The 70,000-nt window shown below is 54.1% G+C and overlaps 2 protein-coding genes across 2 annotated transcripts; one reads left to right on the forward strand and one right to left on the reverse strand.

The window, feature by feature from the left end:
* Positions 1–4,464: 4,464 nt before the first annotated feature.
* HAPLN3 (hyaluronan and proteoglycan link protein 3) lies at positions 4,465–11,346 on the forward strand. Its single transcript, XM_030318850.1, is given in 10 exon segments — positions 4,465–4,584; positions 4,586–4,700; positions 7,353–7,427; positions 8,103–8,205; positions 8,208–8,228; positions 8,231–8,395; positions 8,398–8,436; positions 9,967–10,266; positions 10,944–10,991; positions 10,994–11,346. Coding segments are annotated over 10 exon segments (1,176 nt in total). The 5' UTR covers positions 4,465–4,510; the 3' UTR covers positions 11,230–11,346.
* Positions 11,347–13,900: 2,554 nt separating this feature from the next.
* ACAN (aggrecan) lies at positions 13,901–53,104 on the reverse strand. The gene is given in 20 exon segments (XM_030320253.1): positions 13,901–14,097; positions 14,529–14,711; positions 15,641–15,785; positions 16,356–16,438; positions 16,814–16,972; positions 20,007–20,120; positions 28,688–28,801; positions 29,653–30,811; positions 30,813–31,193; positions 31,245–33,604; positions 36,933–37,142; positions 39,002–39,295; positions 40,298–40,425; positions 40,948–41,122; positions 43,177–43,578; positions 45,439–45,732; positions 47,026–47,153; positions 49,252–49,426; positions 50,302–50,685; positions 53,035–53,104. Coding segments are annotated over 20 exon segments (7,035 nt in total). The 3' UTR covers positions 13,901–14,020.
* Positions 53,105–70,000: the final 16,896 nt, after the last annotated feature.

A 70,000-nucleotide genomic window follows, 5' to 3' on the forward strand; every position in this document is an offset into this window, starting at 1 on the left:
TGCCTCTACTGTCTTGGCCACGTGACCTTTGGAGAATTGCTTTGTGCCTCTGTTTACCTATGAATTGGGGAGAATAAAATTCTTGCTGATTGGGGGGGGTGGGGGTGGTCTTGGGAGGATCAAGGGAGCTGCTGGCCACGGAAGCCCTTTAATACCCAGGGAGTAAGTGCAGTTCTCAGGCTTGAGGTTGGGAGTGTGTGTTGGGGTCTTTGGGGCTGGGAAGGGGTGCCTAGGAGCTCCCTGGAGGACGCCACAAGGTGCTAGAAGTCTTTCCTGCTTCAGGGCGTGTTTCTGAGCCAGGAATTACCTCATTCACAATTGGTAAGAACAACAAGGGACTGAGGTCAGTAATAAAACCGAGTGGCATCGGTTCAATGGTGATTTTTCTCAACATGCTGATGTATTGGAGCGACCGGAACAGGATTTCTCACAAAGAGCAAGCTTTAGCAAGCGACGGATTCCTGGAGAATCACAGTCCTCAGGAAGTGCCTTTCTTAGTACAGGTACAAAGGTCTCTTACGGTCTAGGCTCCTGGCGTTCAGGGTCCAAAACTCAGGAGCCCAGCAGATTTGGATAATACAGCATCCCTTCTCACCTCTCAAGACCCAAACTCTGCACCATGTCAACTCAAGGACGCGATAGATTTGGGGAGGGAGGGATGCCTGGATGGCCGCTTAACACAAAAGTTTTCTGATAAATGTAGGAATCACATGAAATTGCAAAGACATGTCCCCGGAGTTGGAAAAAAAAAAAAAATGAAGATGGCTTCACCCTGGGTCAGATTCTTAATTTCAGTAAATCTGGTTTCTACTGGAATCCAATGCCCGAAAAGATCTACATCTCAAAGGAGGAAGCACTTGCCTCTGTGGGGGAGGCTTCAAAGGGCTGATTGACAGGGTGCCAATGTCAGTGGAGAATGAAAAGTCCTGGCGTTTTTTACTAGGACTGTTTCTGGTTTTGTTAACACTCAGGCTGCAAAGTTGCATATGTTTTGAGCAATCTGCCCCAACCTTATTTTCCCCCCGATCTTGTTATTTTTTAATGCATTTAATGCAAAAATATGCATTTTTTCTTCAAGCACATAAATATTACTTTGTAGCAGAAACATCTCCATTCGCTCATCCTGAGGCCCTTTCTCACTTGGGAGGCACCTGGGCCGGATGCGCTGCTGGGCACACGGCAGACAGCCTGGCCTGGCGAGCCCTCGAGCCCTCCGCTGGAGCCCCGCCCAGGGACAGGGTGGACCCTGGGACATCCAGCTCCTAACAGCCTCTCTGTCCTCATTCCACCTCCTTCTGGGTTCCAAAACGTGGGACCTCAAGGAAGGGAAAGGAACTACCTCCTACCTCCTCCTGCCAGGCACTGAGCTCGTGCTCTGCACACACTACCTCCCTGAATTTGACATGCTCCTTCCGTGCTTTGGAGCCGGAGTGGGTTTGAATCCCAGTTCTGCCACGTCTAGCTGGACGGCCTCGGGCAGATGATTTAATCTGTCTGTGCCTTGGTTTTCCCACCTATAAAAATGAGGCTACTGAGAAGTTCCACCTCCAGGAGTTGTGAGGATTAAATGAGATAGTAAGTGCTCATTAAACTCAGCTGTTAACTTTATGCCAATGATAGCCCGAGTGAGGCTAAGCTGTGATCACAAAGAGACTCAAATGTGGTGGCTTAATACTATAGGACGTTGTTTTTTCTTAGGAGACAGTGCAGATGGGGGAGGTCCAGGGCTGGGGGCAACAGCTCTATCATTCAGCCTGTGGTTTACATCTGAGACGGAGGTGGCCCCTTTGGGTGCCAGCACGTTGAGGGAAAGAATACCAGGAAGAGGTATCCCTAACTATTTTAAGAGCATTTTTTTTCAAGGTTTAATTTGGGAAAGAAAGAGCACGAACAAGGGAGCAGCAGAGAGAGAGAGAGGGGCACAAAATCCGAAGCAGGCCCCAGGCTGTCAGCACAGAGCCTGACTTGGGCCTCGGACCCACGACCCATGAGATCATAGCCTGAGCCGAAGTTGGAAGCTTAACCTACTGAGCCACCCAGGCGCCCCTCCCTTTTTTTTTTAAATGTTTATCTTGAGAGAAAGAACCAGTGTGAGTGTGGGGCAATAGGCAGAGAGGGGGGGTGGGGAGAGAATCCCAAGCAGGCTCCACCCGGTCAGCACAGAGCCCGACGTGGGGCTGGAACCCACAAACCGAGAGATCATGACCTGAGCCCCAATCAAGAGTCAGACACTTAACCGACTGAGCCACCCAGGTGCCCCTTGTCCCTGTTTTAACACAAGGCCTGCCTGTGGCACATTCATTTGGCTTGCTGCCGTTGGCCAGCTCTGGCTCTCCTAGCTGCAAAGTGAGGCTGGGAATACAGCTTTCAGCTGAGCACACATCGGTCTAGAGCTCTGTTACTGTAGGGGGAAAGCAGACCATATGGGGGAGAAATAGGCCAGGGAGTTTTCCAAACGAGGAAACCAGCCTGCAATCACACAGCTTGTCAGCAGTAGAGATGCGACTCGAACCCAGATCTTCCTACCCCCAAACTTCCGTAGTAGGCTGCCTGATTGTGCTTGGGCTGCCCAGATCAAGTCCCTGTGAGGCTTTATGGGGGTCACCTGGGGACTCTTGGAAGAAGCAAGACCTCGGAAGGGCGGGGTCTTACTGTAATGCCCGGCATAGAAGGCAAGTCCGGGCCTTAGGCTCTCCACAAAGGCGTCTAAGAGAGTAGATTCTACCTCTCATCTTCCTGCACATTTGTGCTTTCCCCCCCACCCCCAAGAGTTCCTAACTGTTCTGGAAACAAGAAGGTTCCCTGCATAATCCGACCACCCTTACGGGTTCCGGGCTTTCCTTTCCTCTTCCCTCCCGTCCCCCCTCCCCCCGTCTCTTTTGCTGTCCCCTCCCATTCTGGTTTCCATACAACACGAGCTCACAGGGGCCCAACCTTACAATCATAGCAGAGTGGCAATTCCCACATCTGCTTTGTCCGTTTTAAATTGCACCCTAAGTGTTTTTCCACGTGGCTGCATGACAGCATGCTTCCCAGATGCCTGCTGCTGCCCTGTCCTTGCCGCCTCACGTCCCTTTCCACTCAGCCCCCGGAGGGGAGTTTGCGACGTTCGTCTGATCCTGTGGGCCCTCTGCTTACAGCCTTCCTGGCCACCCCAGGGCCTTTGGGGCAAAGGAGAGAGGGAAAAAGCAGCTTGTTGGGCCCCAACGGCTCACGGCCTCTCCCCTAGATCAGTCAGGGTCTTGGCAGGAACAGAGTTCACCCTAGGTGGTTCCACTAAAGAGACTCTAATAAGGACTGGCTAGCTTCTAGAGGGGGGTGGGGGCAACAGACAAGGGAGAAGACACAGACAAGCAAGGACAAGCCACTGCCCCCCCAGGTCTTGGGGGGAAGAGGGAGGAAATCGGGTTAGAGGTCCTGTGAGAACAGGTGCTGGGGAGAGGAAGCGTATTGGAAGCCAGAAGCCAGCCCCCCCAAGAGAAGCCACCACGGGGATCAGGGCAGAAAAGAGTACAGATAGCTTCCAGCACATTCCCAGCCCCCCCCTCCCCCTCCTCTCTGGCCTTTGGGCTTTTGTGTTTGCCCTGCCCTTGCTGGGCACACCCTAGTGTCCTTCCCGCCTGGCTAACCCCCACGTCTGCAGTCTAGTTTCCGCGCTCCTTCTCTGCGGCCCCGCCCGCCCACGCCTCTGCCCCGGCTCTGTACTGACTTCCTCCAAGGCTGCGGTCTTTAAACCTTTAGGCGCTCAGCAAATGGTGATGAGGGGCAGGTGAGTGAAGCGTTTCTCGGGTGCAGAAAATAAATGCGGGGGAGGAGCATGTGTGCGCACACCAAAAACCCTCAGTATCAAGGTATAATATTAAATGCAACATTAAAAAACAAAAACAAAACAGCCACGGACTAGCTGCCTATTCTGTGTGTCCACCGAGGTCGGAATGGTGTTTAAAATTGGTTTTGACCTTGACTCGGGATCAGAGACAAATTGCACATTGTGACCTCCCCGCCCCACCCCCCCTCAAAGGCATCTCTGGTCTGAAACCAAAGCTCGACGAGGTAGGACTCCCCTCACTAAACACGAACGCACCCCGAGATTTCCAGTCTAGTCTCTGAGAAATGCTGCTCACAACTTTTCAAATTCAAACGTCCGGTTTGAAAAGTTGACACTGCCCTATTGTCCTGTGAAATCTTCTCCAGGACTTTTGCCTCCTCCTGGCTCCTCCCGAGACCTTGCTGGCTTCCTCCCTGTCCATCTTGCCCGTGGGGTGCGGTCCCCGAGGGCAGGGACCTGGCCTTGCTCCAGCGCATCTTCTAGACTCTGAGAACAGTGCCTGTGCTCGTGTGCTCCATAATTATCTGTTGAGGCGAGCGAACGAGTGGGTGCTGGAACCCCAGGGGACCCTGGACCCCCACCCTGCAGCAGGCTTCTCTAATGGGGTTTTTCTCCTCTTCCAGCCTGCCCCGGGCTCCAGCCTTGCCCCCGGACACCCTGGCCTGCGGCGTGCGTGACGCCATGCGCCCTCTGCTCCTGTTGTATCTGCTGCCCTGTGTCTCCGGGCTGCCCTTCTACAACGGCTTCTACTACTCAAGCCCGACGGCTGGAACTGGGCAACGGCCACGGCGAAGGTGGGCGGCCTCCTGGATCTGGCTCTGGGCTCCACTGGGTGACCGAGACCTCTCCTGGCTCCTGCTGTGATATGCAGGTTCCAGGCCGGGACAGGGGACAGGGCACGGAGCCAGCAGCCCCTTCCCTATCCGGGCCCTTGCAGGGGACCAGGTGCATTTCTAAGATCACTGCAAGGGCTGGTTCAGTTACTCCGTTTGCTAGGCCCTCAGGCTTGAGCGCATTGGAACCGAAAGCACTTGACAATCTCACCTGTGCGGGACACAGGTGCGCTAAGAATGCTCCCGAAGTTGCCAGTTTTCCAAGATCCAATTAAAATGTGACCTCCCTTGGAGTTCCTCAGTGGAGAGGGGGTTGAGGTTAGACAGATGAGAGTTTGAATCTCAATTTTGCCACTTACTAGCTACGTGGCTTTGGGCAGGTGACTTTTAAAAATGTATTTTTTTAAATGTTTATTTTTGAGAGAGGTGGGGAGGGGGTAGAGAGAGAGGGAGATGCAGAATCCCAAGCAGGCTCCAGGCTCTGAGCTGTCAGCACAGAGCCCGACGGGGGGCTCAAACCCGTGAACTGTGAGATCATGACCTGAGCCAAAGTCGGACGCTTAACCGACTGAGCCACCCAGGTGCCCCTGGGCAGGTGACTGTTTAGTTAGCATGTGTTGTGCACCTACTATGTGTCAGGCATGCTTCTAGCGCCTTCCATACATGGTCTCATAATCCTCACAAACACCTGACCTATAGGCAAGCTTAACAACCAGCGTAATGAAGGCACCAAACCGGGCCAAGCTGATGCCGGCTGCCCTTGCAGCCCCGAAGCAGATCCTGTGGATTATTTCATTTCATAGATGAGCTAACTGACGCTCACAGAGTTGAGCCAGTTTCCCAGGGCACGCAGATCTTAAGAATCCATGCTGAGATTGGTTTGCGGAAGGACGGAGGGGACAGACACTTCCCAGGCCCTGGTCCTGATGTGAGCTTCCCTCAGGCTCTTGGGGAGAATACGTTCCCTGCCCTCCCGCTGTCTGGTGGCTGCTGATGGACCTTGACTTACAGCTGCGTAACCCCGTCCCTGCCTCCATGGCGCTTCGCCTTCCCGTTCCCATCCTCCCATCTCCTCGGCCTCCTTCTAAACAGATACTTGTGGCTGCAGTCCTTAAACTTAGTCCCACCTGTAGACTCCACTTTGCTGTAGAAGGTGACCCTCACAGGTTCCAGGAAATCAGTGATGGATGGCTTGGGGCATCCATGACTTGACCTCCCACCCTCCTTTGCCTTAGAACTTATTTTTGTACAAACGCTACTTTAAGGAGATTCAAGGAAACTTACAAACGGAAACTTTCTACCCGTGATCTCACCATTTCCCGTCAGTCTCTGAATACGTGTGAGCAAAATCACAAAGAGCTCCCCCCACCTGAGGGAACCATTACTGCCATTTCAGATGTATCCCTCCAGCCTTTTACATAAGATTAAGAAAACTGTCTTCAACCTCCTGCTATACATGTGATTTGGGAATCTTGCCATCACTTCGTAGAATACAGCTCTTCCCCTCAAGGTCAGTGAGTGGATATACAGCTGCCAAGCTATTTTACCTGGCTGTGTATGTTTCTTGTTTTTTTGTGTGTTTTTGGTTCCTGGCCATGTAGTGTTTAGTCGTACGGATGCATTATGATTCAGCCAAATGTTCTCATGGTCTTCGGGTTACAGCTTCAAACACAGCTTGACCAAAGAGCACTGGGGAACACAAAGGATGTAGCCACGGAATGAGAGTCCTGACTCACGTCTGTTGGGCCCGTTCTGTGTGCCAGGTTTCCCACCTCACCTGATTTGGGCCTCACCGCGGCCCGCTGTTGGTACTATTACTACCCCGTTCTACAAATAAGGAAAGTGGTTTGCAGAGTCGGTGGACTTTGCTAGACTAGATCAGATTAGCTTTGTGGAAAGTTGGAGCCGAGATGCAAGGCTGGCTTAGCTGCTTCCGGGCCTGTGGTCTCAAACCTCCGTGCCCACTGCCTGTCCAGGGTTCTCAACTTGAGTGACCAGCCAAATCACTTGGAGAACTGTTAAAACACCGATCACTGGGCCTCCCCGCCCCCCGCCCCGGAGTTTTTGATTCAGGAGGTCTGACCTGGGGCCCAGGAGTTTGCATTTCTTTTAAATTTTTTTTTTTTCAACGTTTATTTATTTTTGGGACAGAGAGAGACAGAGCATGAACGGGGGAGGGGCAGAGAGAGAGGAGACACAGAATGGGAAACAGGCTCCAGGCTCTGAGCCATCAGCCCAGAGCCCGACGCGGGGCTCGAACTCACGGACCGCGAGATCGTGACCTGGCTGAAGTCGGACGCTTAACCGACTGCGCCACCCAGGCGCCCCAGGAGTTTGCATTTCTAACAAGTTCCCAGGAATGTTGCTGCTGCTGGCTCGGGGACCCCGCTTTGGGAACCACTGCACCAAAGCTGGCTTTTGCAGCCTGAGGTCCTCTGCAGGAGCCTCTTATCTCCTGCTTGCCCCAAGCCTACCCCCTCCCCCACCCTGTGTCCCTCCAGGGGTCTAAGTCCAGGCCCAAGATCAGGAGATAGGCCTCTGTACTGGGTCCCAAGTTAAAGATGAGCCAGCCTCAGCATAAACCTGGTTCTGGGGGGGGGGGGTTTGTTAGGCTCTGTGTTATTGGCACCCGTGAGCCCTGAGTATTGTCTCCTGTAGAAGTCCTGGCCTCCTCTCACCTGTGTTTCTAGGTATTTGGGGAAGAATCATGGATGACAGGTGGACAGACAGCGAAGGACAAGCTGTGCTCTTCCGTGGTCAGCGTGGTAGGGAAGGACACTCAGGGCGATCTGAGTCCCAACCAGCCACCTGATGTGGGGCGCTCTTATCACCTAACTACATCAGCTAGCTTCTTATGCACAAACTTAATGGCTTAAGACAACAGCGGTGGTTTTTCTGTTTTGCTTTGTTGCTTATTCCATGGGTCAGCATTTTGGGCAGGCCGCCATTTCCTCACAGACTGTGCCTGCAGTCGGGGGACAGGTCGGCTGGGGGCGTGGCCTAGGACGGCCTCAGCTGGGAGGGCTCGTTCTGCTCCACGTGGGGCTTTCCTTCTCCAGCAGGTGAGCCCAGGCTCGTTCTCATGGAGGCTGGCAGGTTCCGAGAAGGAGCCGAAGCAGCGGGGCCTCCTGGAGCCCAGGCTCAGAACAGTCACCTCTGCCAAGTTCATTTGGTCAAAGCGAGTGGCAAGGCCAGCACGGATTCGAGGGGAAGGGGACGCAGAGCCCCCTCTTGACAGGGGACGCAGAGTCCCAGTGCAGAACGCGTGGATGCAGGGACGGGTGCGGCGTTAGGGCAGTTCTCGCAACGTGTTAATTCCCGGGCCTGGCGGGAGCTGGGGATGAGCTGGGGGCGGCCCTGCAGGGGTACACGTGTGCCCCACGGGTCCCCATCTGCACCCCACTTCTCCCGCAGGCGTCTTCACGTGAGGCTGGTGGTAGACGCCTGAGGAGACCCTGTTCTCCTACCGAGGGGCCAATGTGACCCTGCCGTGCCACTACCACTACGAGCCGGCCCTGCTGTCCCCGAGGCCCGTGCGCATCAAGTGTGGAAGCTGTCAGAGAACGGGCCCCGGAGCAGGATGTGCTGGTGGCCATCGGGCTGAGGCACCGCTCCTTCGGAGACTACCGAGGCCGGGTGTGTCTGCGGCAGGACAGGGAGCGCGAAGTGTCGCTGCAGATCGGGGACTTGCGGCCAGAGGACTACGGGCGTTACCGCTGTGAGGTCATTGACGGCTGGAGGACGAGAGCGGCCTGGTGGAGCTGGAGCTGCGGGGTGAGGCCCTGAGAAACCATCTAGAACTCTGTGCGTTAGACAAGCATGCAGTCCTCAGGACCACCCCTGCTTATCATCAGTCTGGTTTTATAGATGAGGAAACAGAGCACGGGGCGTCAAGTAACTTCCCTACGGTCTCACAGCTCAATTTCACTCGTAGGACGTCGCCCCATGCATCTGGCTCCATAACCCTCTACTTTTCCCTCTGGCTCACACAAGACCCTCTTCATCTGAACTGGCCCCACAGCATCCATTGAGACGACTGAGACCCGTCTCCCAAAACCAAAGAGGCTGCCCAGTGCGAGTGACAGGAGTAGTGGGGACTGAACCCACCCACTCATGCTGAACCCTCATCCCATCCCAAAGGAGTGCCCCACTCAGGTCCGAAGCAGAGTCCGTGCAGCCAGGCTTTCTGATTTGACAAGAGAATGTATATATATATATAATATTTTTAATTTTATTTTTGGGACAGAGAGAGACAGAGCATGAACGGGGGAGGGGCAGAGAGAGAGGGAGACACAGAATCGGAAACAGGCTCCAGGCTCTGAGCCATCAGCCCAGAGCCTGACGCGGGGCTCGAACTCACGGACCGCGAGATCGTGACCTGGCTGAAGTCGGACGCTTAGCCGACTGCGCCACCCAGCGCCCGAGAAGTGTATATTTTTACGTGAAATCTCTGGATTTTTATGTAAGGCTCTTCTAAAAAACGAAAACCCCAAACCAAAAAAACCCAACAGTCACAAACCAGTGCTGTCCAAACCAGCCAGGCCCTGTGTGCGGCTCCAGTGGACAGTCCCGTCTCTGTCCCTAGGACGGGCTGTGCGTCCTCAGACCTCTCCTACCTGTTAGGGAGACGGCTGGGACGGACGGAGAACCGTGTTCAGGCCCCACATCCACCCCCTCCCAGCCTGGCGTCCTGGGTAGACGCCTCATCCCCTGGAGCTCCCGTCCCCTCCCGCGTGAGATGAGGGATGGGGGTAGCGCCTCCTGTACCTTCTTCTGAGAAGTTGAACATAAAATGCAAGTCAAGGCTCTTACCATCAGCACCCGCCTCCCTAGCCCACCTGGCGGCCGGAGGGTCACATTCCTCATCCCCGATGGCGGGGCCGGTGGGGATGGGAGGATGCCAGCACCGGCAGGTGAGAGCCCTCGGCCAGGTCACAGACTGCTCGCCGTGTCCTCACACGGTGGAAGGGGCGAGGGGGCATCATCTCATTCACGAGGATGCCACCCTCATGACCCAAGTGCCTCCTGAGGGTGGCCTCCTGATCCCATCACATCAGGCCTCAGGATTTCAACATATGATCTGGGCGGGGGAGGGGGGGGACACAATGGAGACCACAGCTCTGGGGTTCCTGCGACAGCCCTGTGGATTAGGTGGCATTCCCGCTCTATACGTGGGGACATTAACTGGCTGATCCGTTCATGAGCTTAACTAGCTACTACGTGTTTTCAGAGTGCCGGGGGCAGGGACCGGGGTCTCCAGCCGGCTGGGCCACCCGCTCCAGCCCCTCTGTCCTCCCTCGCCAGGTGTGGTCTTTCCCTACCAGCACCCCCAGGGCCGCTACCTGCTCAACTTCCGCGAGGCCCAGCGGGCGTGTGAGGAGCAGGACGCGGTGGTGGCCTCCTTCGAGCAGTTATTCCGGGCCTGGGAGGAGGGCCTGGACTGGTGTAACGCGGGCTGGCTGCAGGACGCCTCGGTGCAGTACCCCGTCACGCTGGCCCGCAGCCCTGCGGTGGCCTGGGCCTGGCGCCCGGGTGCGCAGCTACGGCCCCGTCACCGCCGCCTGCACCGCTATGACGTGTTCTGCTTCTCCGCTGCCCTCAAGGGTGAGTGCCAGGCCAGGCACAGGCCAGGGGTGGGAGGGCGGCATCTGGGGGAACGTTAGGACCTCCCTGCCCGCTCTGCCCGCACCTCGCCTGGAGGTCTGGAGCACCTGCCGACACTGAGCCAGACACTGAAGCCACGTCTGGCTGAGAGGAGTGCTTTGCTGCTGTTTCACACCAATCGCTGGTTTCCTCCTCGTTCATCAGACGTGTTTTGAGAGCCTACTGCCGTGCTAGGGCCAGCCTAGGCTCTGGGCATCATAGACAAATACAGCATCGTCTGTCCCACAAAGAGGATCGTTTCATGGGAAGATAAAAACAGACATGGATTCACGGTCACTCAGAAGAGTGTCCGGGCACGTAGTAGGTGCTCAGTAAATGACTGAGTGGGAGAGACTCCGACTGGTCCAGCCTAGGTGGGGTGCCCACCCAGGGTGCAGTTAAGAGTGGGTGGAGCACAGACACGACTGGAGGGACTGGAGGGACCCCAGCCCCACGGCAGATGGGATGGGACTCTCAGAGAAGGGGTCAGAACTGGGAAGGTATCCCCTGAATATCCATGGCAGAACCCCCTGGGCTCCTAATTGCTAGGCCTTTGGAGACTGGCATTTCTGCAGCTCCCCCCCCCCCCTCTGGCTGCCCCCTGCGCTGCCCCGCCCTCACACCCCACTTTCCCACAGGGCAGGTGTACTACCTGGACCACCCTGAGAAGCTGACGCTGGCCGAGGCCAGGAGGCCTGCCAGGAAGATGGCGCCCAGATTGCCAAGGTGGGCCAGCTCTTTGCCGCCTGGAAGTTCCGTGGCCTGGACCGCTGTGATGCCGGCTGGCTGGCAGATGGCAGCGCCCGCTACCCTGTGGTTCACCCGCGTCCCAACTGCGGGCCCCTGGAGCCTGGCGTCCGAAGCTTCGGCTTCCCAGACCCGCGCAGCCGCAGGTACGGCGTTTACTGCTACCGCCCACGCTAGTCCCCGCGCACCTGCTGTCCGCACGGCCCGCACCCTCCCCTCTCAGGCTCTATTTATTGAGTGGTTCCTTGTTCCTTGCAGGTTGGGGCCGTTTTTGTATTGCTTTTATACTTCTCAAATTAAAAACAAATTTTGAAATTGCTGAGTTTTTTTGTTTGTTTGTTGTTTGTGTTTTGGTAAATCCAAGATTCCAAATCCTCCCTTTACTCTGGCGGAGACCTCAAGGCTCTCCCCTCTCCCCAGGAATCCCTCTGCCCCTCTCCTCCAGGACATTGGAGGTTCATGGGCTCACGAGGGCTCTCTGCCATCACTGAATGTAGCCCCTGGCCCTGCCCTAGGGAGGCCGGCACCCAGAGGGGCAATGACGGTGGTGGCTGCGGCTCCCCTCCCCCTCAGCCTGGGGGCGGGGCAGGGCAGGGCGTGGGGGTGGGGTGGGGGCTGGGCATTGGGCCTTGTGGTCCCCTGTCTGCTCCCACTTGTCGGTGGAGCTGCCGGCTCAGGTCCGCACCCCTGAGGAGGACACGGGTCCCTCGGCTTCTGTGTGGAGTCCCAGGAAAGGGAACGTTTTCCCTCCCCAGTGTTACCTTCTCTCTTCGTTCCAAAGAGCCTGCATTCTGTTCTCACTTTTCCCCGTTTGGGGAGCGGCCCTCACATGTGTGTACTTTCTTGGGATGATGAATGGTGCTGAGACGCGGCCCCTCCCCGTGTCTGCCTCTCGGCCTCATTCGGCCTGGAGGAGGCTCGTTCTGACTCACCGGCCCGTAGCACAACCTGTGTCGGTGCTGGCCCTGCGGCTGGAGGCCCCGGCCGGCTTTGCCGCCACCTCTACTCCCAGAAGAGAGGGAGGTGCCTCTTAGGGGACAGAGGAGGCTGTGCCCCACCCCAAGGATCTCAGAGACCAGCCCCCTCTGTGTCTCACCCTCTGCTCCCCCTCCCCCAGCCTCAGGAAGCCAGACCCGATGCCCCTGTTCGGGCACACCCCGGGCACTCTCAGTAAGTTACACAGCCTGTTCTTCACGTAGGCCCTTGCTTCTCAAAGTGTGGCCAGGCAGCATCCCTGGGAAATGACTAGAAATGCAAATTTCTCGGCCCCAGACCAGCTGAGTCACAAACCCTCTTGGTTCTGATGTTCCCAACTCAAGGTCTGTTGGGGGAATCCATAAGCGATTGAAATCGTTTTCATTGAGGGGCGCCTGGGTGGCTCAGTCGGTTAAGTGGCCGACTTTGGCTCAGGTCATGATCTCACGGTCCGTGGGTTCGAGCCCACCACTATGTCTGAGGTTTTCAAATTTGAGCCTGCATAGATTCTGTGTCACCCTCTCTCTGACCCTCCCCTGTTCATGCTCTGTCTCTCCCTGTCTCAAAAATAAATAAAACGTTAAAAAAAAAAAGAAAAGAAAAGAAATCGTTTTCGTTGATATCCTACAGCCTACTTAAGGGCAGGATGCCCAGACCTTTTTGCCGGTGGCCAGCTAACTAGCTAACCACAACTACGTGTAGGCAAAGGTTCACCGTTTCCAGGCTGTCGTCAACTGTTTTCGTTCCCTCTCATAAATCCTGATTTTGCCTCTGCTCTTGACTTACTCTACCCACCAATTCCTGTGTGAGCAGTGTGCCATCAAAGAACCAAACTATGCAAAGTGACCAGGTGTCTCATTAGCTCAAGTGAGTTAATGGTCATGGTCCTTTGACCACGTGCCAGCTTGCAAATCCCACACAGCACCCGTTGGCTTTCTCACACACACACCGTCCATCAAACGTACAGGCACCCTCACAAAAATAAAGCACAACAGGTGTGACTATTCCAGGCCTTCTGGACAGACGAGATTCACCCAACTCGGGATCATTTGCTCAAAATGCGTCCCAACTGCCTCCGTTCCTTAAGAGCCCCTTTCGGTAGTCCTCAGACCCTGGTTGCCTTCTCTTTAAAAAAAAGAAGGGAAAAGAAAAGAAATAGATCTCTTCCAATGTCTTTATTATTATAATTATCATAATCTCGTTTTCAAAAATATAAATAGGTGCACGGAACTCTGGTGCCTGCACAGTCCCGGGGGTGGGGGGGGGGGGGGGGGTGGGGGCACTCCCCCTGGGAAGGAAGTGCCCCCCACCCAGCCCTGCCGAGATCGACACCTGCTCTGGTGGCAGACCCGGGTGGGAGGACGCTGGAAGAGGGACCCTGGGAGGGAACCTGGCCCCCACGCAGCGGAAGATCCCTCCATGGCTCTCTCCTGCCCCCTCACCCTCGGCGGAACCCGCCCCCTCTCCCAGGCTTTCCCTCCTGGACGCAGATGGTGCGGCCCTCCTGGGTCCTCATCCGATACATTCAGCTGCGGTTTGGGCTCCAGTTCTTCGTGCCCCTCCCTCCCTCCCTCCTCCCTAGCTCTCCCTGGAGGTGAAAGAACCAACCAACGATTGCACTGCTCTTGGATAAAGTCAGGAAACAAAAAATAATCTTCTTTATTTAACTTAACCCCTCCCCTTCTCCCCCTGTCCCTGCGCTGGTCCCTGGAAAGGCACAACGGGAGATTGAAGAAATGTCTCTAAACTCAGTCCACGGGTTACAATACGTTTGCTTGGCTTTGGCACTGGGGGGAAAATCAGATGCAGTTTTGGCGATTTGGGAGGGGGTGGGGGGCTGGGTGGGTGCATACACAATGTGGGATTTGTTTTTTTCCTTCTTTAATGGAATTCCTTATATGACAGAAAGCGACAAGAAGAGGACCCCATCCGTGTGGGATGTCAGCCTGGCGAGGCTCCTGGGCTCAGCATCCTGGGCGCGTCCGGGATGCTTTCAGTGGGCAGTGCTGGGGCGGCTCCTCCGGGCGGGCCGTGAGCTCCGCTTCTGTAGTCTGCGCTTGTACGTGGAGGCTGCAGTGAAAGGGAGACGGGAGAATCTTGACCGCTTGGAAGGGAGCTGGGCCGGCCTCACCCCTCCCCGCTCGCCCCTTCTCTGTCGCCTCCCCTCCCCGCAGTAAGCATGGGCTCGAGGAGGCAACCTGACCTCCCCGCTCTCTGGTTTTGATATTTTCTTGGCACCAACTTGGGCTAAAGGGGCTTTGAGGTGCTGTCAGAAGGGAAAGCGGGCCACCTGCGCTTTCCTTCATCCTCGCCCGAAAGCGAGCCCTCCCTGAGGGCGGGGGGGGGGGGGGATGTGATTGAGCCCAGGGATGGCGCAGACAGCTGGTGTTCAGGATCCCCAGGCGAGGGCCAGCTGCTGCTGTGCTGCCGGAACAGGAAGGAGGACAGGGGGGCAGGATCTAACGCTGTGCCCGGCGAGGGTGGAGAGGGGTGGTGCTCACGGTCTGTGCAGGTGATCCGAGGCTCCTCCCAGTGCCCGCTGGGCTGGCACCGGATGGTGGGCACATGGCGCTGGACAAAGCCCTCAGTGCACTGGTACCGAACCAGGGAATTGATCTCGTACCGGTCCTTCTTCTGCCCGAAGGTCCTGGCGTGCTCCACCACCGGGGGGTCTCCACAGGCCACTGAGGGGCAAACACCCTTGAGAAAGAGCTCTCAGAGGGACGCATGCCAGTGATGAGCCCGCATGGTCCCCTGTGGCTGCCATGAGACAGCCCAGAGCCCAAGGAAGGGGCACTGAGCCTGGACACCTGGCCACCAGCCCTGGTGGCTGGCAAAGGGGCATTTTCACGCCGTGCCGAGAATCTGGAAACCACTGGCTATAATGTCTGGGGTTCTCAGTGATTTAGACCAGCAGGGTGGGAATAGAAGGAGGGTCTTGAGGGGGTGAGGAAAAGACACAGGGACGGAGAAAGGTGGGAACGGCGGGAAAGCCAGGCAGATCTTCTGCGACTTCTTTACGAAAACGGCCGGTATAGGAGGGCACCTGGGTGGCTCAGGTTGTGATCTCACGGTTCGTGAGTTCGAGCCCCGCATCAGGGTCTCTGGTGTCAGCACAGAGCCCGCTTCAGAACCTCTGTCTCCCTCTCTCTCTCTCTCTCTCAAAAATAACTAAACATTAAAAAGAAACAAAGAAAGAAAGAAAACAGCCAGTATAGGGAAGAGGGATGGAAAGGAGGGGCATGTTCTACCAGCACCTCTAATATCCCCAGACTCTGAGCTGAGGATGGGGGCCTGACAACCAAAGAGAATGGGGCTCCCCACCCATGTGCCATCGTGGGTGACTTTCTTGTGTTGGTGCCCAGGGGACTGTGTGTGTGTGTGTGTGTGTAGGGGCTGGTCTGTCCTCCAGCCTGTGACCATCACCTGTCCCTGTCAACGGTCCCTAGGAGTGGACCTGCTCTTGTCTTTGGCCCTGGGACACTAGACCTCCCAGGTCGGCGGTGAAGGGCCATGAGCAGCCAGGAGACAGGGGGACTCCCCCCAGGTCCCATGGCAGGAGCCGAAAGTCTTGACTCCAACCAGGCTGGACCCCTCCCAGGTGGCTGCTCACCTGTGCCCTTTTTACACGTGAAGGGCAGGTAGTAATTGCAGGGAACGTCATTCCACTCTCCCTTCTCGTGCCAGATCATCACCACGCAGTCTTCTCCGCTGACGAAGAAGTTGTCCGGCTGGTTGGGGCGCCAGTTCTCAAATTGCTGCCGGGGGTGGGGTGGAGGGGGGTAGGGGTGAGGATAAGGCAGGAGCTTGACGCCGCTTTCTTCTCAGTCCCTCACCATGAGCCCATGCCGCTCCCCCCCGGCAGGGGCTGGTCTCACTGCTGCCTCGCTTAGGTAGGATTGGGCGGTAGAGACATGGCTCTGTGGCCGTTCACCTCTTCCAGGGAGCCTTCCCTGATGTCCTCGGCTGACCTGCAGCGCTGACTACGTGTACTGTCCACTTGGCATCTATATTGCTTTCAGTCTGCCCGCCTCCTCGGGCAGACTCGAGTCCTCTGCGGGCAAGGGAGCCCTCTAAAGCTTCCACGTGGCCCTTCTGGTGGCGTGCCTTCATTCCATCATTGCCCTCCTCGTCCCCTCTTCCCAGGTCGGTGTTCACTCGACTTGCCCGGCCCTGGGCCAGAGGCAGAGATGAACCACACACGGTCCCTGCCCCCAGGGCTTCCGGCCCAGCAGCTGTTCAGTGAGTGTATGTGGTTGACCATGTCCCTCTCTGGGGGTCTCTGCTCCCTCCCCTCCTCTGGGCCACCAACTCTTCCCGGGGCTCACCAAGGAGTGTCCGTCTGACCAGCGGAAGTCCCCTTCGATGGTCCTGTCGTTCAGGCCGATCCACTGGTAGTCTTGGGCGTTGTCTAGAGAGAGGTGTGGGTGTTGGGCACGGCGCTGGACACCCTGAGGGTGTCTGAGAAACCGAGGCAGAGAGGATGGAGGGGTGGCAGGGGGTAGGCGGGCTCCTGGGAGCACGTCACCTACTTCTAAGGCCCTGACAAGGCTCTCAGCACATGCACGTCCGGAGTGCACTTCGGCCACCACCCAAGCTGGTGAAGACTGGTGACAGCCTCGGGCTTAGTCTGGCACTGACCGTGGCACGTGGTGGGCTTCCGGTGCGGGCCTGGTTGCGGAAACACCCTTCCGCCCCTCCCTGCACCGCCCCCCTGCCTCCCACCCCTCGCCTCTCTGGGTCCAAGTCTGCTGACGTCTGGCGGGTGAGGCCCCGCCGCACTCACTGTTGACAAACTCCTGCTCCTCCGGGGTGACAATGCTGCTCAGGTGTGACTGCTGTGCCCGACACCGGCTCTCCGCATCCACCCAGCTCTCGCGGTCGGGGAAGTAGCGGTAACAGTGGCCCTGGAACTTGGTCCAGCCCTCCTCACACAGCTCTTGGTCTGCAACACAGGTCGGGGGCTTGAAGAGAGAGGCCCCGGGGCCGACTGGGCGTGCCCAGTGCCGCCAGTCCTTTCGCAGATTCCTACATCCACCCGGCCTTCAGTGTCCGTCCTTGAAGGGAGAGGCCCATACGGATGAGGTTGAAGTTGGACGCTCAGTGAAGGCCTGGCCCCGGAGCCCAGGAGCCTCTGAGCCTCTGAGCACATCTCCACCCTTTCTCGTCTCTGATGTCGCCTTCTGCCCCACCCCACCCAGAGCTTTCTGCTCTGCAGGGCTGGAGAAAAGAGTTGGCCGAGGGTGGGAGGTGTTGAGGTTGAGGCCCAACATGGGTCAGAGGCTCCCAGGAGCCCCGGGGAGGGAAGCAGGGAGCTATAGGGAGTGTTGAGGGAGGCAGGGAGCTGCAGGCAGCGCCGGGGGGCGTGAAACGGCACCTCGTGGTGGGGACAGAGGGACAGAAGTAAGTCTGCTTTGGGTTTAAAGATGACCCAAAGCTCTAAGTCTGTCTATCTGAGCTGCGCCCAGGATATCTGCCTCTTTCTCAGAGGAGGAGGTAGCCAACCCGGGGGTCCTTGACCCAGGGGCCCCGGCTTTTTATTTAATTTCTGGAGAGCAGGTGAAAAAGAGGGAGGAGCTTCTCTCCTCACGAACCTATGTGGGTAATGGGTTCGGAGTTCAGGGGAAGGGACTGGTTTGGAGATCTTGGAGCAGGCTGAGAGGGGACGGACGGAGGCAGGGGCGGAGCCGGCTCTTGGGAGTGCGTCTCCCCATCTCTGCCCCCAGCGACATCTCACTGGTAGCCGGAAATTGGTCCTGGCGGGAGTGTTATAAACCTGGGAGATTGGCAGGCGCTATGCGTCAGGTCTCCTGCTTCCTCTTCAGGAGCCAGTTGCTAAACAGCAGCCAGCACACCAGCAGACAGAGGGAATTCTAAGACCCCCCTCCTCCTCCTCCTGGGGGTGGGGAGGGCTGCTGCTCAGGCCTGGGGGCCAAGTGCAGGGCCAGGAACCCCTCAAGCTGAATGGAGACTCCTTTACTGGTGCTACCGACAGTCTGGCTGACCCAGGATGGGGGGGGACCGGGACCTGAGGGCAAGGAGGCTTAGGCTGAGGGGTGGGTGCTTGGCAGGACTGAAAGACAGACACGCAGGGGAAGGCAGAAAGAGAGGACACGCAGAGGCCAGCAGCCTGAGGAGAAGAGGTCAAGCAGCAGGAGGGCTGGGGGGAAGGTCACGGTCCCCTGCAGCCAATTGCTTCTCCACGGAGCGAGGCCAAGGTCTGGAAAGAAGGTGCCTGCAAAGAGGTAGCTCGGCGTCCGGGGGAGACCAGAGACCTCATTCCAGGGCTGGAAGGCCTGAGGGCCGAGCTGAGCAGGCAAACCCGGAGGCCACAGCTGCTCTGGGAGGGTGCGGGGCATGCAGGATGGTGGCTCTGGGGAGACACTGACCGAACTGCAGGGAGCCCGGAAGGAGCAGCAGGGCCAGGAGCCGAGCCATGAAACACCCGCGGGACTGAACCGGGAGAAGAGACGGAGCCTGGCTTGGCTTAGCTGGGCGACCCGGCACCGTCTCTGTGCCCCGCCAGAGTGCAGAGCCCCGTGGAGACCCTGCCTCCAGTCTGGCAGAGCACCTCCTTTCCTGGTCTGGCATCTAAGAGCTGTTGTCCGTGAGGACGCGCCAGATGCTTGTCCTCTGCGCAAATATTTTGATATCCTGGGGAGGGAAGCCTTATGACTCTCCCCTCCCTCCCAGCCCCCGGCCAAGACCCCATGCACCAGTTTCCTGGGGCGGAGGTGGAGAGTGGGAGGCGGCAGGGAAAGAAGAGGGTCCGGGCCTTTTCTTCCAGAAGCCTTGAGTTCCTCCACCGGCCCGTAACCTTAGCGGTGCCTCCGAGGAACATGCAATCCGAAACTCCTCCCCACCCTGCTTAGGACCAAAGGGAGATTGCCCAGGAGTTTCATCTGCTTTCTGGAAGTTTCTGGGACGTTTAGCTTGAGGGGTCATAGAAAATGGTTTTGAACCCCGGCACGCTTCTAGTTCTGTGGGGGTTACTGCAACTAGTAACTACAAGCCCCATCTCCCCCTTTCTGAGTGGGGATGGCCCTGAGATCCTGGAGGGCAGGGGGCAGACCAGGAGCACCAGAGGCGAGACAGCCGAGGGCTCCAGCCGGCCCTGGGAAGTTCCGGGCACACAGCTCCCCTGGCAGAGCCCGGCCCAGGTGCAGGAGCAGGGGTTGGCAAGGCCCAGGAGGGGGAAACTCAGCCCCTGCCCCTTGCAGTGAGGCTCTGTCTTCTCTGGCCAGCCTTTTGCCTTGCGGGGGCGGGGGTGGGGGAAGGAAGCATGGGCCGGAGTGGCACTGACTGACATGGCAGCTGTCATGGTGGTGGTGGCAAGGTGACGGGCAGCAGTCCCTGCTCAAGCATGACTTGAGCCTGCTGCTGACACGGGAGCTCTCAGGCAGACAGAACACAGCTCTTGCCACAGAAGAGAGAGGCGGCGTGGCCAGTGTGGCATGGTGGCTCCCGAGGCCACAGAGGGGCCGTGGAGGTCCCAAGGGCAATAGAGCGGGCAGACGCATGCTCGACTGCTGGAAGATCTTTGGTGTCATTTGGAGCGAGGACCAATTAATTACTTCCACCCATAGCTTCCTTCAAGACAAGGGCACGGGATCAGCTCTGTCCTCTTAGTCTGATGCATGCACCGACCTTGATGCCGTCTCAGCAGGTCTGGAAGCCCTGAAGAAGGTTAGTGTTTTAAAGGTCCCCCAGAGCCCCACCTTCCAAAGTGCAGGCTGGCCCGGCCTGCGTGTCTCTCCTGCGGTCAGATCAGCCAATGCCCCGGAGGAGGGTTGCCACAAGGAACAGCAGGAAGAGTGGGAGTGAGTGAGGCAGGCTTCTCGGTCCCCCTGAAATGGCTGTCTGGAGGGACCTTGGGGGCCCCCAGCCAGGGCCCAGAGCCTGTGGTTAGAAGGGAAGGGTGAAGGAGAAGGAGGGGGTGCAGCAGTTAGTAACATTAGCTGAAGCCGAGACGGCCGTACCAATCTCACACAGGTCCCCTCGGTAGCTGGGAAGGCATAAGCATGTGAAAGAGTCGATGGCGTCCACGCAGGTGGCTCCATTCAGACAAGGGCTTGAGAGGCACTCATCAATGTCTGCAAGAAACCAAGGGCCACCATTAGGACTCCTGCCAGCAACTCCAGCTTTGAAAGCATTGTAGGTTCTTTACGGGTGGCCAGCCCTGCTGCTCTCCAGAGCCCTGGGAGGGGTGGCTGGATTTCCTAAGAACTGTTGCTGCTGCTGCTGCTGCTGCTGCTCTGCCGCCATATTGAAGCGCTGAGCCAAAGATCCAACAAGGGTTTTCCTGGATGTGTGTGATTCTTGACAGGCAAGCTGGGAGCACCGCAGCCAGGTTTCCCCGTGGTGAAGAGATCTGGTGCTTCTGAAGGCAAACACCCATTGCACGGCTCCTCCAAGATGCCTTCTCTGGTGACTATTTCAAGAGGCCTTGGGGTCTGAACCGGCTCTGAACATGGTGGTGAGCGAGGACCCTGGAGGTCAAGTTGTTGAAGTCTGGTTAGAACTCTTTTCTTTCCTATCTTCTCTGTAGTTATGAACCAAGGCAAGGAGGGCAAGGCCATGCATGGAGTACGAGGACAAAAAGCCAGAAGTGGTCTGCAGGGTACTGAGCCAGGAGAGAATGGCACCATGGGATATGCTCATGAGACTCCTTCAGTTTTGGGGGGTTGCAGATACCATCGTTGTCTTCAGTAAATCAGATTCTAGAGTATCTAACAAAGATGAAGCCAGCATCATTCTCTTCACGGAGGAAGAGAAACCAGCCCAACATTTTCCCATGTTCCTTCCAGCTTAGGGCCTTAGAACGTGGACCCTCCAGTGAGTCACAGTTTCTAGAGGGGCTCCATTCTGGCCAGTGGGAACCAGTGTTTGACGCTTGGGAGCCACTGGGGCACCTGCGTGGCTCAGTGGGTTGACCATGTGACTCTTGATTTCAGCTTGGGTCGTGATCCTGGGGTCGTGGATCGAGCCCCGCATTGGGATCCATGCTGAACATGGAACCTGCTGAGATTCTCTCTCCCTCTCTCTCTCTCTCTCTCCCCCTCTGCCCCTCTCCCCTGCAATCTCGAATTCAAATAAATAAATAAATAATAAATAAATAAATAAATAAATAAATAAATAAAGTTGGTGAGCACTTAGTAAGTGGCCACCTATCACCCTGAGGTACGGCAGGCTTATTCCTCCCAGGCACACTCTTCCTCCCTTCTGTTCTTCGGGCCCAAGATGTTCTTTCTGATCCAACCTCTTTGTGGGACTTGAGCTGTTAAGTCATTGGTCTTCGCCTCAAATTTTCATCCAGTAGCCAAGGTGAGAACTGGATCTCCTAATCCAGTTTTTCCGTGTCTTTCTGAGAAGCCAGAGACCTGGGGATCTTTTACTCTCTTCGTATTTATATCATAAAGGCCGCTGCTGGTTTTTTTCTGGGGTGCTTCCCCTGGGAACTTGCTAAAAGGTCTTATGAAGCTCTTCTTCCCAGGGGGTCAATAAGATGCTTCAATGAATGGGTGCCACTGGCTCATGGGGCCTCACGATATATGGCAAAGCCTCAGTGTGTGCAGCTGTGTTTTGTAGCACCTTCAGGACCCGACATATCCACGGGTGGCGTCCCGTGAGCAGCGTCTTGCACATGTTCCAGGATTAGTTCTCGCCTCTCATAGCAGCAGCCTAGACCTCAGAGTCGTCCCCTCCTAAGAAGGTCAAGAACACTTTCTTGTGGATCCTTTTTGCTAGCTGGTGCACAGTAGACGTCTTCAGGATCAGAGTTGGGTTTGTGCAGTGGGTGGCCGGTTCCCACGCACTCAAGTCCTCAGGAGTCTCTCTGTTCCCACGGAGTTCTTACCTTCATCTCGGGGAGTGCACACCACGGACTAGAAACCAACAGTTCCAAGGTTGGAACTGTTCCAAGTGAAACCAAAATGCATGGAGGAAACTGACTGGAGTCCCAGCATGCACTTGGATTCCCAGCATGCACCAGGATTCCCAGCAGCAGCAGTAGCAGCAATAGGTCAGGCCGGTGGGCTGGGCGGAAGCCGGGGCTGCTCTCCTGCTCTCAGGAGAGCCCCTGTTCTCTTTTGTCCACTAAGCGTCATTTGGGTCACAGGAAGCACCTGGGCGAGGGGGGGATTAAGCAAATGTAGGCGCTAAAGCAGTTCTACAGAGCAGGGGACAGGAGTGGCCTGTGGGAGAAGAGCCAGACATCGGCCCTGGGGCCTCTGGCCAACCGTGGGGGAGGGGCAGGAAGTCAGGCCAAGTGGCTCCCTTCACATCATTGGCCCCCAGGTGGCCTGAGGCCCCGGGGGGTGGGGGTGGGGGGGTCGGCAGTGTCCTTTTCCTCCTGGCTTTGGCACACAATCTGAGCAGGGTGAGAGACCGCAACTCGGGGAACCAGTCCTGGGTTCAGAAGCTGTGTTGTGCAGGGCCCGGGGCCTGGCAGTGCCCACCTCTTTCTGTGAAGGGCAGTTGGGACATTGCTCATCTTCTGGAACCGCAAGAGGAGTTGAGCTGGGCTGAGCACAGAATGGGGGACCCCAGACAGGGGGACAGAGGGCGGGGGATGGAAGGGCTTTGGGCAACGGGCAGGACCGCATGAAGGAAGAGAGGAAAAAGAAGGAACCGGTCTTTCACAATCTTCCCTGAGCCAGATGCTAAGTGTCCCCACACGTGACCCTCCCAGGAGCCCTATGGGGCACAGGTGTCAAATGTCGCCAGTACAGGTAGGGGAACACGAGAAGTGGCCTGCCCACGTAGGTAAGCCAGGGGGACAGACTGGAAGAGGTGGAAGAATCTGACACTGAGGCTGGAAGTTGGGCCTCTGTCCCCTGGGGAGGGAGAGGGACACTGAAGTCTTGGATCTCAGCGCCACGTTACCATTTCTGCTGCACCGGGCCAAGGGCCTCCCCTGTCATCTCTGAGCAGGAACCCTGGGGGAGTGTCAGAACTGAGTCCTCTCCCTACTACTATCACCAAAGGGATGATTTGTTCCGGAACCAGGCCCTCTAGAGATACCTCCAACTTAGGGGAGAAAATAACAGAGAATCCCCTGGTAAAGGCAAGGGGAATAAGATATTTCCAAGTGAATCACTTTGGCATCTGAATTGGAGACCTCAGGCCTCCATGCTGAATGGGTCTTGTCTGGTTTTTGCTCCTGTCAGAGCCTAAGGCCCTCCAAGGGAGAGGGACTTTATTTGGCTCATAGAAAAGGCTGAGTGACAGCAGGTATTTTACCTCAGGTGATACCCACTGAAGGGGTTTGCCCAATCATAAAGACTGTGATATGAATGGTAACCCTCAAGTTGTTCAGTGTACAACCTGTGCAGCTATATGTGGTGATCCTGGACATAACTTTCCTGGACAAAGATGGGAGAAAATCCCCTCAAGAAGCACAGAGACCATTTCTTAACCCAGTGGGATGTTCTGCACCCTGCAAAGACCTAGGATCAATCAGATGGACAGACCCAAAGTAAATACATTCGCTTTCTGGTCTATCACAATTGATAGGAGGGTTGCAAGAACATACTTGTCAGTTCCAATTTGCTTTTAACATAAACAGGATAGGGGATGCCTGGGTGCTCAGTCAGTTAAGCGTCGGATTCTTGGTTTCAGCTAAGGTCACGTTCTCATGGTCTGTGAGTTTCGAGCCCCGCATTGGGGTCTGTGCTGACAGTGCAGGGCCTGCTTGGGATTTCTCTCTCCCCCCTCTCTGCCCCATTCACATTTGCTCTCTCCCACACAATAAATTTTAAAAACTTAGAAAAAAAAAACCATAACGAGACGCTTGGGGTGGCTCAGTCAATCTTGGTTTGGCTCAGGTCATGATCTCACAGTTTGTGGGTTCAAGCCCCATGCTGGGCTCTGTACTGACAGTGTGAAGCTTGCTTGGGATTTTCTCTCTCTCCTTGCTCTCTCTGTCTCTTTCCTGCTCCTACTCTCTCTCTCTCTCAAAATAACAAACTTAAAAAAATAACATCACTAAACAGTATAATTGTACAATCAAGTCTTATATTTCTAAAGGTTGATCTTGAATGTAACTTTAATATCCTGCTTCTTAAATTCAATTATAGTTGACCTCTTGAACAACATGGGTTTGTGTGTACGTCCACTTACATGCAGATTTTTTACAGTACTGTAAATGTATTTTCTCTTCCTTATAATTTCCTTTTTTTAAATTAAGTTCTATGCCCCACGTGGGGCTTAAAACTCATGACCCCAAGCTCAGGAGTCACACACTCTACTGACTGAGGCAACTAGGTGCCCGCCCCCCCCCATGATGTTCTTTTCCTCTAGCTTATTTTATTATAAGAATACAATACATAGAAGCACCTGGGGGCTCGGTCGATTGAGCGTCTGACTTCAGCTCAGGTTGTGATCTCACAGCCTGTGAGTTCCAGCCCCGCATTGGGCTCACTGCTGTCAGCACAAAGCCTGCTTCGGATCCTCTCTCCCTCTCTCTCTGCCCTTCCCTGCTCATGGCTCTCTCTCTCTCAAAAATAAATAAAACATAAAAAAAAAAAAAGAGTTCCATATAATACACAGAACATACAAATAAGTATTAATCGATTGTTTATGTATCACGAAGGCTTCTGGTCCACAGTAGGCTATTAGTAGTTGGGGGGGGGGGGTCAGAATTTATACGCAGATTGTCGACCATATGGGGGCTGCACCCCCAACCCCCAGTGCTATTCAAGGGCCAACCTTAATTCCCTGTTAAAACCTGCCCGTAGACTTTTTAGTTACGTCAAGTCATGAAGGTGTGATTCGTGTTTTCACTTGTAACCTGGTATTTTCACTTGCTTTGAAAGCATTTTCCCCCACCCAGGGCTAAGATTTCGCTGAACGTCAAACATTTCTGCTCTAGGGGAAGAGACCGTGTCAGATCATAGATCGGAGTCTCAAGCCTACCAAACGGAGAATGGTGGTTACGACCGAAAAGAGGCTGATTAATTTAAGTTCACGCCCTTCCAACCCCAGAGTTTTAGAGAAAATCCACCCGGCACCGGGGATGGCCGGTGAAAATTGGACGTGAGGTAGCATGTTCCCACTTGGGTGTACACGTAGTTACACCTGTAGTTAACACGTCTTTAAAAAGGATTTTTTAAAAATACAATGCCAGAGACCCTCTTCAGACCAATGATCGCATCAGAGTAGCTCCAGGTGGGGCCCAGGTGCAGTGACTTTAAAAAAGCATCCAGGTGATTCCAAGGAGCACAGGGTTTAATAACCTCCGAGCCAGAAAGCTCAGCAAACGTCAGCACATAGGTGGGGCGGATGCTGCTGCCTTTTTTTTTTTTTTTAAAGTTTATTTACTTATTTTGAGAGAAGAGAGTGGTGATCAGGGGAAGAGGCAGAGAGAGAGGGAGAGAGAAAAATCCCAGCAGCCTCTGCATTCAGCGCACAGCTTGACACAGGGTTCGATCTCACAACACCATGAGATCGTGACCTGACCGAAGTCAAGAGTCGGACGCTTAAACCGACTGAGTCACCCGGTGCCCCGCTGCTGCTTTTTAAGCGGATGGGAGTGGCATAGCCCTGCTTCTAATCGCTAAAGATCTGAATAGTCATCAAGAGTACAGATGAATAATTTGTCAAGAACTTGTCTACGGCATGTTGACGAAACAAGCTGATGGCAACTGTCAATAACTTTCTTTTAAGGACGAAACACAGCCTCCAACCCTCACTTATTAGGTGGAAAGATGACCCTGAGTATTCAAACACTGCCCAGGAATAATGCTATAGCTTGCATTATTCAGCGCCTGAGAACACTGACCTATAGTCTTTCAACAGCCTGTGTTTCCCAGTCCCAGCACAGGACAACAGTGGGTCACCTGTGGAGATTAGCATGCTCCTCCGGCCTTTCGGAAGCATCCTCGACAACCTGCTCTTTGGGATGATAAAGCTTTTCCCTAACCAGCAGAGTAAGAGATGGGGAAGCAGAAGTAATTTTTATTAATACTTTTTGGGCCAGATGCTGTACTCAGGTATTCCTTATTCCTCAGTTTCTCAGCACTGACCGCACAGTGGAGTCACCTGGGTGGTCTTAACCCCCGCCCTTGCCAGATCTCACCGTTCCTGAGTTCAAGCCCTGCGGCGGGCTCCGCGCTGACAGGGAGAAGCCTACTTGGGATTCTCTCTCCTTCTTTCTCTGCCCCTCCCCCCACCTAAACATTAAAAACAATAAATAAAAGAAAACAACCCAGTGCCAAGGTCACAGGACCATTTCAATCAGAAGCTGTGGGTGTGGGACCCCCAGGCCTCAGAATTTTCTAAAGCTGAGAACCACTACCTTGATTGACCCTATTACAAACGGGTACTAAGGGCTTGGCTGTGGGTTTCTCACTGGCCAAGCCCCACTTCTAAAACCTCTCTCCATTCTGGTCGCCCTGAAGTTCATCTTCCGGCTCTTTAAGACCGGCAACTGATTATTATGTTCAAGAGGGAGCTTCCTACTTGGCTGGAGCGTGTTAAACAAGTGAATGAAGACCCCTGTTCTGCATTTGACTCACTCAAAGGGGTGAGGGAAATTACTTGACCGCTCTGTGCTTCCGTTCGAAGGGGGATAACTGCCAAGCTACCCACAGAGCTGTCTGGGAGGAAGTCGTGGGAAGAAAGCCCTTTGGAAATACACCCGGTCAGAGAAGGGCTGTCCTTCCAGCAGATCAATTAGGGTCGATTGCCACCTACTTCTCATTTCATGAGCCCTGCTGTGACTTCTGATCCCAGTGTCCCGTTTTTGCTTAGGGAAGGAGTTGCTGAGGATGGAGGGAGGTGTCAGAAGACACGAAAAGAGGGCGAGGGCGTTCTGGTCCTGGCGACTGTCAGGAAGTGCTGCTGGGCTCCGAGTCTGCTCCTCTCCGACTCAGGCTGAGCTCCCTTAACACCTCACTCGAGACAGGCGGCCCTGCTGTCCTCCCCCTCCCCCCACCCCCCCCCCCCCCCCCCCCCCCGCACACCCCGGAGGGAGGAAGTGCTTGCACACCAGACATGATGTCCGCCAGGGTTGCCACTCACAGGACAGACAGAGCCTTCCCACTGCTGACCGAGGAGTCAGAGCCCCACTGGCTGGAAAGCACACACACAGGGCCTCCCCAGGGTTCCTGCAGGGGCAGCCTCTCTCAGGACAGAGGCAGTGCCCTGCCCTCCCATCGAGGTGGATGACGAGGGACGTGACTCTAGCCCCTGAGGTGACTGTGGCCCTGTGACATACTGCCTCCTAGGTGGCAGGGCCAGGACTGTCCTAGGAGAGTCCACCCCTCTGGCCCAGAGGCCCCCAGTGCTCTTAGTCATGGCCTTGACACTTGGCCAGAGGCTGACCCAGGTGGAGAAAAGAGTGAATTCATAGTCAACCTAGTGCCTGTTTATACAGAATATTTCCTGTGTATGCTGTGTATATACAGCCTATTCTGTATTACATGAGCATATATTAGGAGGTATTTACATATATGTCAATATATACAAACACAGAATCTTTCCTTGTGCACGATGTAATGGCTACCGGAGGATAGGTGCCCAGCCCTATTTGTCTAGTAGTATTTGCTTCCCCCCCAGGGACTCATGGCTCTGATTTTGCACTTGTCCTAGGAAAGACCCTGGGACAGAGGCTGGGGTGAGGGCGTGGGGGCAGTGCGGAGACCCAACCCAAGAGAATGAGCTTGGAGGTAACTGGGCATCTCTTCCCTTCCGGGTGGCGATCTGACAAGATGAGTGTTCGCATGGCACAGACCTCCAAGTGTTCAGGGAACACGGGTAGATTCTCATCATCTCGTTCGGGGCGCCACCTCCAGTCAGAGGACTCCCCAGGCTCCTCACCTGTCCCACAAGCTGCTTCAACCCATGGCTAAGGACAGAGGGCCCCAGGGGTGGTGGGTGCCCAGGGGCAGGGGGCTGCCAGGTCACGGCCCGACTTGCCACCGTGAACCCTGGAGCTGGGGGTGACAAGTAAGTACTGCCTGCCGTTTCCCTCAGGGCAAGAAGGGGACCCGAAACCCACCCAGGGTCAGGCACGGAGGGGTCTGCAGCGTTTTCCCAGAGAGGGTGGCTCGGCCCGATGCAAGACAGCCCTCTCGGAGGCATGACCTGCTCTTTCCCGTCTACATCCTCGCTCCACACTTCTCAGAAGTGATGTTTTCCCTTCAAAATTCAAGCATATGTTGTGTTTGACTCATAAAACAATCTTTGGCTTGGGGCGCCTGGGTGGCTCAGTCAGTTAAGCATCCGACTTTGGCTCAGGTCATGATCTCACGGTCCATGAGTTCGAGCCTCGTGTCGGGCTCTGAGCTGACAGCTGGGAGCCTGGAGCCTGCTTCGGATTCTGTGTCTCCCTCTCTCTCTGCTTCTCCCCCGCTCATGCTCTGTCTGTCTCTCTCTCAAAATAAACATTAAAGAAATTTAAAACAATCTTTGGCTTAACAAAAAGATGAACTACCTTTTAGTTTAACTACTTGAACTTTATCTCCTAAACTCCACGTAGAGTAGAATGTTTACCCTGTGGCTTCTACACTGACGCGTCACTGCATACCTCTCCTCTCCGGTCTGAGAAGTCCGAGCCTCCGCTGGCCTCGGTTGCCTCCTCTGACCTGTGGCCCCTTCTAGGGACGAAGGAGTCGCCTCCTGCCCCTGCCTGCACCCCCACGGCCGATGAGGGTCTTACCTATGTTGCAGTTCTTGCCGGTGGGGCCAGGGGGGTACAGGCATGTGATGTGTCCCTCTGTCTCCTGGCAGATTGCACTGCCACAGGGCTTCTTGGCACAGTACCTGGCAGGGGCTGCGGCTCTCAGGGAGGCGCTGAGCGTCAAGAACACAGAGGCCTGGGGTTGTGACCTCAAGGTCGGGGCACAAGGACCCCTGAAGCCCACAAGGCTGCTTTGGGTCAGCATGTTTTTGGAGTCTCTGTCCTTCTTGGGCACCTAGCCCTAGCATCCTGGGGGAGGGGGTGGGGCTCTTTGACCGGGAAAGGTCTCTCGGCCCAGAGGGAGGGGCAAGGGATCCCAAGGCAAAAAGCAGGGGAAAATCATCGGCTTCCAGTGCCTGGTGCTTGGGCTGCGTCGAGGTGAGACCATCACCATTGTACAGAGAAGTCGCCTGTACTGGGGTGGGGACTAAATGACACTTTAGGACAGCCAAGATGACACTTCATACTTTCCTAAATTGTGCAGGTCTTATCCCTACACGAAATAAATATCTGGGCATAGATGTCATCAGATTCGTTCTCTCCTCTCACGAAGAAAGAGAAACTCCACGGGGAAGGGGCGTGAGTAGAATTTCTAGCATCGTGTAAACAGTCATCCTCCTCTCTCCCTCTGCCAAGTACAGATAGTTGAATTCACATATCAATGTTCTTGTGATGTACGCCACTGTAACAGTAACAACCACTAATCACTAAGTGTGTGCCATTGAGAAGCAGGACGCTAAGTGCTTGCTCGGTATATATTTATATCCTGTTTAATAGTCCCTGGTACTATTCCCATTTTACAGGGGAGGCTCAGAGAGGTTAAGAAACTTACCTGAGGCTGCACAGCTAATCTGTAGTGAAGCTTGAATTTACACTGCCTCCTACTATGCTACAGCCTGAACTCCCCGAACACATTAAAGGAAAAAAAGAAATCCCAACAATACCTGCAACGGTTACCGCGGATTCATCTGTCCCTCCTGGAGGAGTTGGGATGGAAGCATCTATGGGGAAGGTGGCTGTTTCGGCTGTTTGGGTCTCTTCTCCTGAGTGCAAGGGGCTTGAGGACTCGATTTCTAGGTGTGCCTCTGCAGGGCGCTGCGTCTGCTGGGTCCATTCAGACTCTGGCACGCTGGTGCTGATGACCACGTCCAGCCCTGACGTGTGACCAGACAGGTCTCCGCCGATTTCAGTCCTGTCTCCAGAAGCCATCGGAGTGGCCGAAGCCCAGCCCGATGCCTCTGTGCCCACATCGTGGGTGGTGGTTGGCTCCTCCCGCGCTTCCGGGGTGGCCGAGCCCTCCCCGGGGCCTTCCGGAAAGGCTGAGGTGCTGCCGCTCACCGCCAGGCCTGAGCCTCCCTCCACATCAGCGTCGGGGAAGGTGGAGGTGGCTTCACTCACATCAGGGGACCCGGAAGCCCCTCCGCTCGCCTCAGGGGCAGCAGACGCCCCCGCTCCAGCCTCAGGAAAGGCAGGTGTCTCGCTGCTGGATTCCGGGACCGATCCTACCCCAGACCCGGGGAACGTGGGGGTGGCTCCACTAATTTCCCCAGACGCAGAGGCTTCTCCACTGGACTCGAAAAGCCGGGGTGTGTGTGTCACAGGGGGTCTTTGTGCAAGTTCCTGGGACACCGTTGGTTCAGTGACACCCTCCACGAACTCAGAAGTGATTAAAGTGACTTCTGGAAGTCCTGAGGCCTCTCCACTGGTGCCCGTGGCCGCAGAAGATTCGCCACTAACATCCACAGTGCCAGAAAAGTCCCCACTAAAATACGGAGTACTTGATGGCTCCCCACTGGGCTCCACCAGCCCGGACTGCGGCCCGCTCAGGTCCAAAAATCCCGAATGGTCTCCAGACACGTCAGGTGCTCCAGAATGGGCACCACTGAGTTCCACAATGCCCGAAGGCCCTTCTCCTGCTTCTTGGGCTGTTGGGGCCTGGGTTACAGATTCCACCAAAGTCCTGTCTACAAGAGACACAGTGGGGAAACCAGAAGCAAGTCCACTGCCGTCATATGCTCCTGAGGGCAGGCTGCTCCCCATCTCTGCCCCGGAGGATTCTCCACTGACCTCAGCTACTGCACTTGGCAGGCCACTGAATTCTGGAGGCGGGGGAGGTAAACCCGCCGGAGTCAACTGCTCCAGAAGACTGTCCACTGACATCCACCATCCCAGATGTGCCTGACAGACCTGCCTCCCCTGAAGGGAGTCCACTGAGTTCCACAGACCCCAAGCCTTCTTCTTCTTTAAATGTAGTTGGGGTCACTTCGACCAAACTGGTGTCCACAAATGTAATGCCAGAAGATGCACCGCTGCCACTCCCGGCACTGGGAACCAGGTCAGGGATTCCAGAGGTCGCGCCGCTGACACCAGGGACCCCAGATGTTTCCCCACTCAGGTCGGTTATGCCAAATGGTTGACCACTGCCAGAAAGAACTCCAGAAGCTTCTCCACTGACATCCGGTTGGCCGGAGACCAGTCCACTGAGCTCAGTCACTGCAGATGTTTCCCCAGAAAACCCTGATGCCTGCCCACTGACTTCAAAAAGCCCAGATGTTCCCCCGCTGATGTCAGGAAATCCTGATGGCTGTCCACTGACACCAAAGAATCCAGATGTTTCCCCACTGGTGTCAGGAGACCCAGAGGCTTGGCCACTGAGTTCAGCTCCTGACGGGAGTCCGCTAACTGCCCCACTAATGTCCAACTCGCTGAAGGGCAGCCCAGATGTTTCTCCGGCACCACTAATGCCAATAGTCCCCCTCCCTTCCAGTTCGCTTGCAGTGGTGGCTGTGACCACTTCCACCAATGTAGTATCCACTAGGGAGACGGTTGGGAATCCAGAGGGAAGTCCACTAAAGTCAGGTAGGCCAGAGGATGGGCCACTTCCAAGGTCCACCCCAGAATACTCACCACTAAATCCAGATGGAAGGCCACTTGCTTCTGGAGCTTGCCCACTTCCTAGAGTTCCAGAAGGTATTCTGCCTAAGTCCAAGTCTCCGGAAGCTGACCCAATCAAGTCTTCTTTTCCAGAAGGCAACCCGCTGAGTTCCTCAGCTCCAGAAGCAGAGGTCTCCAGACCCTCCCCTCCAGAATAAAATTCACTGAGGTCCCCTACTCCAGAAGCAGAAGTCTCTGGATGACCCTCTACTCCAGAAGGCAGCCCGCTGAGGTCCCCTACTCCAGAGGCAGAGGTCTCTAGACCTTCTCTTCCAGAAGGAAGTCCACTGAGGTCCCCTATTCCAGAGGCAGAGACTTCTGGACCTTCTCCAGAAGGCAGCCCGCTGAGGACCTCTACTCCAGAGGCAGAGACTTCTGGACCTTCTCCAGAAGGTAGCCCGCTGAGGACCTCTACTCCAGAGGCAGAGACTTCTGGACCTTCTCCAGAAGGCAGCCCGCTGAGGACCTCTACTCCAGAGGCAGAGACTTCTGGACCTTCTCCAGAAGGCAGCCCGCTGAGGACCTCTACTCCAGAGGCAGAGACTTCTGGACCTTCTCCAGAAGGCAGCCCGCTGAGGACCTCTACTCCAGAGGCAGAGACTTCTGGACCTTCTGCAGAAGGCAGCCCGCTGAGGTCCCCTACTCCAGAGGCAGAGACTTCTGGACCTTCTCCAGAAGGCAGCCCGCTGAGGACCTCTACTCCAGAGGCAGAGACTTCTGGACCTTCTGCAGAAGGCAGCCCGCTGAGGTCCCCTACTCCAGAGGCAGAGGTCTCTAGACCTTCTCTTCCAGAAGGAAGTCCACTGAGGTCCCCTATTCCAGAGGCAGAGACTTCTGGACCTTCTCCAGAAGGCAGCCCGCTGAGGACCTCTACTCCAGAGGCAGAGACTTCTGGACCTTCTCCAGAAGGCAGCCCGCTGAGGACCTCTACTCCAGAGGCAGAGACTTCTGGACCTTCTCCAGAAGGCAGCCCGCTGAGGACCTCTACTCCAGAGGCAGAGACTTCTGGACCTTCTCCAGAAGGCAGTCCGCTGAGGTCCCCTACTCCAGAGGCAGAGACTTCTGGACCTTCTGCAGAAGGCAGCCCGCTGAGGTCCCCTACTCCAGAGGCAGAGACTTCTGGACCTTCTCCAGAAGGCAGCCCGCTGAGGACCTCTACTCCAGAGGCAGAGACTTCTGGACCTTCTCCAGAAGGCAGCCCGCTGAGGACCTCTACTCCAGAGGCAGAGACTTCTGGACCTTCTCCAGAAGGCAGTCCGCTGAGGTCTCCTACTCCAGAGGCAGAGACTTCTGGACCTTCTCCAGAAGGCAGCCCACTGAGGACCTCTACTCCAGAGGCAGAGACTTCTGGACCTTCTCCAGAAGGCAGCCCGCTGAGGTCCCCTACTCCAGAGGCAGAGACTTCTGGACCTTCTCCAGAAGGCAGCCCGCTGAGGTCCCCTACTCCAGAGGCAGAGACTTCTGGACCTTCTGCAGAAGGCAGCCCGCTGAGGTCTCCTACTCCAGAGGCAGAGGTCTCCAGGCCCTCACCTCCAACTTTAGGAATGCTGGGCCCTGTAATTCTATCTTCATCCCCGGAGGCCAGTCCACTTTCCACAGGCAGGCCTGAGCCCACTGCAGAGGTGAGACCACTGGAGTCAAGATCTCCAGAGGGCAGTCCACTTGAAATTTCCCCTGAGGGCTGTCCACTGGAGTCCAGACGTCCTGAAACTTCTCCACTGCCTGTGAAGTCACCACTGACTTCGGGTACCCCGGATACCTCCCCAGAGCCTGGCAGTTCAGTCCCACTGGGCACTGGGGGGGCAAGTGTGGATGGCTCCTCCCAGGGGAAGGGCTCCTCCGAGGGGGCTGGCTCCTCCGAGGGGGACGGCTCCTCCGAGGCTGAGGGCACTTCCGTTCCAGAAGGGCCTTCTGTGCTCTCCTCTGTTGCTGCGCTGGTGGGAGGCCATGTTGGAGGGATCCCTGTAAGAAAGGAAGAAGAAAGATGAGGTGTGGATTTAGTAACCCTGCCCTATTTAAGCTCACTCGTTCCTTCCACAGCAAAATGTTGCTTGAGAGGTGTGTTTAGACATTTTCTAGTGGAGCCTTGCTCAGTGTCTGGGGAAGGCAAGGAAGGAGGGGACCAGGAAGCGCCTCACCTGGTCGCTGTGCTCTGTGAGGCTCCAGGGGATGTCATCCCCATGGAAGTAGGGGCCTGGCTCCCATGAAAAGTAATCAAGGGCACCTCTCAGGCACCTCCATACTCGGATCTCTTATCTAAATCCATGATTTCCGAAGTGTGGTCTCTGAACCAGCAACACCAGCATTGTCTGGGAGCTTGATAGAAAAGCAGATTCTCAGATCTCACCCCAGTCCCACTGGTTCAGGGAGTCTGGGGTGGGGGCGGTATGTTGTCTTTTTTTTTTTTTTTTAATGTTTATTTATTTCTTTTGAGAGAGAGAGAGAGAGCGAGTGGGGAAGAGGGGCAAAGGGAGGGAGGGAGAGGGAGAGGAAGAGGAAGAGAGAGAGAGAGAGAGAGAGAGAGAGAGAGAGAGAGAGAGAGAGAGAGAGAGAGAGAGAACCTTAAGCAGGCTCCACACTCAGTGCACAGCCCAACCCAGGGCTCGATCTCAGGAACCATGAGATCATGGCCTGAGCAAAAATCAAGAGTTGGATACTTAACCGACTGAGCCACCCAGGCACCCCAGCTCGTTGTCTTTTTTTTTTTTAATATTTATTCATTTTGGGGAGAGCACAAGCAGAGAAGGGGCAGAGAGAAGGGGACAGAGGATCTGAACTGGGCTCTATGCTGACCGGTTGACTGCAGAGAGCCTGATACGGGGCTCGAACTCACGAACGGTGAGATCATAACCTGAGCCGAAGTTGGATGCTCAACCCACTGAGCCACCCAGGTGCCCCAGCATGTTATCTTTTAATAAGCTCCCCCACCCCCGAACCCTGACAACACTGATGACCCCTCAAGTTTGAGAATCATTCATCCAAAACCATCCCTTCAAGGCAGGGGAGGCCAGCTGGTGTTGTTTGCAAAAATACATCAAGTACATCAACTTTTTCAATTCTGAGAGTGCTATTACAGAGGATTTGGAAAACAGAGGAAAGAAGCCCCATCATGCTAAATAATCATGATTGCATTATTTTTTTTTCCATGTTGTTTCCTTGGGCATTTAAAAACAACCTAGCTGGGATTGGACCTCGCGTGTTCCTTTGGGCTCATTTCTTTTTTTTAAAAAAAAAAATTTTTTTAACATTTATTTATTTTTGAGACAGAGAGAGACAGAGCATGAACGGGGGAGGGTCAGAGAGAGGGAGACACAGAATCTGAAACAGGCTCCAGGCTCTGAGCTGTCAGCACACAGCCCGACGCGGGGCTCAAACTCACGGAGCGTGAGATCATGACCTGAGGTGAAGTCGGCCGCTTAACCGACTGAGCCACCCAGGCTGGGCTCATTTCTTAGGTAGAGAGCCTGAGCACAGTGGGTGCTATCCCTCCAGGCAGAATCTTGGCGGTGGGTAGGGGGTTCAGGATAGCAGTCGTGGCATTCAAGAGGACTTTAGTTGGGCATATGTACATAAATGCTTATTTTTTTTTTTTAATTTTTTTTTCAACGTTTATTTATTTTTGGGACAGAGAGAGACAGAGCATGAACAGGGGAGGGGCAGAGAGAGAGGGAGACACAGAATCGGAAACAGGCTCCAGGCTCTGAGCCATCAGCCCAGAGCCTGACGCGGGGCTCGAACTCACGGACCGCGAGATCGTGACCTGGCTGAAGTCGGACGCTTAACCGACTGCGCCACCCAGGCGCCCCTATAAATGCTTATTTATTTTTGAGAGAGAGCATGAGCAGGGGAGGGGGAGGGGCAGAGACAGAGGGAGACACAGAATCCGAAGCAGCTCCAGGCTCCGAGCTGTCAGCACAGAGCCCCACGTGGGGCTCGAACCCACGAACCATGAGATCATGCCCTGGGCCGAAGTCGGACACTTACCTGACTAAGCCACCCAGGGGCCCCATTTTGTTAGGTTTCTTTTTAAAAGCAAGTCAATTTAAAGAAAAGGACGTAGAGTTAATAACAGTACAGATGGTTCCCGATATGGTCAATCAGCAAGGTGGTAGGGAACCGGTTTGCAAAATGTTTCTATGGGTCCGTTGGAGCCCCTTCCCGTGGAAACTCCCACTAGCTGCTGCCAGGATCCTGTGCCAAGCCACACACTCAAGCCAAAGAGGACTGTTATTTTTGTCCTGGTGAAGGGGGAGGTAAGGAAAGGGTCACAGGCGGGTGTGGCTGCTGGGTGAGGTCTCTGGGCCAGAATCCCACCTGCTCCACTGACACACCCTCACCTTCTGGCATGGAGGGAGGCCAGGCTTTGCCTTTCTAGCACCCAGAGGAGCGCCGAGCACGGCTGAATTGCTGGGGAACAGTGCCCTGAGCGACTAGATGAGGAACTGGGAAGCTCTGATGGACTCGTTCCTTCAAATGAACGTGCCCCTGGGTGAGGTGACTCTACTAAGCACACACACATTACCGTGCATTTAATTCAGCCTTACGCGGGGATGCCTGGAAGGTTCAGCCGGTTAAGCGTCCGACTCTTGATTTCAGCTCAGGTCACGATCTCACGGTTCATGAGTTCGAGCCCCACATCGGGCTCTGTGCTAACAGTGCAGAGCCTGCTTGGGATTCTCTCTCTCTCCCTCTCTCTCTGCCCCTCCCCTGCTGGTACTCTCTCTCTCTCTCTCTCAAAATATAAATATACAAATAAATATTAGCATATCCAACGGCCCTGAGAAGGTCTGCAGTGAGGAAACCTGTTAATCTTTCTGTAAGCCAGCATTTCCCTTATGGCCACAAAACACTTTTTCCAACAGGGTAAGGGGCCTAGAAACTTTCATCCAATCGAGTGTCATCTGATTTTATCAGGACAGATGGGGCTCAGGAAGTTCTGGCTGGGGATGCCTGGCCCAGAAGAGACACATAGGAGGAGGAACAAAGCAAGGAGACAGGTCACGGTCACACTTTCAACTACCCTTCTGGGTCCTCACCCCTCTATTAGAGATCCTCCCACAAGAGAGTTTTTAAAAGGCTGGAAGGTAGGGGTGTAAATGCAGGAAGACAGAGTGAGAGGTGCTTTATGAACAAGGCTGCCCCTTTCTTCCCTTGACCGTTGTCCTAGAGGCCAGTTGCGGGGGCTGACGTTGCCCAGAGCAGCACATTCAGCTAGTGTGACACAGAGGGCTGAGGACACAGAGCACATGTCCCACCCTAGGACACACCCCAGAGCCCTAGCCACACAGACCTGGTGGTGGGGAAGTGCCCACTGGGGTGTAGGCCAGTTCCCATTCCGTCTGGTTTTCTGGCTCAGTGGTGAAGTCTGGGCTTGTCGTGGTCTCCTCTCCGGAGGGGACAGCAGCCACACCAGGCACCACTTGGGTAGCGATCCAGTCCTCCACAAAGGGCGTGGCTGTGCCACCCTCTTCTTCTCCTGGAGAGGGTGCTGCTGAGACACCTAAAGAGATGAGGGTGGTGAGAATTCCTTCCTACCAGTGACCCATCCCAGGTTGGCCCTTCTCAAGGGGGGCTAGAAGATTCCGAGAGGGGCCAGGCTGGTGCAAAAACCTTGCTAGACCTCGACAGCCCCCCCTCCCCAAACCCAGTGAGATGGCTTCTGTCTTCCTCAATAAGAGCTATCTGCATCAATTACACAATTTCGATACGCACACACCATCAGCACACACATTATTTCAGGGCGGTCTGGGACATCTCTTCTGCAGAATCTATTATACATGCCAGGCATTGTTTAAAGGTGTTATGTATATAAAATCATTTTATCCCACAACAGCCTTATGAGATAGGTACTATATCATTTACAGCTAGGGAAACTGAGGCACAGAGTTAAATGACTCGCCCAGGGTCAGTGGCTTATAAGAGGCAGATCTAGTCTTTGAAGGAAAGAATCTGGCACCAGCCCCCGCTCTCACCTACGGCATGACGCTGCCTTTCCTGGGGACAGAAATTATGGGTCAAAAATAGGAGGCTGTGATTTAAAATCCATGAAGTCACCCCAGCACTGGAGGGTGAAGGAGGGACTTATTGACTGGGGGTAACTGTTTTGGTTTGGGGGAAACCGGAGGTGGGCTTGGTCGGGAAAGAGGCCAAAACCTCTTGGCAGTTACAGAAAAGGCCGAGTTCACGGAAGGTCGGGGACTGTGCACGGGGGGGGGGGGGGGGGGGGGGGCGGTGCATGGGTAAACATTTACAGGGAGACTAACTGGTGTGGCTTCTGCTGCCCGGGGGCCCCGACAGCGGTACTGGCACAAGAGCCTCGACACATCATCCTCTGGGAGGGGTTTGGCTTTCGTGAGGCTGGCGGTGCGGGGCTGAGCTTTCTCCGAGCTGGGTTTTAAAAGGTGACCCTGGAAGTCTGAGAAACTTGGCAAAGCTCAGGTCTTATTTTTCATTAACTTTGTTTTGGAATAATTCTACATTCACAGGAAGCTACAAAGACACTCAGCTTTGATGCATCATATATAAAACACGGCTCAAGCTGCGACTACAACCTACGTACGTTCCAGTCAGTGCTTTCAGACCCGAGGATCTCATCCCTTCAGAGCTCCGCCCTAAGCCTTGGCCACGCCCTAGCCACGCCCTAGCCACACCCCCTGGGCCGTTTGATGACAGAATTCTCGGACTCCCGCTAGTAAAGTAGTTTGATCCGCACTGGGTCCTCAGCACAGGTCAATTAAAAATCTGAGTTTCTGGTGATTAGTGAAGCGTAATAGAACACTTGGACTCAACTCCTCACAAAAATATCTGGAAGCAGGAGAAACCTTGGCAAGGGTTGCAAATTAAGACGGTATATATATGTGTGCATGTGTATATGGGTGTTATTTACAACAGTAAAGCTAACATTTGCTGAGAATTTACTATGTCCCAAGCACAATGCCAAGTGTTTTGTGTGCACTATCCCAGTTTATCGGTACAGAAACCCTTTCAGGTAGGAACTATTACATCACTATTTTATAGATGAAACAGAGGAACAGAGAGGTTAAGTGACTTACCCAGGGTCACACAGCTATTACGCAGAAGAACTGTAATCAAAATTCAGGTCAACCTGGTTTTAGAGCCCAAGCTTTCACTCGCCTCTCTCTGCCTGTCTCAGAGGAACTTGAGAAGGATGTACTTGCCTTGGGGTCAATGCTCAAGATCATGCTAGCTCCGGAGCTGGCCCTGCCCCAGAGGGACTGACTTTTCCCTCCTTGCTCTGATGGATGGGGACAGCGGGCAGGAGTGAAGGTGTGAAGGGGTGAAGCCAGAGGAGTCACCCCCAGGCAGAAGGGAGGCTGGAGGAGAGGTGAGAACACGTACCTCGGAAGCAGAAGGCATGATGCCGGGACAGTGGGTCTGGGAGGCCTGTCTGGTTGGGGTAAAGGTAGACCGTTCTCACGCCTGGCTTGTCTCCGCCACAGGAGGGCCTCGGGGTGACGATGGGGTAGCGGAGGCTGCCGTCGGACAGCCAGCCAGCATAGCACTTGTCCAGGCCCCGGCTCCAGGCGGCGTAGAGCTGGCCCGTGGAGGCCAGTGTGGCGTTATGGGATTCACAGAATGCCAGGGCCTCCTCGAAGGTGAACTGCTCTGGGCGTGTGACAAAGAACACCTCCCCTGGGGGCAGAGGCAGGTGCAGGTGTGACCCTCATGTCCACAGCCAGAGCAGCCTCAGCTCACCCAGGGGCCGGGGCAAGAGAATTGAAGCCAGTTGGTCACTCTACATGGAAACAGCCTCCCTCCTTCTATTTTCTAGACTGCCCCGTCCCACTTGGGCACCCCCCTCCTCTGCTAAGAGAGGCATTCCCTTGGGCACCTTCCCTCCGACCCCCCTGTGCTCCCTACACCACAGCACTTAAGCATGGAGTACCCGAATGCTGTGGACCTGCAACCCCCACCCCCACCCTGGGGGCTCCTCGAGGGGAGGGGTGGGTCCTGTAGCCACTCTTGGGGTTTCGGTCCCTGCACCCAGAACTGTACCCAGCTGCTTGTCTGAATTGGGGGGAGGAGGTTCACATTTAGTGGACACCTACTGTACCGGGCCCTTCTCATACACATCTCATTTAATACTCACAGAAATCTCTGATATGAGGCACAATCAGCCCTATTTTATAGATGAGGAAACCGAGGCCCAGAGAGGTTAAGTAACCTGCCCCAGGTCCCCCAAACAGGTGAGTGGCTATACCAAAATCTTTCCAGCATAATGCCAGCATTTCCAAAATTGGGTTCTATGGGATAGTAATTTGATGATTATAATTGAAACGAAAAGACGTGAAACACAACAAAATAAAATGTCTGTGGTTGACTAAGCTTGGGCACTTGGCTAAGCAAAGTTAAAGAGGTTTTTCTATTGCAGGACTTCTCAGAGGCTTTCATTTGTTCCAGGGCACTGGGATTCTCCGAGAGGCGGATGGTGGAGACCTCGCCTGCAATCCTGGGGGGACCCACATGAACCATTCCGGAGGGAGAGAAGGAGCTTGGCCCGAGAGAGGGGCTGGGCCGGCCTTTCTGCCCCTGGGTGGGAAGAGAGCCGGGGGGATGGTAATTCCCCCTCCTCTTTGTGTCTCCCCACCAGCCCCCGCCTGGCCGGGGCCCCAAATGCGAGAATGTGGCTTGTACCCTCGAGCCTGTCCACGTAGCAGTAGACATCATAGGTTTCGGACGGTGGCCGGACGCCGTAGGTCCTGACTCCTGGGCTGCTGTCTTTATCACCCACACATGGGGTTCGTGGGCTCACGATGGGGTATCTGCAAAGGAGGGCAGGAGGGGCACCTGAAAGCCTATTCCAGGGGCCGGGAGAGGCGGGGCCCGGGGTGAGGCTGGCAGGCCTCTTGGGACTCTGGCAGGGTGCACTGTCGGTGACAGCAGTCCCCTTACGTGGCAAGCTCCCCGTGTGGCTGAGGAAAGGGTCTGGGGGCCCCTGGGGGGATTCCTGGCTTCAGAAGAGAGCCGGCTGTATAGAAGGGCATTGGGTCGAGCTGGAGGGGACCCGGGCGGGGGGGCCTCGAGGAGAGATTCTCCCTCCCTGTTCCTTGGGGGTCAATGACCAAGGACTTAATGTCACCTGGGGCCCTTCGCCACCGACTCAGGATAATGTGCCTTGGTTCTGGGGGAGAAATTAGGGGAGCGGCCGTGGAGTCATGAACTCATTCATTATTGCACAGTGTGTTGGGTGCCCACTGTGCACTGGGTGCCGTGACAGGTTCTGGCTCCCCAAGCCCGACCCCTCACGGTTCTGGGCTGGAAGCGGGGCTGGGCTCACCCCTCACCTGACAGTCTGGTCTTGCAGCCAGCCAGCATCACACTGCTCGTAGCCTGCTTCATAGGCGGCCTGGAGCTGCTCCGGGGAGGCGATCACTGCCCCGGTGCGCAGGCAGGCCTGCTGAGCCTCCGCAAACGTCAGGGCGTAGCGGGCAGAGCCTGGCCGGTAGTGGAACACAACCCCTGGGTGGGGAGGGGAGGGAGAGAAGGAGAGACGAGGTAGGCTCAGGGCAGGGACTGGATTCCAGCATGCCGGTGCCCATGGGGCGGGTCCTCCTGGCTTTGAGGGCATGGAGGGAGCTCTGGCTCCTTGAGGGGTGACTTCCCTTCACCCCCTCCTTCCTTTCCTGCTTCTGATCGTCTTCTCAACCAAGCTGGTTCCCTCTGCTTCTTCAAGCTGCTCCTGAACTCCATCTCCCTGAGAAAGCCTTTGATGACTCTTCTGCCCTGGGTGTCCCCAACCTTCCTCTTTGGGCCCCTCACTCCCAGACTGCTCATTTGTCCCTTTACCCTTTAAAACAAACGCATTTTTTTCTCATGACAAAAAGAATACATGTTCATTACAGAACATTCGGAAAATACAGAAAAGGCTAAGGAATGCATCAACCGTTAGCATTTCTTCCACTTGGCCCAGGGGCCGGGGGGTGGGCGGCCTCTCTGAAAGTGGCTGTGAGAGTTTTTGTGGGTGTGCCCCGGGCACATTCTGGGGAGTGTCCTCATGGCTTTGGCCAGGTGCCCAAAGGGGCCCCGTCCTTGAGCCCCCCATTTACTCAGCCTTTCCTGTTGTATCCAGCCACACACACATTTGCTTTCGACACTTCCCCGGGTGATCGGCCAGGTTATATCACAGCTGCAAATCCCACATCCTCTGTCCTGTGGCAGGTGCCCATCCGTCCATTGGCGCCTTCTCACATGGTGGCCAGTGGGGCTCTTCCCAGTCCCGGGCCAACCCTCAGACCCGGCCATCGCTGGCGTTACCCCCGGAACTTCCAAACAATTTCTCCTTCCCAACATATTGTATTTCTCTGGGCAATTCAGGCTGAAATCCTGCTTGGTGGCATCATGTGTGTGATGGTGGAAGACAGTGACTATTTGCTCTTCCCCCAGGAGGGGACACCACCAAGGCCCTTAGGAAAGCCACCCCAGAATGTCCTTCTGGTTCTTGGATTGGAGTATGGGGAACAGCTGAGCTCTATGTGACGTGACATCCAAAGTCTCCAGACATTCCTTAAACACCTGGAACACCATCATCCTAGATCAGGGGTTGGCCGACATTTTCTGGAAAGGGCCAGACAGGACAATTTCACTCTTCATGGCTTCAATGGTTTCTGTCACAACTATTCAACTCTGCCATGACAGTCCTAAATTAGCCACAGACATCACGTGGACAAATAGGTGTGGCTTTGGTCCAATCAAACGTTATTTGTGGACATTAAATCTCGAATGGTACATAATTTTCGTTATACGTCACAGAATATTAGAGTATTATTCTTATTTTGACTTCGTGCCCCGACTATCTAAAACTATTAAACTATCCTTAGTTTGTGGGCCTTATAAAAATAGGTGGCGGGGCGCCTGGGTGGCTCAGTTGGTTAAGCGTCTGACTTCGGCTCAGGTCATGATCTCCCGGTCTGGGAGTTCGAGCCCTGCATCAGGCTCTGTGCTGACAGCTCAGAGCCTGGAGCCTGCTTTGGATTCTGTGTCTCCCTCTCTCTCTGCCCCTCCCCTGCTCTCTCTCTCTCTCTCTCAAAGTAATAAAATAAAAAAACATTGAAAAAAATTTAAAAACAGGTGGCAAGCTGGATTTGGCCACTGGAACTTGGTTTGCTGACCCCTGTCCTGGAAGGCCAGCGCTGTGAGAAGCCCTGGGGTCACCTTTGTAGAAGGTCTCAAGTGGCTCTGTTCTTTGGGGGTGTCTGATGGGGCAAGAAGGACCCCTGGGCAAAAGAGGCCCAGTTCTTTATTCGACTTCACGTAGACCCATGTGGCATCTTTACCTGCTTGACACATAGTCTGGTTTCTACCTATAACTTCATTAGAAGGAAACGCTCTGTGGCAAAAAAGCATGGAGGTCACCGCTCTGGCCCATCCCCCTTTTTTACAAAGAAGGAGAACCGAGTCTGACAGGAGAAAGCCTTGGCCCAGGTCTCAAGTTAAGCTGAAGGTACATCCCTAAGGCCAAGTTCTTTCCACCTGCCCCTAGCCCCCACGCGGCCCCCTGAGGGGCGGGCACTTACCCCCTGGCAATCGTGGCTGCCCGGGAACCTCGGTGGCGCCTGGGACTGCGGTCACCTGCACCACATGGTCCTCGCTGGTGAAGGCGGTGAAGGCCAGGCCAGGCGTGGACTCCTCGGGGACACCCCAGGGCCTGGTGGCCTCTCCAGTCCTGTTCTCAGCCTCAGGGAAGGCAGTGGCCCCTACTTCGGGGACAAACGTGAAGGGCTCCTCGGGCTCCGGGATAGTGGGGGAGACGTCAAAGATGGGTTTCACAGTAAGGATCACGTTGCCTCGGGCTTCACCCTCGGTGACGTTTCGGGGCAGAGGCAGCTCCACATCAGGCCAGGTCACTGTCTGGATGGTGATGTCCTCCTCACCACCCACCCCGAAGAAGTTTTCTGGGATGTCCACAAAGTCTTCACCTGGGGCAGGGGGAAAGACCGGCTTTAGAGGCTCAGCCTGGGGCTGGCTTGAGGGAGACGGGCATCGGATCCACCGGCTTCCCCCACCAGGGGAGGAAAACTCACGGTGCCTCGGCACCTTGCCGGACCCTTTGCGGGCGGCTTCAACTCTGCGCGCGCTCATTCTAGGAGGCCTTTCCATGTTGCAAAAGAACGCAACATCATCATAGCACGAGATATTGACCAAGCAGCTCACCGCTCAGAAAACCAGTCCAGCTCCAGGATCTGTTCTTGATCAACACCCATTGCCTCCTTACCTATCGTCCAGGTGCCTTGTTGACCATCTGACGTTGTAACTAGCCAATAGGACGTTGTAAATCAGTTACAAAGTGGAACTGGAAAACCTTGCCAAAGATGTGGGAGCTCACGAAACGGATAAAAGTGACATAAGGCACCTGCGTGTGTCTGTCGTGAGCAAACGAGGGTCTGGCAGAAACGACCAGCCCATAATTTAAGAAAGATGAAATCCACAAGGGTGCTACCACTTTGAAAAAGCTGCTAAGGATACTGAAAGGTTAAGAGAGGCTTTGGGGGAAATCCTCATTACTTTTGCAAAAATACCCATCTTCATGTAAGACCAGCTATGACGGTCAAACGTGAAGTGAGCTATGCCATCACACCATCATCAATTTTGTCATAAAGTGATGCAGCCCCATATTACTGGGGGTTTTTTCCCCCTCTAAGAATTAGCATGGGGTTGTGATTCTAACCTAGACTGTGTGGACTATAAGAGAAAAATCTCATTTTTAAAGGTTTTAGTCTAAATTTTCAAAATAAATTGCCTGTCAAACCTCTCCCCCCGCACTCTTTTTAAGTGTGCGTCTTTTATTTTTATTTTTTTTTTTATTTTTATTTTTTTTTAAATTTTTTTTTTCAATGTTTATTTATTTTTGGGACAGAGAGAGACAGAGCACGAACGGGCGAGGGGCAGAGAGAGAGGGAGACACAGAATCGGAAACAGGCTCCAGGCTCCGAGCCATCAGCCCAGAGCCTGACGCGGGGCTCGAACTCACGCACCGCGAGATCGTGACCTGGCTGAAGTCGGACGCTTAACCGACTGCGCCACCCAGGCGCCCCTAAGTGTGCGTCTTTTAAAGCACATTTTAAGTGTGCGTCTTTAAAAAGCCCGTCTTTTTAAGCACATTTGATTTATGAGGGTGGGTAACAGTGCCTGCCTGTGCGGCATGGTTCCAGGTCAGGGCCCCGCCACCTTCCCCTCAGACAGATGGGGAAGGCGAGGCTTTCCCCGGCCTCACAGTAAACGTTGGCAGGGCTGTGATTCAAATCTGAGAAAGCGCAGACTCTAAAGCTCGTGCTTTTAACCCTATTCTGAGCCGACGATGAGACAGGGCTGGATGCTGGTGCCTACAGTGGTTCTACGTGACTCTTCCAGGAGCTAGTGAAAACGGGAGATGCTGGGGCCCCTGGGTGGCTCAGTCGGTTAAGATTCCGACTTCAGCTCAGGTCATGATCTCACAGTTCGTGAGTTGGAGCCCTGCATTGGATCCTCTGCCTCTCTCCTCCTCTCGCTCTTTTGTTCTTTCTCCCTCTCAGGAAGGAAAGAAGGAAGGAAGGAAGGAAGGAAGGGAGGAAGGAAGGGAAGAAAGAAAGAAAGAAAGAAAGAAAGAAAGAAAGAAAGAAAGAAAGAAAGAAAGAAAGAAAGAAAGGGGCGGGATTGCTGAAACATGAAGTTCAGGCACCCTGTGGCCCCTTGAGAAGGAGTAGAAACAAACACCCGTTCCAAGCCCCCCTCCTCTGGGCCCCAATTTCCGTGGCATGACCCCCCTCCCGGTCCCCAGTCCCCCCCCCCCCCAGCCCCACCTGTGTAGCAGATGGCGTCGTAGCGGGATGAGGGGTCAGGGTAGCCCGTCTGGTTGGCATGCAGGTAGACGGTCCTCACGCCCAGCAGGTTGCCCCCGCAGTTGGGCCGGGCTTTGGAGATGGGGTAGCGCACACTGCGGTCGGCCAGCCAGCCAGCACTGCACATGTCCATGCCGCTCTGCCAGGCCAGGTAGAGCTGGCCTGTGGTGGCCAGCCGGGCGCCCAGCCGCCGACACTCATTGGCTGCCTCCTGGAAGGTGAACTTCTCCGGAGATGTGGCATAGAAGACCTCGCCTGCGAAGGACGGGGCCGGCGGAGTGAGGATCTCCCTCCCAGCTCCTGCCCTGCATCCCCAGCCAATCCACGTGGCTGCTAGGATCCCAAATCCTGCTCCAAATCATCCTTGCACGCACTCTGTTGTGGAACATCCTCCTCCCGGGGCATCTCTCCTACGAGTTAAGCATCGCCCATGCAAGCAATCCTTTACAAAACTTCCCATTCTGACGGGACGAGCAGGCATTGAACTCTGACCCTTAGAGCAGTGGTTCTCAAACTGGGGTCTCTAGCCTGCAGCATCTATAAGGGCATTAGTGGGGGCTTCTGAGCTCTTTTTTACTATTTGCAAAAACCTAAGAAAGTTATGTGAGGGGGGTTAGGGGTGCTTGGTGGGCACCTGTTCTCGGGGAAGGTGCTGGCTGGCCCTGTTCAGGGGCAGCACTGATGGGCAGTGCCCAAGAATGGGGACACAGCTGCTTGCTCCCTAACAGGCTTTGGGCCCAGGCATGAGAATGAGGAAAAGGAGCACACAGGTGAGAAAGCGGGGGACTGTCCCTGCCTCCAATGAGTCAGGTTGTCAGGTCTTTTCCTGGGAGAAGCTGCGAGCTGGGGTGGGGCTGGGGCTGGGGGCAGCGGCTGCGGTCTGGAATGTCCAAAGGGGTGATGGGTACAGATGGGAGAAGAGCTGCCATCCACATGGCTGGGTAACTTGGGAAGCTCTGACTGGGACCAAAATCAGCACCCTCTACAAAGCAGAGAAAGACTCCCGGTCCCTTCCCGCTATCCTCCAGGGCCCTCCAGAACCAGCCCACGGAGACTGCCTGGATGGGGCTGGGGGCAGGCAGCGGGGAAGCCGAGAGAGGGTGGGGGGGGGGCAGCCAGCTCTCCTGGGAACTACGTTTCTGTTCGGCCCACCCTGGGGCAGCCTGGGGTGTCCTCGGTGAGGGGGGCCGGGCTGGGCTGGTGCAGTGGACCTTGGGACGTTGACAGGCTGGTCCGAGCACTGAGCGGTGGGGCATCCTGGCTGGGAGGGGCGGTCCCAGGGGAGAGGCAGAGACAAGCATTCTCGGGCCCAGGAGCGGTGCCAAACATTTGGCAGGTGCCTGGGGCCCCTGAGGCCCTTTCCTAAGTGGACAGTGAGGGGCCTGCAGGCCCTTTCCCTCCTTCCCATTCTCCCTGTGCATGGCAGAGGGGTTGAGTATGGGCTGCAGCTGGGCTAGAGCCCTGCCCCAGAGGAGGCCCGTGTGATCCCGAGTGTCAGTGGGGAGAAGGGCACCGGCAGGGGCTTTGGGGACGGGGGTGGGGCCTCACCTTCCATGTCTTCAGCGAAGCAGTACACATCATAGGTCTCATTGGTGTCTCGGATGCCGTATGTCCTCACGCCCGGAAACTCATCCTTGTCCCCGTAACAGCCTTCCCTCGGAGTGTGGATGGGGTACCTGCCAGGAACCCAGAGTGGGGGCGTGACATTCAGGAAACAGAAGGGGCCTGTGGCCTGTGCCCTTGTACCCTCCCTCCGACGTGGGAGGAAACAGTGGCTCACTGATGTGTTTGCCAGCATCTGCCCTGGGTATGTGGACCACTTGTTTTTACAGTTTTTCCCAAGCTTTACTGAGATGCGTGTTTTCACAGTTTGTGGTGACTACAGGCAGCCCCCTTTACCGATTCTTTATCAGTACTGAACATATTGTATCAGGGGCCTGCAAACCTCTTCTGTAGAAAGGCTAGATGGTAAATATTTTAGGGCTTGCAGCCTCTGGGGTCTCAACTTGACCACTCAACCCTGCCACTGTGGTGTGAAACCACCACAGGGTTCCCACACAACTTTATGCACAGAAACGAGGTTGGTTGGATTCGGCCCACGGGCTGTCTCTTGCTGACCCCTGCTTTGTATCATCTGGGTCTCACGTCAACCTAATGAGGCAAGTGCTATAAAGACTCCATTTTAGCCTGGAAGAAACTGGGGCCCAGAGACATTAAGCAATTTGTCCAACGTCACACAGCGGCTAAGTGTCAGAGCTGTGGTCTGAGCCCAGCTGTTTGTGAGCTGGGGATGTGGGCTCTTGGACTACGTGAGGCTGCTGTCTCGTCTTGTTTTCCTTTTAGTGGGTGTTGTGTCCTAAAATCTCAAAGATTGCAAAGATATTTTCCTTTGTTTTCCTCTGGAGGCTTTGCGGTTCTGGTTTTTCTGTTGAGAGCTCGGATCCATTGTGAATGGATGTCTCCTCTCGCCTGAACAGGCTCGCTCTCACAGACTGAGATCCCTTGAGGGCAGAGCTCTGTCTGTCCTGCTGGGCTACCCATCCCTCAGCAGCTGTACTTGTAGGGGGGAAAATGTGCCAAAAAGCTTAATTTATATATGTCTTGCATTATTAAAAACAACAAAAAAAGTAAAGCAGCTAAAAAAAATACACGAAACACCAAAGTTAAAATTTTTTTTTAACGTTTATTTATTTTTGAGACAGAGAGAGACAGAGCATGAATGGGGCAGGGTCAGAGAGAGAGGGAGACACGGAATCCAAAACAGGCTCCAGGCTCTGAGCCATCAGCACAGAGCCCGACGCGGGGCTCGAACTCACGGACCGCGAGATCATGACCTGAGCCGGAGTTGGATGCTTAACCGACTGAGCCACCCAGGCGCCCCTGAAACACCAAAGTTTAAAGGACTGGTGAAGACATCATGCCAAAGGGGAATGTGGGCAGAAAGGAGAATGATGTGTAATTTGCACGGAGAAAATGATCGTGTAGGGCAAAGCTGCTAGGATTTGGACCGGTCGTGGTGCCATGGGATTTCCACGAGCAGAACCCCCAGACACCCCAGGACATGTCCTGGCTCCCTGTGAGCTCCCACATGAGCATGTCTGAGACGGATTGCCCTGGCCACATTTACCGTCTTGCAAATTACACTGTATATTCAAATGAGTACAATAAACCCCCCCCCTTTTTTTTTTAAAAAAAGTAAGGCACACAGGGGCGCCTGGGTGGCTCAGTCGGTTGAGTGTCCAACTTCGGCTCAGGTCATGATCTCACAGTTTGTGGGTTCGAGCCCCGCGTCAGGCTCTGTGCTGACGGCCCAGAACTTGGAGCCTGCTTCGGATTCTGTCTCCCTCCCTCTCTCTGCCCCTCCCTCACTTGCGTGCACGCTCTCTCTCTCCCTCTCAAAAATAAATAACATTAAAAGCATTTTAAAAGTAAGGCACATAAAGGCTTTCTGTGCAAGTTCTGTATTATTTTAGAATTCCTATCGGCTAATAAAAGTATTTCCACGGTAGCACTGGAGCTATCCAGAAAAGCACCTGATAAGCTTTCTGTAAACAAAATACCTGAGACCTTATTCTATCTTACCGCACAGGATAAACGAACAGCCCCAAATCCGCCTGCTTCTGCATAACGACAGACGTATTGTCACAGGCGGCCAAGGCACTTACTCCAGCCCCCGCCGAGGCCGGCCACGGTGTCGGGCTGGCACCAGCTCCGTGCCGGTCAGTGTTCGGGACCATCGCCCACCCCACCCTGCGGGTGGCCCCGGGGGCTCACCTGACAGTCTGGTCGGCCAGCCAGCCGGCGTCGCACTGGTGGAAGCCGTCCTCGTAGGCAGCCTGCAGCTGTTCGGGTGTGGCGATGATGGCACTGTTCTGCAGGCAGGCCCGCTGTGCCCTGTCAAAGTCCAGCGTGTAGCGTGTGGAGATAGCTCTGTAATGGAACACGATGCCTGCAAGACACGCGTGGGCGGGACAGCAAGTCAGGCACGGCCTCCGGCCATCGAAGACCTCGAAGAGTTGTGGCTGTGGTCCCTAAGGGGCCCGAGGGACATCTGCCCCGGGCCTCTAGCTGATGCCTAGACCTCCTCTCCACATTCGCACGTGGCCCTCTTGCCTTTGCTGAAACACCTCCGGTAACAGGACCTCACTACCTCACAAGGTATCTTTTTTGAGTCTCTATAGTTCTGATAATCAGGAAGTTCTTTGAATTCAACTAAAATCTGCCTCCTTTTAATTTTTTCTTGGAACCCCATCTTTTCTCTGGGGAGAGGGACACTTAGAGCCCCATGTATCCTCAGCCCAGGGGCATCCTAGTGTGAGCCCTGTTCTCAAGCCAACCGAAAGGCCACAACCATTCCCTGTGGGCCATCGAGAGAAGGGAACCAGAGAGACTTCATCTTTTTCTTTGGCTTCTGGAACAGAATGGGGCTGGGGGGAGGGGCTGGGGGAGGGAAAAGACACTTGGGTGAAGAGTCACTTCCAGGGAAACTTCAGGCAGGTCACTTAACCTCAGTTTACTAGTCTGTAAGATGGGGAGGAGCACAAGGTCCACTGAATCCTGGGATTGCTGTGCAACACAAACTTTCATTTACAGGTGACTGTGGCTAGGACGTGTTTAATTCCCTCCAAGTCCAGAGAGAATGACAGTACCAGCTCCGTGTTACAGGGGCAGCAGCTGAAGCTAACTGACTTGACTGAGGGAGGTGCAAGCTGGGGGTGGGGGGCAGCTGGGATCTGAAAACCAGCCTGTCTGGGTCCACTGCTGTGAGGATACTGTTCTGGCTCTTTCCCCAGGCGAAGCAGCATCCCCGTGGGAGGTCCTCACCTTTCACCACGACCTCCAGGGTAGCCTCGCTGTCCTCAATGCCGTGCATGACCTCACAGCGGTACATCCCAGAGTCATTGGAACGCAGGTTCTGGATTTCCAAGGTGGCGTCGCTGGGGATGGCCGGATAGTTGGGCAACGAGACCTTGTCTTGGTAGGCACTGTTAACCCGCACCTGCCCTTCCGTGGCCACTAGCAACACTACCTCCTTCTCCTTGGAAATGCGGCTCCACTTGATTCTCGGGGAGAGGGGGGCGGTGGAGGGGGCGGTGGTCACGGGGTGCATGGGGTCGATGAAGTAGCAGGGGATGGTGAGGGAGCTCCCCAGGAGGACCCGCAGGGGGGACGGTTCGGGGATGCTGACACTCAGCGAGTTGTCAGGGTCTGTGGGGGAGAGACAGAGCTGTTAGTGCCGAGAGAGGACCGCCCAGCCTCCCTGTCATTTTGGAAATGACAAAAGCCCGTGAGCTTGTCCGTATCTATGGTGGGGGCCGCTCCTGTGCCATCGGGAATTCCCGGAAAGTGTTGTTACACCTTTTCCAGAGCAGCGTTCCTCAAGCCCCCTGGTCTCTGTGCCACGAGACAGGAACTGTGGAGCTGGGAAAGGGCTGCAGCGGAGGGCAAGGAAAGCTCCAGAGCTGACAGCCTCCTCTCTGTTTCTCAAACTGGGGTACCCCGGGGGATGCCAAGCCATAAGACAAACAGGATCATCTTCCTGGAGTGACAGCTTGACTCAAAGATTTTTGGGGAAAAACATCACGTTGGGGCAGGAAAAATTATTATGGGGAAGAAAACAAAAATCCACACAATGTTTAAAGCTCCGATGCGAAACTTCAAAGGCGTGTCCCAGCTGAGGGGGTCCACTTTGGACTCTGTCCCGACTTTGCTGAGGGATAAGGCATTCTCTTCTGCTGTTGGGGAACGGAGGGGGGAGGGGTCTTACATTTACATATGTCTGCAAAGAATCAGACCGGGGTGGGTGGGGTGGGTGGGGGGGGATGATCAGCTCCACAAAAACTCATGGAGAGTGTTAGTAGGGACCAAAATCCTGTCAGAAATAAAAGATCCTCCTGGGACGGGAAAGAAACAGCTTTTGCAAAAATAGCACCTTTCATGGCATGCCATACACTTATGGCCCCCCCCTTTTTTTTCCAGGAGAGCCTACAGGTTGAAAATAAAAATGCTCCAGATATTTGTGGGTGGTAGACACACAACAGGGCAAGTAAGGGGGTGCCAGGAATGTTTGGGGTCCAGACCCAACCTTCTGATGTCCTGGGCAGCCACCACCAGGTCCTTCCACAAAAATCTCCCTCTGAGGGCTCAGCCCATGCCCCGTAACACAGCATGGTTTTAGCGCTGGCGGTTCTCTGGGGAGAGCTAAGAGTGACAGCAGTGTCCAACCCTGCAGTTTTTAAAGCTCTCAACCAATCCTAGGAACCGGTTTGCCTGTGTGGACAAACCACCCAGGTTACGGCCCGGGGCCGGGTATCTGTGGCTCCCAGAGAAGGAGTACAGATGGAGACCCATAGAGCCTGCGTATAAATATTTAAAAGTTATAAATCAAGGCCACAGGATTGTTAAATAAAATATGTTCTATCTTGCTATTGGACAACGATACCTTTCAAAAGGAGAAGCCAGACTCACATTTAGAATTCTTGGATTCCTTGGAGTTTTGGATTGGGTGGCCACGCAGGAGGCCGGCTTCTCTGCCACGTCTCTGCCCCGTGAGGGCTCGGTGCTTACCCCAGCCCTCACGCCCCAGCTCCGTCCACACCCCATACAAACGGCCACCCCTTGACTCCTCCCACGGGCCTTGGGTAGCTCACACCAGGGGAATGGTCCCCCGTCTAGGAGGATGGGCCCAGAGGAGACACCTATGTGTCTCTGGAAGTGGCTTGGGTCCACTTGGGCAGGGAATTAGGGGCATCCTAGGTACCCAGTGTGGTCTAAAGGGGGAGCATAGATCTGTGTGGACATGTCTCATTGGCCCTACAGATTCTTCATCCTTTAAGGAGCACTGGGGCTGGAGGAGGGCCAGAGGAAGGCCTCTACAGTGCATGGCCCAGAGCAGGGGCCTCTCTGGCCTGGGTCTAAGGGAGATACAGCCCACTTTGGGGCAAACCCGTCCTGGGGTCAGTGGATAGTTTGTTCATTTGGTTTAGGGCCTGATGACCAGAAACCCACCTAGTGCCTGCCACATGTAAGAGACCATGGGGGGGGGTCTTCCCTGAGGATGGCTTGCCTTGATAGACAAAGACCTGTGTGATTTGTTGGTGGCTTCTTTCTGACCCCTTCTCAAAGCAAGTTTCTCTTCTTTGATATCCCAGTTGATCCTCCCTTGCTGGCATTTCCTCTTTTGGCTTATCTATATCCTGCCTCTACCCCAAGCTCAGTGTGTGGCAATTTGGGGTAAGGTCCACAGAGGGGAGACTGGGAAGATGGGCACCTGCCAGGAGCTCTCCCCCTCATGCTCTCTGTCCATCCTAGAGGGCAGCCGGGAGAAGCAGTACCCAAGCAAGGGCTCCTGGACGCACGCGTGTCGCCCTCATCCCTTGTGGTTAGCCTTGCCTTCGTTCGATAGGAAAGAGCCAGGGCCAGGAAAAGGCCAGGAAAAGGCCAGGAAAGGGGAAATCATAACCCTGGGAGTAGCAGCACTAAGTTCGGGACCCAGTACCCAGAATCCAGTCTTCAGTGCCTGCTGGACACATGAGACACGCACGGGAGTGTCCTCACCTGAAGCTTCTATTGCGCTGGCTGCTGTAATGACCCTCAGAGTCACAAACGCCAAGAGTAAAGTGGTCATAGTTCACCTGGAAGAAGGGAGGCAGAGGAGTTAGGTTCAGCCACAGTGCGGTTGAGGGTCACGTGGGCATAGGACGCAAGGTGATAAATTCCACGTGCAGGGATCTGAAATCGCATCAAGATAAAGAGGCTACATGTGGTTGGAGGGATGCCTTCTGCAAGAATCCTCTCTTCACAAAGCCTTCACAGGTTTCTCGGTTTCATTGCACGTGGCAGGCTGGAAACCTCCTGTCCTTTCTAGGCAACCTCCCATCTTCTAATCTGCAAAGGCTGATCTGGAAGGATCCCTGTGATGGTTGATTTTATATCAGCTTGACTGGGCCCTGGGGTCCTCAGGTATGTGTTCAAATGTTATTCTGGGTGTGTCTGTGAGGGTGTTCTTGGGCGAGATGAGCATTTAAGTTGGTAGACTAAAGCAGATTGGCCTGTTAATATGGGTGGGCCTCATCCAATCAGTTGATGGTACGAATAAAACAAAAAAGGCTGAACCTCCCCCAGGAGAGAGAGAGAATTCCTCTTCCCTGATGACCTTCAAACCGCCTTCAGACTTGAACCCAGACAGTGGCTCTTCCTGGGTCTCGAGTCTTCAGAGTCAGGCTACAACGACACCCTGGTTCTCCTGGGCCCCCAGCTTGCCTGATACCTCTGTAATCATGTGAGCCAAGTCCTTCTAGTAAATCTCTTATTCTATGTATGCATACCTCCAGTTGCCTCTTCCTCTCTGGAGATCCCTGTCAGAATCCCTGAGAAATGAAATGAGTTAGCCAACCTCCCTGATGAAATCCAGACCTGTCACCAACTTCAAATTCAAGAACCTTGTGTGTTTAGGATGAAGAATGCTCCAAGCTTTCGTGCACAATTCAGGGGCCTGCTTCAAGCCAGGGGAAGGATGCCCACCCAGAGAGCTCTTGAGGAGGCTCAGGGATGGGCAGGTTAATGATGTAGGAGGGCAATGAGAGTCCAGGACCCCCGGAGCCCTCCTGCTGGCCTCAACAATGACTTCATGTGCATCAGAAAAACCTTCCTTTTCTGCTGGAGAACTGTCACGCCAAGTATACAGATATGTGACAATCACATCATAAAGGCATTCCCTGCACAATTGGGCTCTTGACTCCAAGTGGACCATGCACAGACCCTCAAAAGACCCCATGAAATTTCTAAGAGGTCAGCCAGAGCAGTGGTTGTCAGCCTTGGCTGTGCACTGAAATCACCTGGGCGTCAGCCTGGTCTTCAGGCATTCAGAAGCTCCCAGATGCTTCTAATATGCGGCCTAGATGAGCACCGTTGGTTAGAGGGTGTGCAGTCACGCTGCGGAGGCCTGTGACTGGCACTCCCTGACACGTGCCCGACGATGTCCCTTGAGCTCTCCTGCAGGAGGGTCCTGTGCTGGGGCCCATCCTGCCCTCCTCTCCGGTGTGGGAGCATTCAATTTTGGTTTGAGAAGTGTCTGCATCACAGATGCTCCTTGGGGAGGAGAGAGGCAGCCCTGGAGGGGGAGGGGGTGGAGGATCTGGAACTAAAGACATGAATGGAGCTTCCGGGGGGCTTTGGGAAGCTGGGGTGACGCCCCCGGGTTCTCTGCTGGGTCAGAGTCTGATGGCCCAGCAGGTGTCGCTGTTGGCTCAGTCACCATCAGCGGGGGGGCTCCTGGGCTGCCATCCCAGGAATGCCTGGGGGGGGGGGGGGCAGGGGACAGGACTCTGAGGAACCCTTTTGGGTGACCTGGCCTGTTGTTTTGAGTGACCTTTCTTTCTATCACAATCTGTCATTCATGCCACATACGTTGGTCACCTGAGGGATGGAAGGGCTGTCTGTGTGGCCCTGCTGGGGGGACAGAGACGAATGCGTGAGGCACGTTTCCTTCACACCATAGGAAGTCTGGAAAATGCCAGAGACCTACCAAGCAGCCCCTTGCTTCTCTCCTCAGGGACTTTCCTCCGATGTTGCCTTCCAAAAACGATCTCTGGGGTTCCAGGTGCTGGGACCGTGAGGGGCCACTGAGTTGTGGGCACTCCTGTTCAGGCCCGGTATGACACCCCCGGCCCCACTGAGGCTAAAAGGGTAAGGTGTCCCCTCCGGTCTGGGGAGGGGGCTAGACTTGTGGGCTCCTCTCTCCCACAGCCTCAGGGATACTGTGTCCAGACACAGGGCCCGCCTGTTCTTCCCTCAGAACACCCTCCACTGGGAAATTTTGTGTATGTTTTCGGAGGTGTGTTTCTTCCCAAACTCTGTGAACAAGACTGATATTGTCTGGGATGCAGTGCTTCTCTGTGGGGCTTGGGCCCGCTCTGTGTTTCTCCTTGGCCTCGACCAGGAATGAAAAGGGTGGAGGCTTGGGGTAGGGTGGACTGGGCAGAGAAACTAATTTTATTTCTTCTTCTTCTTCTTCTTTTTTTTTTAAAGACAAACTTTGGGCTAGAAACATCGCAATAAATATGCTCTTGTGTGTGTGTGTGTGTTTTCTCAGCTGTAAAGAAAATAGGGAGAAATTCCATTCTGTCTGGGTTCCAAGTGTCTCCAGGACTCACTGAGTCTTTTATGGGAGGAGGTGGGCACTGCCAGACGGTCAACAGGGAGGCCTTTCTCCATGGGAAGCAAAGCCAGGTGGAGGCGAGGGGGAATGTGTGGCCAGGGCAGAGCAAGGGGACAGGGGCGTCAGAAAGGAAGGGGAAAGAGGAGTTTGGGGGAGCAGGAAGTGGGTGCTGGATGAAGGCCGGGGTGCGAGGGGTTCCGTGTGTGGTTGGGTTGGTCGTCAAGGAGCTGGCTTCCTCGGGAGAGAAGTGCTGGGAGACCCGACGGGGGAAAGCAAGCTTAGCGGGGCTTTTAAACTGAGCTGAGGGTGCGTGTGCGTGTGCGTGTAGATAGGGAAACCCTCCGCCTCCTCGTCAGCTAGCCTCTGTCACGTGGTCGGGTGCCAACCTGGCCGTGGCCGTGGCCTTAGCCTTTACTCCACCCGATTGAGACACTGGGTGGGCAGCTTACCCGCTTGCCTTGAATCTCTCTGTTCCCGCACCGTGCAGTGGAGACCCCCGGACCTGAGGCACACCCTGCTCCCCCCCCAGGCCGGAGGTATCCAGTCCTGGTCCTGGCGTGGCCACCTCCTACTTTAATAACACAGGACCCACCCCCATGGCCGTTTCAAGACTGAGAGAGATAATGTGACAGTCAGGTTCCCTTTTGAGGGTGGGGGCCGTGTCTCCAGCTCGGAACTCAGTAGGCATCCGTCAGCACCACTGCCCCCCACGTCCCCGGTGGCAGGACTGGGTGAGCCTCTCCAGATGTGTGGGCTGGAAGAGCACCCAGCGGCTGGGGCTTCACAGCCGTGACCTCCCTGCCAGGGATCCTGTCCACGTGCATCTGAGGCACGTGGTCTGCAGTCTCTAACTGAATAGGAGGTGCCCATTCACAAGGTGGCTCATGCCACGGCTGGGCAGCTGGGATGGTGTTCAACATCTTCCAAGCTGGGGTCTGAATGACCCACCCCCATTATACTTTCGACCCACGAGCTCTACTCTCAGGGACCGCAATAAAAATGTCCACTCCTCTTGCAAGGGACTCATGCCAGATCTTCAGGGGTCCTGTCGTCTCCCACAGAGCTGCCCAGTTCCTTCAACTCTTCCTCATGTACCTTCCAGATCTCACCCTTCTTCCTGGAGCCACAGACGTTAGTGCATGTCAAGTTCAACTCCTTCATTTTACAGGTGAAGAAACGGAGGTCCAAAGAAGTTAAGGGATTTGCTCAAGGCCACATAGTAAGTTGAAGACGGAACCAGGACCAGAACTAGGGGCGTGGTCATCATCATCCCATGTTGTAAGCTCTACTAGGCAGTGGCCACATCTGTCTTGTGCCTCCCTGTCTCCCCAGCCCCTGGCAGAGCACCCAGCCCAGAGAGAGGTCAATCAGAAAATATCTGCTGAATGAATGAATGAATAAATGGAGGCCTAAGCACCCTAGGCCTCTGAAGGAGGAGAAGGGGTGCTGGAGGCTAAGCATCTATGAGGTGCATGGCTTTTGGGGGTAGACCACTCCCATTTTGCATTCAGCACATCTCAGCTAGAGAGATACATACTGCTCGCCTGTGATGTACATGGCTGTGTTGATTCATGCCAGCGTCCCAATAATGGCATGTGACCTTGGGAAGGTCACAGCCCATGTGCAGCCCAGGGGTGTGACAAATAGGGTCTTCCCTTCCCAGGGCCCCAGGGAGAACTACTGGGATGCCACAGCCAGCCTGCACTGGCTGGCCAGAGACAATTTTGGATATCTCTTCCCAACTCCGTTTTCAACGACATCACATTGGTAGCCAGAAATTGGTCATGATGGGAACATTTCTGGCACGGAAATGAGGGAACACTACAAACGGGGACTTCTGTCTTGCTATCCCTTTTTGGGAGTGGGCTTATCAGCACACTACCGGAAGTAACTAATACTAAATAAAGAACAAGGCTGGTTCTCCTCTCACAACTGGGCTACAGCCAGGTTAGCACTTTGTTTTTTCTCCTATAGATGCTAGCTTTGCCTCATCATGCAGATCATGACCTCCTTAAGGATTAAAGACCAGTTTTAAGTTAAAAAAAAAAAAAAAAAGAATTCCCTCCGTGTTAACTCACACAGCGCTGGGAACAACAAAAATGATTTTCGATACTACTTATTGATGAACCAGTGGACATTGGAATTTGGTAGACTGATTGACCAGTAAGATTTGTCAGTAACTAAGCAGCTCTATGTCCGTGACTTAAGTCCTGAGGAAAGGATTGAAAAGGACCAAGGTCACCCGTTCCTCCAGCCACTGGCCTCCATCATATCACTTATTTGCAGGCTAATCTCACAACCATGTCTCTTGTTGTTCATGGACAAGCCCCTTCCTACGTCTGTGCATAACAGTATTGACATATGCACTTAACACTGGGATTTCAAACCCAGCATAGAGAAAGGGGCAGGAGTCCCACACCAAGGACACATCTAGCCAGAGTGACCCCGAACACACCTCCTAATTTTCCATATACTCTAACCAGACATGGTGGGAAGGTATGGAAAGGGGGAGCCAGGAAGCTGATTACAGTCCTAGCTCTGTCCTAACCCACGGGGGAACCCATGGAAGCCCTCAGTTTTCCCATCTGTAAACTGGAATCACAACGCAAGCTTCACCCCCATGAGAACTGTGAAGGTATTTTTTGTGCATGTGAATATTCTTTTTGTATTTCCCCCTCTTTCTCTTCTCTCCCTCTTCCTCCCATTCCTTAGTCTCTCTCTACCCGTGTCTTTTTCCATATCTTTGATTTCCTTTTTCCTATTTTGTTATTTGCTCTGCTGTCACTGACGCATCTTAAATTCTTGACAACCATTCATGCAGGGTCGAGTCTGGGGGGCGGAGTGAGTTCCCAAGTGACAGCCCTAACCCACTCTTGGACCATCCATCCGCAGGGAGGAGTCCTGCAGGTGTCCCCAGTCCTGGCTCTCCCTGTGCCCCCAGAAACCCCAGGAGGACTGGTTCCTGCAGCCCAGCATGGCGGCTCCTCCCCAAAGCCTGACAGGGAAGATGCTCGAGGAAGAAGGATGGCCGCTACACAAATCCACTTCTGCTTGCAGAACTGCAGGTGGTCCTTGCTAACTTCCTTCCAGGAATTTTCAGGTGGGTTTTTAAAAAGCTCTAATCAGAGGGCGCCTGGGTGGCTCAGTTGGTTGGGTGACTGGCTTTGGCCCAGGTCATGATCTCACGGTTTGCGAGTTCAAGCCCCGCATCGGGCTGTATGCTGACAGCTCAGAGCCTGGAGCCTTGCTTCAGATTCCGTGTCTCTCTACTCGAGCTCTGTCTCTCAATAATAAATAAACGTTAAAAAAAGGTCAATGTTTTTTTTTTTTTTAGTTTTCTAAAGTTTTTTTTTTAATATTTATTTATTATTGAGAGACAGAGAGACAGAAAATAAGCAGGGGAGGGGCAGAGAGAGAGGGAGACGCAGAATCCGAAGCAGGCTCCAGGCTCTGAGAGTCAGCACAGAGCCCGACGCGGGGCTCGAACTCACGGACCGCGAGATCGTGACCTGAGCCAAAATTGTTTTAATAAAACAATTGTTTTAATTGTTTTAATAAAAATTCAAAAGTAAAAAGCTCTAACCGAGCCATTCCTGATTAAGCGGGTCTTGTCTCAGCCAGTGTACCTGCAAAAACATGAATATCACTTGGTGTAGCTGGATTCCCATCAGCCAACTCAGGAGGAAAGCCAGTAGAGCCCTCCCTTGAGCTGGGTCTTCTGGGCCTTCCTTACTGTCCCACTCTCTCTGGCAGCTGGAAGAGCTGCTTCCTGTGCTGCTGATCCCACAGGGGCAGGGGACAGGGACAGGGGAGCTAAGGGACGGAAGCCCTTTCTGAACGTCAGCTTCAGAAATTAGCCCAAGGAGCTGTTTCTGCCAACGCCGATCGGTGGCCAACCTCACCGTCCTGACCAGGGGCCTAGCAGGATGCTGGTTCCACAATAAAAACAGATCTGCCCTCACTCTGCTGAAGGCATATGTGGTCTTGTAGGTGAAGGTCCTGCCTGTGGAGGGGGGTGGTGAGCACAACATGGAACAGAAAGGGGGAGACCCTGGTCAGGGCACGGAGCTCATATAAGACTTGAGAAGACACCGATTTCTTTCCTCTCTGGCCTGTCTTGATTTCCTTCACCCACTGAAAAACGTCCTTGGTAGGAATCACTGTTTGGCTTGGATCTGTCGTGACAAGAGATACGCTGTTCCTTACCTGCTCTCTGGGGTCTACTTTGAACACAGGCTCTTTGCAATACCCTAAAATGGCCTCTTCTCACATTTCTCAAATATGGGAAACCTATGGTATGGTATGGGAGAAGGTGGATACCTTAAGAATGCAACCTGAATTCACACCCTCGACCTATAACTTGCTATTTGGGTGAACTTGGGCAAGTGTCTTGTTATCTCTGGCCAGAAAGTCTATGGGTGAGGCCTCTGGAAATGGCTAACTTCCAGTCAGGCGGAGAGGCAGCGAATGACGTTCTAAACTTCCTCTTGTTCCTTCCAAATCACAAAACAGAAGTTTCTATGTCCCCCAGGGAGTCAGATCCTCTTGAGTGAGGTGGCAGGAATGGGGAGGGAGGGAGCCTGTATCACGTTGGAAGCTTAGGTCAGAAGGGATGGCTAAGGCAAAGGGAAGCTTGGCCTATGTACTTCCTGGCAAAGCAGGATGAATGTCGTTGGAGTGAAAGCCAGCCCTCCGCCACGGCCTACAAGGCGTTACACGATCTGCCTCTGCTCCTGCTCATGCCACATCTCAGAGTTCTATTTCCAGCCATATTCTAGCCGTTCCTTTTTTTTTTTTTTTCCCCTAAGTTTTATTTATTTAAGTAATCTCTACACCCCATGTGGGGCTCGAACTCACGACCCTGAGAGCAAGAGTTACAAGCTCTTCTGACTGAGCCAGCCAGGCGCCCCTCTAGCTGTTCCTTAAACACAAAGACTTGCTTCCTTGTAAGGGCTTTTGTAACTGCCCTTCCTTTTTTCTGGCACACGCTTGTGGATCTTTCCCTACCTGGCCACTTTTCAGCATTCCAGGCTCAGTCCCAATGTCCCTTCCCTGAGCGCCCTGTTCTCTCACCACCACCCAGAGCCTCCCTGATGTTGTTTATCGATATTATTATTATTGGAAATTAATGTCCTTTCTTGCTTATTCCCTGTTTCCCCTACTGGAATATACACTCCGTGAGGGCAGGGACTTTTGTCTGGTTTGCTCACTGCTATATTTCCAGTGCCTAGAATAATGCCTGGCACGGTAGTAGGTAAACAAGAAATAGTCACTGAATAAATGAACGGATGGCTGTTAATGAATGGGCAATGCCCCTTCCGGATTAAGGTTGGGAGTGGAAGGCGTGGAAAGCTTAAGACTGATCGTAACTGTTGAATGTCACCTGATTGTAGAGCATTCCCGCCTCCTCAGTCCTGGAGACTGTCAGAAGCCCTAGGAGAAAGGGCAGCTGTGAGCAGGGGCCGTCAGGGGAGTCTGGAGCATTCCCGTAGCCCGTGGCAACATCCATACATGGCCCATGGAAACATCTGTTCATGCTCCTCTCCTGCTAGGAGGGGACCAAGAGTGGGGCAGGATGGCCAGGCAGGGAGTGGTGAGCGACTCCAGAGACAGCATCCAGGAACAAAACAGAACACGACAAAGGCTGTACTTCCAAGGCGCTGGGAGGGAGGCTGAGTCCAGGAGCTGAGAAGAAAGGCTGGCCATGGGTGGTGCTTCCTAAGGGTTGGGTGCCTGTGGCCACCCCGGCCCTGAAGCATATGCCTGGACAAGGGTGGGGGCACTTGAAGGCAGAATTCAGCTCAACACCACCAACCTTTCTCCGTTATGCCCCCCTCTCCTCACGCTCCACTGCAAATTCCCAGTAAAACCAGTTTAAAGTGGAGGGGTACATGGCATGCTTATTGGTTCCTCTTCACTCACCCAGGGGCATTTAGTTTTGCCCTGTTCTCTCTGTGGAAAAAAACCTAGGGTTTGGGCCCCGCCCCTTCCTGTTCTCAGCCTCCCCTTCCAGCCGGGCACTTAGAGGTTTTCTCTGCATTAATTTCAGACATTGTGTAAATATCGAACCTGGGATTTTGGAAAGGAGTGTCCTTCAGCCCAAACTTTCCATCAAGCACAAGCACCCTTTTTGGGGCAGGGATCCCGGGCCAAGAGCTGACTTCCCTCCGCGTGGTGCTGACCGCCAACCTGGCAGGACAGAGAGCTCCTTCCTGATGGGGTTTGGGAAAGGGGCTAGGGGACCCAGTGTGACTCCTCAGTGGCCTCCCTGGCTGAGAATGGAGCCCAGGTTTCAAAAATGATCTTCGGTAGAGGTTTCTGGAAGCTGAGAGTCCTGTTGGAAATGTCTGCTTGTCAGAAAGGGCCATCAGGTGTTTGGGGTTAGAGTCGAGTCCCTGGGCAGGCAGAGGGCCAGATGCCTGGCAAGTGGCAGGCAGGCAACGGGGAGCAGCTGACCCAACCCCTTAAACTTGTGGGGCAGATGATCAGGTTCTATGAGTTTCGTTCCTAGGGTCTAGTCAAGGGTAAGAAGGAAAATGGATTCCTGGAGTCAAACCTCATTCTTTTGATTCTACTTTGCATGCCTCGGTTCCAGGACTGGGAAAGACTCCTGGAGAACAGCCATTAACTCCTTTTGGGTCACGCTCCTCTTTGAGAGACAATGGGAGCTGTGGACCCAGCTTTCAGGAGGGGACCTTTAAGTTTTCTTGGGGGCCTTAGGGCACACTGGATAGTCTATGCTAACAGTGTGACCTATGCGTCTTGGGTCATACGGTATCAACTTGACCTCTGGAGGTGTTGGAGACGAAGGTCAACCATTTGGGCAGTCAGCCACGTGACCACTCCCTCCCCCCTTCCCCCCTCTAAAAACTCTGGACACCGAGGCTCGGTGAGCTTCCCTGGTTGGCAGTGCTCCGTGTTGTGTCACCCTGTGTGCTGTCCACACGACTCCCCTGGGTGAACACAGCTGGTCACCCTGGGATGCTTTCCTACGGGCCTCTTTGCTTTGCTCATTGATCTGTATTCTTCTGCTAGAAAACACCAAAACCATGAGTAGAACAGCTCTGCTGACTTCTGAGCATCCTTCTAAAGAACTTACTGAATGAGAACGTGGTCTTGGAGACCTCCTGAAACTGCTCCTTCAGGTTAGCCCGTCCTGCCCAGCGTGGTTCAGGGTTGGCTGATGGGACAGTGGACAAGACACCTTCAGCCCATGGCCATCCGTCACCCACACTGCTGTCCCTTCTTGGGGCATGTGCTCTGAAGAGCTGAGGATTCTTTTTTAGCTCTCCTGTGGAAGGTATAATTGCCTCTCATCTGGAAAAGCTCCAAGCATTTCTTGCCTTACGTCCCTCCCTCCTTTCCTCTGTCAAACTCCCACCACAGGGAAACCTCTGTAGTAGGTGCTGAGGGGGATCTGAGGAGGGACCCGTGTGAATCCACGAGAGATAAGATGGCTGGTGTGGGACGGGAGATACGATGTATGAATAAGCCTTACAGTGACAGGAAGGGCTGCTCTCAATGAGAAAGTTCCAGAGCTAAGAAAATGCAGAAATCCCTCCTGTTTGGAGGGCCTGGAGGGGCTTTGAAGAAGAGGTGACATTTGAGCTGAGCCTTGACAGACAAGACCCTATGGTAGAGGGAAAGGGCATTCTAGGAGGGAGAAAGGCACGGACAAAGGCATGGAGAAAGGAGTAGATCCAAGTGGTATAGGATCGAATAAAGTCAGAAGCAAGGCTGGGCCAGATTCTGAAGAGCCTTCATAATTAGGCTAGTGAACCTGGCTTCATTTTGTAGGTGACGGGGAGGCTCTCGGGGGTTCAGGACAGACCCGATCTGAGGTGCGTCAGAAGGAAACTGAAGCTTCTGCTCCGGCTGTTGGCTGGCTACGCCTCTGTGAAGTCTCCCTGGTGCCCCATCATGACCAAGTTCACCCTCCTCCGTGGGAGCAGGATCACACACGGCTTGCAGCATTTGTCTGCCTCTGTGAGGACACCGCACCCACCAGGGCGCGGACCAGGCTCGTTCTTCCTTGGGTCTCCTCCCTCATGCCTGAGCGCCCACCACCACCATTTCCCCTAAATATTGCCTGAATATTTAGGCAATATTGTACTGAAAGTTGACCCCAAATATTGCCTGAATATTTAGGCAATATTGTACTGAAAGTTGACCCCAAGCCAGCATGATGCCCAACAGCAGTCTGAACAAACGCATCATCTCCTTCAATGCTCACGATTGGCCTGGGAGGGCACACTGCCGCTAGCGTCATTTTACAACGGAGGGGACAGAGGCTCAGAGCAAGTCAGTAACTTGTCTCAAATCCCATAGCCAGGGAGTGGCAGGGGGCCAGGACTCAAGCCCAAGCGGGTCTAACGCCTCACCAGGGCTCTGCTTCCCACACAGATGCTGGCGACGGGGGCAGGTGTCGAGGATGGAGCCTGTCAGTTTATTCTCATCATCCGAACGAAGCCTTTGACAATCTACGGAACCAGCCTGAAAGCATGGATTCCATCAGAGGACATTTGCCGCGTGCCTGCTGTAAGAGTCCTCCCACGGGTCGGGTTAAGCTTCAGAGTTTGACTCAGAGCACCTTGGGGCTGCAGAGTAAGGCTGAAAACCCCAAAGAGCTTGCTCTCTGAGCCCCTCACAGACCCCCTCTGACTCTCAATTTGTTCCAGAATAGCTGGCGACGAGCTGTGAAGCAACTGACATAGGATGTGACACCTGGCCTTCTTTCCTCCCCTTCCAGCTGCCTCCGGCGTGTCCCTAGTCCTCGGCCAGCCTTTTCTGGCTGTGTGACTCTGCCCTGCAAGGCTGTCAGGATTACAGTGCCCGACAGGATGCCAGCGCAGCCGCCTTCCAGAAAACGCCTTCTAGGGACTCACTCTGTCTGCTGCCTCCCGGCTCCTCCCGCCAGTGTTCCTTCAGCCACGTGGGCCTCACAAGAAAGCCACCTTTCCTTTTGTGTTGTTGTTGCTGCTGTTTTAGATTCTTTTAAAGGGAATTGTGGTGAAATACGCAAGCCACAAGATTCACCATCTTAACTATTCTGCGCGTATTTTACGGTGCTGTGACGCGAGGTACATTCACATTGTCACATTATCGTGCGACCCTCACCACCGTCTGCCAAACCGAAACTCTGTCCCCATTGGACAGTAACTCCTGTTTCCCCCTCCCCCAGTCCCCGGCAACCACCATTCTACTTTCTGTCCCTATGAATTTGATGACTGTCTGTCCTTTTGACGAGGAAAATCAATATCCCTATCTAACGTACTATCTAGAGATTTCATGCGCTAGTCCAATTGGATAGATTCCATTTTTTTTTTTTCTTTCCTGGAGTGCTTTATATATTCAAGGAGAACTTCGTGCACTCAGGGCCCTGCCAGGTGCCACACTGCCTTCAGCATTTAGGGGGCCTGCTTTGTCACGGGGGTGGGCTCCAAAGCCACAGGAGGTGGAAACCAGGTATGATCAACATTTCCCTTGAAAATTTCTTCAGAGGGCACCATGTTGGGGCCCCCTTCTGGGCTGGGTTATTTTATTTATTTATTTATTTATTTATTTATTTATTTATTTATTTATTTTTAAATGTTTATTTATTTTGGAGAGAGAGAGAGAGACAGAGTGCGAGCAGAGAGAGAGGGAGACACAGAATCCGAAACAGGCTCCAGGCTCTGAGCTGTCAGCACAGAGCCCGATGTGGGGCTCGAACTCACAAACGGTGAGATCATGACCTGAGCCGAAGTTGGGACACTTTACTGACCGAGCCGCCCAGGCGCCCCTGTTTTTTAATTTTTTTAAAGTGGGCTTCACGATGGGTGTGAAACCCAACTCAGGGCTTGAACTCACAACTCTGAGATCAAGACCTGAGCTGAGATCAAGAGTCCGATGCTTGCTTAACCGACTGAGCCACCCAAGTGCCCCTGGGCTGGGTTATTTCTTTATCTGAGCAGCAGATGAATTAATTGGCTTGTGAGAAGGGCTATCTTATAAGAGCAATACTTACTAAAACTAGAAACATGCTTGGCTCTTCAAGAGGCCCATACCATGAGAGGCACAAGGGAAGTGAGGCCTTCTCTGGGAGAAGCAAATTGGAGTCTCTTGTCTCCAGCTTGCAGGGTACAGATGCTCCAGACCTGGGAAAGACTGCAGACTTCATCATGCTCCGAGCTGTCGGCACAGAGCCCGACGCGGGGCTCAAACTTGCAGATCTCGAGATCATGACCTGAGCCAAAGTCGGATATTTAACCAACTGAGCCACCCAGGCACTTGCAGACTTCCTCATGGAAGCGTGCTCTCTCTCAGTAACTATCACTGCACGGTAGCTGAGCCTCACACCCATCTTAGCTTGGTAGAGCAGCAGTGCCTACCTTCCCTGCTGGAAGGAGGGTGGAAAAATCCACCCACAGCTGCACAGACAGCCGTCGTGCTGGGACAAGGCCTGGGGCTCTCTGCTTCATACTTAGTTTTCATTGCAGACATGGCTTTCTCCCACAGGGACCGTGGGCTCTCCTCGAGGGCAGGGCAGACTTCCTCCGCCTTGTGTATTCCCCACTGTGTCCCATAGACAGCCTGGCACATAGAATGTTCTCATTATGGAAAACTGCTTACTGACTTGCAAACGCGCTCACACGAAAAAGCAAACTGCAAAATGTTACGCAGAACACAACTCCATTCCCTTTTAGTGTGTGTCTATTCACGGGGCGGGGAAGACCCAAAAGATATACATAGATTTAACTCTGGTTATCTTTGGGTGTTAGGTTTATGGTAGATTTTTATTTTTTCCATTTTTGCGTGTTTATATTTCCTAAACTTTGTATGATGCCCTTTACTGTTTTTCAAAGGAAAAGTGTTTCCAAAAATAAAATGAAATTTTATATCCTTTAAAAAAAAAAATCTGCATTCAGGACAACCACAGGAGAAAATAAATTCCAGCCCTGGCAGGCCATTAGAACTGGAGCTTGTGTGTCAAAGCCAATAAACTCCCCGGTGACCAAGGTGATAGCCAGCAGGGGGTGGGGGTGGGGAGGGAGCGGGGGTGGGGGTTGGAGGAGAGGAGAAAGTTCTCTATGTATTAAAACTCTGGGGAATGTACTGAGAGACAGTATTTTCTCCTGTTACAGCTAGGTGTTCAACAGACTCTGGGTCCAAGGTCTCTCCAGCTCATGACTCTCTCCCAAAGGTGGTCCTGTCTGTGAGCCAACGAATGCCCATGACGTTCATAGGCATGGCATGCCAGAATGAGCAGAGCTTTATTGGACATACACCGTGATGGCTGGGCCCCAGACTAGGCGACAAGCCCCTTTGCTTCTCTTTGCCTGGGTCCAATCTGAGAAATTGGCCTTCTCTCTAGGCATGAAATAGCTGGAAACCATGAACTTTGGAATCAGACAGTCACGAGTTCGAATCCTAGCCCTATCACTTATCAGTCGTGCCTCGGTTTCACCATTCACAAAATGGGGATAATCAGACCTACTTCATAGAGCTTCCCGCTGCTCCAGGTTATGCGACAACATTTAAATCCTTTCTACTCAACATGCCGAGTCTCTGGTTACATAAAAGCACTGATGAATCAGAGGACGTGTCATTTATTTAATTTGATAGAACTTCCCGTACATCTCAGAAATGAAGCCAAGTACAAAATACAGTAGCATGTCAATAAGGGTGTTATGGGTTGAACCAAGTTCCCCACCCCCCAAAAAGGATGTGGAAGCCTTAAGCCCCAGTCTGTGAATGTGACCTTATCTGGAAATAGGGTCTATGCAGACGTAGTCATGTTAAGGTGAGGTCATTAGGATGGGTCCTGAATCCAGTACGACTGGCGTCCTCAGAAGAAGGGGAAACGGTGAGTGACGACCCAGGTCCGCATGGAGAGTGTCATGTGACCACGGAGGCAGAGGCCAGAGTGAGACAAGGCGGGCCCAGGAATGCCAAAAACTGGCCGGGCTGTTACCTGAAGCTGGGAAGAGGCAAGGAAGGAGGCTCTTCTACATGTTTAAGAGGGAGCATGGCCCCGAAGAGACCTTGACTTTGGGCTTCTGGCTAGACGTGAGACAGTACATTTCTGTCATTTTAAGCCACCGGTTTGTGGTTCTTTGTGGTGCTTTGTTATGGCAGCCCAGGAAACTAATACAATAGGTAACTTTTTTACTACTGCTACTACTACTCCTGAAAACACTTCTGAAAAAGGAGATTGCCAAACCTTACTTGGAAGTCAACCTCAGGATGATTTCGATTTCTTTCGAAAATTGTTTCTCATGTCTGACCTAAATCTTTCCTGCCTTTTTTTCTTAATGCTTATTTATTTTTGAGAGAGAGAGAGAAAAAAACCACATGAGCGGGGAAGGGGCAGAGAGAGAGAGAGAGAGAGAGAGAGAGAGAGAGCGGGGGAGAGAGAGAATCCCAAGCAGGCTCCACGCTGTTAGCTCAGAGCCTGACTCCAGGCTTGAACTTGTGAACTGTGAGATCACAACCTGAACTGAAACCGAGAGTCAGACACTTAACCGACTGAGCCGCCCAGGAGCCCCTCTCCTGCCTTTCTTTTCTCTGTGCCACTCAGGCGTCATGCCTTGGAATTGGTCTTTTTTTAAGATATATTTTATTTTTAAGTAATCTCTACACCCAATGTGGGACTCAAACTCACAACTCTGAGATCAAGAGTGACAGGCTCTACCAACTGAGCCAGCCAGGAGCCCTGGGATTGCTCTTTTCTTTTCTTCTTCTTTTTTAAAATATTTATTTATTTTGAGAGAAAGAGTGAGCATGAGCAGGGGGAGGAGCAGAGAGAGAGGGAGAGAGAGAACCCTAAGCAGGCTCTGCAAGTGTAGACCAGGATTATTATTATTTTTTAGTTTTTATTTATTTATTTGGAGAGCCAGAGAGAGAGAGAGAGAGCATGAGCAGGGGAGGGACGGAGAGAGGGAGAGAGAGAGAGAATCCCAAGCAGGTTCCACACGCTGACAGCACGAAGCCCAGTGCAGGGCTTGAACCCATGAACTGTGAGATCATGACCTGAGCAGAAATCAAGAGTCAAACGCGTAACCAACTGAGCCATTCAGGTGTCTCACCAGGATTGTTCTTGATGGATTTTTCTAGATCTTTCTCAACTGCCTTTGAACCCAATATTTTTTTAACTTTTTTAAAAAATGCTTATTTATTTATTTTGAGAGAGAGAGAGAGAGAGAGAGAGAGAGAGAATGAGAATGTGAGCAGGGGAAGGACAGAGAGAGAAGGAGATGGAATCCCAAGCAGGCTCCACGTTGTCAGCACAGAGCTTGACTGTAAGGCTCGATCCCACAAACCGTGAGATCATGACCTGAGCTGAAATCAAGAGTCAGACGCTTAACCTACTAAGTGACCCAGGAGCCCCTTTAAACTCAATCTTTGTGACTTTCTTGGTTTGGCTCCTTGACCCTCACGTCATCATCAGACCCTTCCATTTCCCTTTCTGTTCTCACTGATTGACAATGTGGCTCTCTGTATTCTAGGGAGCCAGGAGAGGGGAGAAACCTATCCCAGATCCTGGTCTGGATTTTATTAACAAAAACCCAGAAGTGAAGGTTTCTTTGAGTTTTCTGGCCCATCGAGACTCAGAGCCTCTTTTCTCCTAGTGTCCACATAGGACCAAGAAAGGCTGACGTCTCAACAGAGGCACAACTGAGGCTGTTCAGCTGTCTTAACATGCTCAGAACCACCGAAGGTTCTCCCAGGACAGTTAGACTTCCTAGCTCCCCCAGTTCCAGGAGGAAAGGACAGGGCCTAGAGCAGGAGATCAGAGGGACCAGAAGCAGCTCCTGGTCCTAGTATACCAGCCCCTCCCTCCCTCCTGAAAGCTGTCTGCCTCCTGAAAGCTGGTGGCAGTTAGAACACCTGAAAAGGAATCTCTTGCTTTGTAGGTGTGGTGCAGTCCCAAGGGGCAGCAGAAGGAATGGGTACGATCAGGGCTGTTGTGCAAAGCTGCAAGGGGCTGTGCGCTGCCCCACTCCGGGGGGCATCCTACACATGGAACGTAATGGAACAACACCCCCTGGAATGGTGTGGTGGGGGCCCCTCGGTACAACAGGGCTTGCTGCAGCTACCGGGGCTGGGGCGGGGGGGAGGTTAGGGGACCTGCCCTGTTCCCCAGTTAGCTTCAGGGTGGCAAAAGCATAAGCCTCTTCTTGTATTCCCCACATCCCTCTGTGTTCCAAGTTTGCATGGCTGCCTTAAGAGCCTAAGTGGTCAGGGGCGCCTAGGTGGCTCAGTGGGTTTGGCATCTGACTTCAGCTCGGGTCATGATCTCGCCGTTCGTGAGTTTGAGCCCCGCGTCGGACTCTGTGCTGACAGCTCAGAGCCTGGAGCCTCCTTTGGATTCTGTGTCTCCCT

The sequence above is a fragment of the Lynx canadensis genome, chromosome B3 (assembly GCF_007474595.2).
Source record: "Lynx canadensis isolate LIC74 chromosome B3, mLynCan4.pri.v2, whole genome shotgun sequence".
NCBI classification, from domain to species: domain Eukaryota; kingdom Metazoa; phylum Chordata; class Mammalia; order Carnivora; family Felidae; genus Lynx; species Lynx canadensis.